The sequence below is a fragment of the Monodelphis domestica genome, chromosome 5 (genome assembly GCF_027887165.1).
Source record: "Monodelphis domestica isolate mMonDom1 chromosome 5, mMonDom1.pri, whole genome shotgun sequence".
Taxonomy (NCBI): Eukaryota; Metazoa; Chordata; class Mammalia; order Didelphimorphia; family Didelphidae; genus Monodelphis; species Monodelphis domestica.
The window spans coordinates 194351200-194423288 of NC_077231.1; the positions used below are offsets into that span (position 1 = coordinate 194351200).

Here is a 72089-nt window from a genome sequence, read left to right on the forward strand (position 1 = left end):
GGAAGCAAATAGAAAAGCTGACTTATGTGGGTTTATTTTATATCCTAATATTTTGCTGAAAATATAAATTATTTAAATTAACTTTCATTTAGATTTAAAAAAAATTTATTTAATTAATGTGAATGAGTAAATTGAAGAAAACCTGCAAACAGAGGCAGTGGAGGAAGGTTTGCAGAAGTTGTCAATCAAGGAGCATTCCAGAAGAGAATGTGACCAGGAGAAGACTGTTGAAGGAAAACATCCAAACTATTGGAGGTCTCTCTTTCTCCTGAGACAGGAAGGAGTAATGACTAAGAAGATCCTCTTCTTACTGATTTCTCTCTTTGTATCAGAAAGGACTCAAAGATCCTCAACCCTGTTAGCCACATCCTTCATTTAAGATTCAACAATATTATTTTTTAATTTAGGATTATTTTAAGATCAGGGAAACCCTAAACCCTCTCTCCCATCCAATTTCCTTTCCTCCCCCTTTCCTTAAATAAACCCCTTGTTCCAACTATTCAAAGAGTGAGTCATCTATTAGAATATCAGGAAACTTACTCAGAATTGATTTCCAGTTTGTCACCAACTGAAGAGACTAACTGAAGGGGAAGGGAAGAGGGAGAAGGGAGGAGGGAGACATGGGAGGAGTTTGGCAAATCTGATTCCCCATCACCATAATCCTTAAAGATAAACCACCCAATACAATTTGGCACCCCGAAAAGGTTTTACCCTATCCCAAATTAAGGAAGCGAAATAAGAAGAAAAATGTTCATACAAGTGGCTTGTGGCATGATGGTGTCCAGCCCTATGGCAAAAGAAGCACTTTCTAATTTCTCTTTATATTTTCCTCTGTTGGTAAGAAGGTTTTGTGTATGTTTTGATTGTGTTCAAATTTTTAATTTCATGAATTTCTTTTTGCTTTATATTTTCCCCTGTGTCTTGCAATTTCTGTTTTAGTTCTGACATCTTTTTATTCTGTTCATTATGACTGTCAAATAAATGGGATGCCACTTCTCTCAGGTCAGACAGTGACAGTGTCATATTTAGGAAAATAAATATTGAAAAATTTTTAGGTGTGGTATACAACCCCTAAGGAATTGTCTTCTTACGTTAGCCACAGATTCCTCTAAATCTTTTTCTATTCCCATAATAGACTCAGTGGTCTCAGAGAGATGATATATAAAATTTGCAGGATGTTCTGTTTTTTCCTGAACTAATTTATCAAATTTATCTCATGCTTTGGGTTTGGAGCAAAACATTTTTATTGCTTGAAGCACATCATCTCTACATTTTCTGAGATAAGTCATGCAAGCAGGATTAGAGAAGCCAAAATCTTCCCTCTGTTCTTCTGTAGGACAGTTAGTCAGGGTATTATCAGACCTAGTCTGTTCAATGAACTGTCAGTGTTTATGGGGGCTAAATAATTCAGAAAAAAGGAATTCTGTTCTTTCAACAGGAAATCAAATTTTTCAAAGGAAATTATGTTCTTTCCCTCCTCTTCCCAACTTCCCTCCCATAACCAATGCACAATTCCACTGGGTTTTACATATGTTTAGTCAAGACCTATTTCCATAATATTGATATTTGCACTAGGGTGATCATTTAGAGTCTATAACCCCAATCATATCCCCATCAACTGATGTGATCAAGCAGTTGTTTTCCTTCTATGTTTCTACTCCCACAGTTCTTCCTCTGAATGTGGATAGCATTCTTTCTCATAAGTCCTTCAGAATTGTCCTGGATCATTGCATTGCTACTAGTATAGAAGTCTATTACATTCAATTGTACCACAATGTATCTGTCTCTGTGCATATTGTTCTCCTGGTTCTGCTCCTTTTAATCTGCATCAATTCCTGGAGGTTATTCCAATTCACGTGGAATTCCTCCAGTTCATTGTTTTTTTGAGCACAATAGTATTCCATCACCAAGAGATACCACAATTTGTTTAGCCATTCCTCAATCGAAGGGCATCCCCTCATTTTCCAATTTTTTGCCACCACAAAGAGTATGGCTATATTTTTGTACAAGTCTTTTTTCCTTATTATCTCTTTGGGGGGTACAAACCCAGCAGTGGTATGGCTGGATCAAAAGGCAAATAGTCTTTTAGTGCCCTTTGGGCAGAGTTCCAAATTGCCTTCCAGAATGGTTGATCAATTCACAACAACACCAGCAATGCATTAATACCTCAATTTTGCCACATCCCCTCCAGCATTCTTTACTTTCCTTTGCTGTCATGTTAACCAATCTGCTAGGGTTGAGGTGGTACCTCAGAGTTGTTTTGATTTGTATTTATCTGATTATAAGAGATTTAGAACATTTTTACATGTGTTTATTGATACTTTTGATTTCTTTATCTGAAAATTGCCTATTTATGTCCCTTGCTCATTTATCAATTGGGGAATGGCTTGATTGAGCTCTTTATAAATTTAAGTAATTAGACCTTTGTCAGAGATTTTTGTTATGAAGATTTTTTTCCCAATTTGTTGCTTCCTTTCAAATTTTGGTTGCAGTGGTTTTGTTTGTACAAAACCTTTTTAATTTAATGTAATCAAAATTATATATTTTACATTATGTAATTTTTTTCTAACTCTTGCTTGCTCTTAAAGTCTTTCCTTTCCCAAAGATCTGACATGTATGGTATTCTATGTTCACCTAATTTTTTTTTAGTTTCCTTCTTTATATTCAAGTCATTCACCCATTCTGAGTTTATCTTGGTGTAAGGTGTGAGATGTTGATCTAAACCTAATCTCTCCCATACTGTTTTCCAATTTCCCCAGCAGTTTTTGTCATATAGTGGTTTTTTGTCCCCAAAGCCGGGATCTTTAGGTTTATCAAAAACTGTCTTGCTGAGGTTACTTACTCCAAGTCTATTCCACTGATCCTCCCTTCTGTTTCTTAGCCAGTACCATATTGTTTGGATGACCTTTGTTTTATAGTATAGTTTGAGATCTGGTACTGTTAGGCCACCTTCCTTCATATTTTTTTTTGTTATTTCCCTTAATATTCTTGATTCTTTGTTCTTCCAAATGAAGTTTGTTATATTTTTTCTAATTCAATAAAAAAACATTTCTTGGTAGTTTAATGGATATGGCACTAAATAAGCAAATTACTTTGGTTAGGATTGTCATTTTTATTATGTTAGCTCATCCTACCCATGAGTTTTAATTGTGTAGAAAGTGTTTTGTAGTTGCGTTCAAATAGTTACTGTGTTTGTCTTGGCAGATAGATTCCCAAGTATTTTATATTGCCTATGGTGATTTTAAATGGAATTTCTCTTTCTAACTCTTGCTGCTAAGATGTGTTGGAAATATATAGAAATGCTGATGGTTTATGTGGATTTATTTTGTAACCTGCAACTTTGCTAAAATTGTTGATTATTTCTACTAGCTTTTTAGTTGATTCTCTAGGATTCTTTAAGTAGACCATCATATCATCTGCAAAGAGTGATAGCTTGGTCTCCTCATTACCTGTTTTAATGCCTTTGGTTTCTTTTTCTTCTCTAATTGCTACGGTTAGTGTTTCTAGTACAATGTTAAATTATAGAGGTGATAATGGGCATCCTTGTTTCACTCTGATCTTTTTGGAAATGCTTCTAATTTATCCCCATTGCAGTTCATACTTGCTGATTGTTTTAGATATATACTGTTTATTATTCTTAGGAAAGACCCTTCTATTCCTATACTTTCTAGTGTTTTCAATAGGAATTAGTGTTGTAGTTTATCAAAGGTTTTTTCTGCATCTTCTTAGGGGTAAAATTTATGGTTAGAGTGAATATATTTTGGGTTGGTCACCAGGGCTTTAGTTATGAAATCCCAATGAATTACTAAAGTCAGAAATGGATTTTGTGGTAGTTTATTTACAATAGAGGGGAGAAATTAAAGAAATGGGATAGGAAAAGAGAGAGATAGCTGGTCTGAACCAGGCAGGAGTATGGAGGCCCCAGCCAAGGGGGTACCAGAGGATTAAGTCTAGCATGGCTTCCAGCCACAAGGCCTCCTCTGAGCTGAGAGGTCTATCCAGAGGCTGGTGCCTCCAGGAAGCCAAGGGAAAAGGGGTCCCAAGAAAATGGGCCTCTCTAGAGGCTGGTGCCTCCAGAAAAGCTAAGGAAAAGGGAGTTAGCCTTTCCTTCACCACATGCCAGTCCAAGTGAAGCAGTCTGAGGTCTCATGTCCGAGTTCCTCCATGGTCAAGTTCCATGATGAAGTTCCCTCACAGGAAGTGACCATGAATTATCAAGGCAGTTTCTTGCATCACTTCCTGTGGCTTAAAGTTGGCTTTGGACTGCCCAAGGGGTCATTCAGTTGTTTTTGGTTTATCACTTGCTAGCACACATGGGTCATAGACCTTCCTCCCCCACACTTAATCCTTAAGTGGGGTATATACATTCTTGGTGGCTAAAATTCTAAAGAATAAGTAGGATAGAGTAAATCTAAAATTCAGAATTTAATGAGATAATCATGTGATTTTTGTTGGTTTGATTGTTGATATGGACAATTATGTGTATGGTTTTCCTAATATTGAACCATCTTGCATACCTGGTATAAATCCCATCTGATCATAAACCTCGTGATCACTTTCTGGAGTCTTTTTGCTAGTATCATATTTAAGATTTTTGAATCTATGTTCATTAAGGAGATTGGTCTATAGTTTTCTTTTTCTGTTCTTGACCTGCCTGACTTTGGAATCAGTACCATATTTGTGTCATAAAAGGAATTTAGTAGAACTACTTCTTTGCTTATTCTGTCAAATAATTTGTATAATATTAGGATTAGTTGTTCTTTGAATGTTTGAAAGAATTCACTTATGAATCAATCAGGACCTTTTTTTTTGATGGCTTGTTGAATTTATTTTTCTGATATGGTATTATTTAAGTATTCTACTTCTTCTTCTGTTAATCTAGGTAATTTATATTTTTTTGTAAATATTCATCCATATAACCTAGATTGTCACATTTATTGCCATATAATTGGGTTAAATAGTTTTTAATGATTTCCCTAATTTCCTCTTCATTAGAGGTGAAGTCTCCCTTTTCAGCTTTAATACTGTTAATTTGGTTTTCTTCTTTCTTTTTTAAAATTAGATTGACCAGTACTTTATCTATTTTATTTGTTTTTTCAAAATACCAACTTCTAGTCTTATTTATTAATTCAATAGTTCTTTCACTTTCAATTTTATTAATTTCTCCTTTAATTTTTAGGATCTATTATTTAGTTTTCATCTGGGGATTTTTAATTTGTTTCTTTTCAAGTTTTTTGATTTGCTTGCCCAATTCATTGACCTCTACCCTCCATATTGGGCTGTAGCAAAGGATCAAAGATTTAATTATTTGAAAATATAACCTTCAACAGATATGTGCAAAGCCGGAGACCTCTGGGCGGTCCTGGGTTAAGCTAGAGCCTCCATTGGCACAGGGAAATTGATGGACAGGTGATTGGTAGATGTGAGGACTGAGGGGAGGGAACTTGGATGGTTTCCTTAAGGATAGGGGGGTCTGAAGACGGAGGGTGTTTTTAGGAGTTTGTCGGAGTGGAGGAGTTTGTCTGAGTAGTTGGAGTGTGCTCTGAGAAGCTTGCTCTGAAGGAAGCTGAAGGTGGGGGCCTCTGAGACTGTTTCTCCATTTTGGTCACGTGAGTAATAGGGACTGATCTCTTTTCTTTGCCCCAGCTATCTAAGGGCTTGGGCCTTTTGGCCCAGCCTAAACAGAAGGGGTATTTAAGCCCTATTCCCTTCTCTCCCTTTTCTCTCTCTCTATCTCTAATTCCTTTCTTCCTCCTGTTGTAATTAAACTCCATAAAAGATTGACTGCTGACTTGAGTTTTCATTTAGGAATTACATAGCTGAATTCCTTGGCGACCTTAAATTAATATATATCAGTCTTTTAAAGTAATTTCCTTGTCACAATATTTTGTTCATATATGAACTCAAGGATATAAATTCCCCCCTGAATACTGCTTTGGATGCATCCCATAGATTTTGAAAGGATGTCTCATCATTGTCATTTTCTTCAATGAAATTATTAATTGTTTCTATGATTTGTTCTTTAATTAACAGATTTTAGAGAATCATATTTAATTTCCAATTAATTTTTGGTTTGCCTCTCCATGTACTCTGGTTAATTATTATCTTTATTGCATTATGATCTAATAAAGTTGCATTTATTATTTCTGCTTTTTTGCATTTGTTTGCCATGTTTTTATGCCCTAGTACATGGTTAATCTTTGTGAATGTACCATGTGCCACTGAAAAGAACGTATATTCCTTTTTGTCCCTATTTATTTTTCTCCACCTATCTACTAACTCTAATTTTTCCAAGATTTCATTCACATCTCTTACCTCTTTCTTATTTATTTTTTGGTTTGATTTATCTAGATTTGATAGAGGGAGATTCAGGTCTCCCACGAGTATAGTTTTACTATCTAGTATCTCCTTCAACTCCACTAGTTTATCCTTTAGAAATTTGGATGCATTGGATCCATTTGGTGCATACATGTTGATTACTGATATTTCTTCATTATCTATACTTCCTTTTATCAGGATTTAATTACCTTCTCTATCTTTTTAAACTAGATATATTTTTACTTTGCCTTTGTTAGATATCATGATTGCAAATCCTGCCTTCTTTTACTCAGTTGAGGCCCAATAGATTTTGCTCCAGTCTTTGACCATTACTCTGTGTGTGTCTACTTGCCTTATGTGTGTTTCTTGTAGACAACATATGGGAGGATTTTAGTTTTTAATCCACTCTGATATTTGCTTCTGCTTTACAGGTGAGTTCATCCCATTCGCATTCAAAGTTATGATTACTATCTGTGTATTCCCCAGAATTTTGATTTTCTCTCCTTGTCCTGCTATTTCCTCTTTTATTTTTTCCTTCTACATCAATGTTCTGTTTTTAATCAGTCTCCCTAATCCCCACCCTCATTTTGCTTTCCTTTATGCCCCCTCCCTTCTTTTTCCTTTCTTATTTTCCTTTGGGGTCTTTTTAAGCTAACCTACACACTCTCCCTCCCTAGTATTGCTTCCCTCTCCACCCTCCATTTCTGCCCCCTCCTTTTTTATTCTTCTTTAATTTTTTTAGGGTCTATTAAATTTCCTTCCTCTTCTCTTTCCCACTGTTTTTTTAACTCCCCCAACTCCCCCTTAATTTTCCCATCTTAACTTCCCTATAGAGTAAGATAGAATTCATTGATCCAATGGATCTAGATGCTCTTCCCTTTTGAAACTGATTCCACTGAATGTGTTTTGAGTATTAACTTTTAGCACTCTCTTCCTCTTCTTTTTATAATTGTATTCATCCCCTATCTCTCCCATGTGCCTTTTTGTGTAGTATAGATCATCCTAATTTTCTTATTCTATCAAATTTCTCTTGGTGCCATCTTCTATTCCCCTCCCCTCTTTTCTTTCTTTGTTTTTTTTTGCATATGATTTTAAACCACTCAGTATCCCAGTCTCTACCTATGAATACTTTTTCTAACTACCATAATAGCAAATACAATTTTTGATGCTTACAAATAACATTTTTCTATATAAGAATATAAATAATTTGGCCATATTGAGGTCCTTAAAGGGAAAAAAGACCCCTCTCTTATTTACCTTTTCATGTTTCTCTTTTATTTTTTTATTTCAATATCAAATTTTCTGTTTAGTTCTGCTCTTTTCTTTACAAATATTTGAAAGTCTTCTATTCTGTTGAATGTCCATATTTCCCCCTGGAAGTATAGAGTCAGTTTTGAGGGGTAGGTGATCCTTGGTTGAAGGCCCAATTCTCTTGCCTTCCTGAATATCATATTCTAAGCCTTGTGGTCTTTTAGTGTGGAGGCTGCCAGATCCTGTGTAATCCTGATTGGTGCTCCTTGATATCTGAATTGTCTCCTTTTGGCTTCTTGTAATATTTTCTCCTTAGCTTGAAAGGTCTTAAATTTGGCAATACATTCCTGGGGGGTTATCTTTTGAGGATTTAGTGTAACAGGTGATCTATGGACTCTTTCAATGTCGATTTTGCCCTCTTGTTGAAGAACATCAGAGAAGTTTTCTTGGATAATTTCTTATAGTATGATGTCAAGGTTTCTGTTTGTTTCCAGGTTTTCAGGTAGGCCTATGATTTTTATATTTTCTCTCTGAGATCTATTTTCAAGGTCAACTACCCTCTCAATGAGATGTTTTGTTTTGCCTTCTAATCTGTCATTCTATTGACTTTGTTTGATTAATTCTTGCTGTCTTGTGAGATCATTGGCTTCTACTTGCCCAATTCTAGTTTTTAATGACTGGTTTTCAGCTAATATCTTTTGATTTTCTCTTTTGGTTTGATCTATCCTGTTTTTCATGGCTTCTAGCAGGTCATTTCTGGTCTTCAAGTTGCTCATTATTTTATTTGTTTTCTTCACTTTAATTTCCAAATGGGAGATCTTATCTTTTAAACTGTTATTTTCTTTTTGAACTATTTCCCACTTTAATGCCAAATCTCTTTTAGCTTCCTTACAATCTCAGATCTGAAGTGTTCAAGAACTTGTGGCCAATCTCATTTTTTTGGAGAAGTTTTGTGTATATTTACTTATTTGTCATCTTCTTCTGTCTCCTCTTTAGTCTGGATTTTTTCTGCATAAAAATTATCAAGGGTCAAAATTTTCTTATTTTTGGTGGTTGTGTGTTTTAGCCCCTGGGAGTTGGTGGCCATTGGCTTGTTTCTTCCTGGTGAGGAATAGAAGTGAGGAATGTGGGTGATCTTTGTATTGGACTCTGGAGAGGTTTTTGCCCAGAGGCTATTTTTCCCAGATCTCAGCAGTGTCCATCTGCTCTTAGGGGCAGGTCTAGCCTCTATGAATTTAAAGATTGCCTTAAAGAGGTTTGGGTGTCAAGTGTGGGCAAGTCTCTGTTTTGAATGCTGAGGAGATTTTTGCTCAGAGGCTATTTTTCAGACCTTTGTGGCATTTTGCTTTAAGCCTCCTGTCTCTGGTCAAGCACTCCACCCTATCTCAACATTTCCTCAGGCTCCTGGGGTCCCTAGTCTTATTGTGCTTACTGGCAGGTCCAACCCCTGAGAACTTAAAGATTGCCTGGGAAGTAGTCTGACTGTGAGGTGTAGGTAAGTCTTTGTATTTAGAGCTGGAGAGTTTTTCCTGGAGGCTACTTTTTGGGTCTCTGTGGCATTTTTGTCATGATTTGCCCCTTTCTGCCCAAGCTTCACATCCTATTTAAATTTTTCCTCAGCCTCCTGGTGTCCTAAGTCCCAGTTTCTCTTAGGGGTAAGTCTGTTGTTGACCTCAGCCAGCCTCCCTCCTAGAACTTAAAAGTTTGTCCTGTGCTTGCTCAGACTCTGGCAAGGTAGGTGAAGTGGGAGAGGGGTGATAAGCTCACCCCATGGTGGGAGATATTTCACCCCCTTTTAGAGTGTAAATGCCCTAATTTTGTCTACCTTTCCTGCTGTGCCCTACTGTGGATCTCCTTCGCTCATTTGACTTTGGTTTTGTCTTTTTGAGGCACTCTGTCTTGATTGGTGCAGAGGAAAGGATGAGCCCTGCTTCTACTCTGGAGCCACGTTTACCTGGAATTCCCCTTCTGACTTTTCATTTAGATTTTTAATCTTCTCTCAATTTTGTTCAGTTGTTTCAGTTTTGCTTTACTCTTTGTGAATGCATTTGGGGTTTTCTTGGCAAAGGTAGTGGAGTAGTTTGCTCTCTCCTTCTCCAGTTCATTTTAGAAATGAGGAAACTGAGATAATCAGAATTGAGAGACTTGGCCAGGATCATACAGCTAGTGGAAGAGATCAAATTTGAACTCAAGAAGAAGAGTTTTCCTGACTTTGAATCTGGGACTCTATCCACTGCACCACTTGACTGTTCTCTAAGAAGACTGTCTTTATTATCTATAAACTTTGACAATTTCATTTCCCCTCTGTTTATTCCCTCCATTTGTTTTTCTGGTCTTGTTAGGGCTTCCATGGATTCCTTCAAATTCTACTAAAATTCTACCTTCTCTAGGAAGCCTTTCCCAATTCTTCTTAATTTCAGTGTCTTCACTCTGCTGATTATTTCCACTATATCCTGTACATTGGCTGTTTGTGCATAATTGTTTGCATGCAGTCTCTTCCATTTGAGTGTGAGTCACTTAAGGACAAAGACTGTCTTATGTGTTTCTTTATATCCCCTTAGTACCATGCCTGGCCCATAGCAGATGCTTAATAAGTGTTTATTAACTGACTGACAGGCAGAACGTCTTGAACGACACCAATATCTTTGTTTTACTTAGATCTTATTGAAATGGTCTTATATAGAATTTTAAATATATATATATATATATATGATAATAGTCTTTTGTTTTAGAAATAGACATTTGTTATATTATATGGTCTGTTAACTGAAAGGTTGTTGATTTGAGCCCACTGATATCTGGGAAAGGGGCATGAGGAAACTATTAGAATCAGTAAAATCTGTCTTTTTTAAAACTCTTACCTTCTGTCTTAGAATACTATGTATTGAGTGGTAAGGATTGGGCAGTGGGGCTTAAGTGACTTGCCCAGGGTCACACAGCTAGGAAGTGTCTAAGGCCAGACATGAACCCAAGACTGCCCATCTCTGGGCCTGGCTCACTATTCAATGAGCCACTTGGCTATCCCCAATAAAGTCTCCATGTAAAAACAAAGCTTTAGCTTTGTCTTGAAGGAAACAAGTTATTCATTCTGAAGGAACAATTGAGGAGGAAGTGCATCACAGGTACAAGGAATAGCCAATGCAAAGCATAGAGATGAGAGCTAGAGGGAAGAAGAGCAAAAAGATCACTATGAGACATGGAGGGAACAAAGAAGAATAAAGTATAATAAACTTGGAAAGGTAGATTGGGGGCATGTTGAAAAGGATATAAAAAGTCAGCAGTTTTTATTTGACTAAAAGGGCTTTTCCTGTATGTTCACTCTGAAAAAAGAGGAGAGATAAGTATCAATACCCTGTGGGGGATACCAGGGTTTAGTGAGGGTTTCTTAAAGACAGTGGACAGATGGACATGCTTGTAGAAAACAAAAAGAAACCACAAGTTGGGCAAAGAGAGGAAGAAGGGATGATATTGGGAACAATTTGCTGAAGAAGACAGGAGAGGATGGAACCACATTTTAGCAAGAATGTTGATTAACTGGAAAGCATCTAGAGATGGGACATCAGGGTAGTAGTGGGTGATACAATTATATCATAAGGATGAGGAGATGAAACAGGATGTTTAGTCTAAAAAATAATGATTTAGGCGGTACATAATAACCAGTTTCAAATATCTTAATGTCTATTTTGCAGAAGAAGAATAGACTTGTTTTGGGGGAACAGGATTGTCAAGCTCTAGAATACTAGAAGCAGTTGGAAGATCAAAAGTGGAAAACTTAGGCCAGCATATATATAAATAACAGAGTAATCCTTCTAATCATTATAACCTGAATATTTCTCTAAGAACAAAGTAAGGAAGCATTCAACAGAGAGTACAAAATAACACCAGAAAAAATTAAGTTGATGAAATTTAAAGAAACAAAGAAACAAAAAGTTATTTGTTTTGGAGTCATTTTTGAATCAGTTGTACACATACAGTTTGATCATCAATTTGTTTAAGAAAATATTAAAAACCAATATCTAATCAGAATAAAATCGAGAAAAAGATATTGCTTATAATTGTGACAACATCAATCTTGACCTATTTAAATTATATAACAATGCCAAAAAGGAGTGTAAATTGATTTGTAGTAAAGAATAACTTTACTGGCTCTTTTCCAACAAAATGCCTCCTGTCTATCAAAATTATTTAAGATTTCTTTAAGACTATAAATAAGCCTTCCTCTACCTTAAAAAAACTCTTTTTTTCTTTTCACTGTTTTATGAAGTGCTCCTGTTTATAATCTTCTATCATCCTCCTTATAAAATTTTATATTTTTATTGATATATTTGAACAATGATTACATCCCAATATATAATCCTTTTGTGTATTCTGTCATAAGAAAAAAGTTAGGCAAAAGCATCTACTCTAATAAGTGTGACTGACCATTTGTATTATCTTCTAATGTTATGACATCTAATTTATATTAATTCATTTAATAAATCAGTTTATATTGGCTTGCATTGCATGCTTTGACAAGGAGAGCATATGTCTGCTGGTAGTAGTGACCTCTTGCTTCTTTTGATCTACTTTTTATGGTGATTAATTTATGTTGGTTAAACTTTCTTAGGAAATGGTTATAATCTGTGTCAATATTTAAAAAAATAATTCAACAGTGAAGAACTGGTAAGTCATAGAATAAACTATAGGAAAAAATAGAATTAAGATAGATAAAATGACCTATCTAAATATTTGGGATGCAGCTGAAGGAATACTTAGACAAAAATGTATATTCTAAACACTTCTTCAATACATTGATATTATATGTAAAATTCTTTGAAAACCTTAAGGTACTATATAATATTAGCTATTATTATTATTATTATTATTATTAACAAAAGAGAGATCAATTAAATGTATTGGACATGTAATTTAAAAAAGTAAAAAAGCAACCAAACAAAAAGCTCCAATTAAACACAAAAATGGGAATTCTAAAAAATAAAGAAAAGAAAAATTTATAATTTTTAAAAAATTAAAGAAGAGCTTAAGCAACCCCCCATCCAAATAATAAATATAACGAAGAGCCGTTTAACACCCTTCTGCCTGAAAAAAAAAATAGATATCCATTAGTTTAAATACTGAATTATCCAGATGGAATAATACATGGGTTAATGACATCAAGAACAGGTAAATTGGGTATGAGGAGGACTGGCCAAGTCAGGAAAACCTTGATGGATATGCAATTGAGCCAGGGATCTAATTTAGTAAGTAGGCAGACTGTGATGGATCCCAAAGGTAATCTCACAGATTTGAATTCTATGATTCTCACACATGGAGGAGAAATCAATGACGTTAAAAAAATTGTTTACTTCTGAAGTCTGTGAGAGAGATGTGTAAAGGGAACCCCTTCCTCCCAGAGTAGTGAACTTTCTTCTCATCTGACCCATCCTATTAGCGTTGCTGAAATGCTTCAAACAGGTCCCAGGTTAAGAGCTCTAGGAACATGACCTGGAATTTAATTATCACATATTACATTTATTTTCATTATTATAAAGACAAATTTACATCATCCTCCAGCACAGATTACTTCAGTTTGCCTGGAAGAAGTAATTGGAAAACACAAGTAGCCCAAAATTTCACTATGAAAGTAACAGAAATATGTCCCAAGAGTGAAGATGTTTAGCTAGAAATACCCCGATTACAAGGGGTAGCCAAGGCTGTGGTTGCTGAAACTGTTACCTTCCACAGTCTGTCCAGATTTATATCATAGCAGAAGAGCTAGAACAGACATCCAAGCAAAGAAACATGATCTAAGGAAAGCTCTTGAACGTGTCCAAACTGTCCATTTTTGGAAGGCAGCTGTGGAGTTGGAAGAGCCTGAAGATGCTAGAATAAGGCTAAGCCAAACTGCAGAATACTGCCCCACTGGTGTGGAGTTTGCCTTGTTTTGGCAAGGTTGGAGACCTATGAGGAAAGTCCACAAGGTTTTAAACAAAAGCACATGAGAAGATTCCCACAGATTGGCACATCTGGATTACTACAGCAAAACTAGAGGCAGACAACCAAAGCATTCAGATAGAGAAAATAATTCATAAAGCCCTCACATCACTTAGAGAAAATGCTGTCGAAATCGACAGAAAGCAATGGATCCACAATGCTGAGGAAAGAGATAAAGCTGGGTGGGTGGCCTATAGGCTGTGATGCATGCAGTCATTGGCATTGGGAATGAGGAAGAAGATAGAAAACATGCCTGGAGAGAGAGAGGATGCAGATAGTTGTGTTGCTCAGGATGCACCAGTGTCCAAGCGATTTGTGCTTTTGCCCTGCAAGTTTTCCCTGGCAAGAAGAACATGTGCCTACTTTGAAAAAAGCTATAGAACCAAAGAATCCCTGGAATCACTTCTGCAGAGAGCAGTGGCCCACTGTTCTACCAGTGAGGTGCCCTGGTTTATGGGAGCCAAGTCTAAGTGGCTGTCCATTGATGTGCTTGCCATGAGAAACATCTTGACCTTGATTTTCCAAAAAAGACCCAACAGTGAAGAGATCTGGTTGATTGCTGTGAAACCTGAGACAGAGAACAATGAATAGAAACAGGTGAGAAGGCTGCTGGCCAAAGCTCACAGCAGTTGTCCCCACTGCAAGGTTATTCATGAATTCTGTGAAGCTCAAGTTGGGTACTAGGCAATGTGGTAGCTGCTCAGCATCTCTGTGAAGAAGTCTTGAAGCACTATGAATATTTCCTCAAACTGTGGTTGATGAAAGGGGAGATTGAAAATTAGGAGAAGCTGAGTAAAAAAAGCCTAGGAAGCCTGTAACAGTATGGCAAAAATTAGGTATAGATCAGTTAAGGTTAAAATGAGTAAATTAGGGCAACATAGACTAATTTACCTGTAAGATCTAAAGAGGAGAATTTATGACCAAACAACATTAAGAGATGTAAAATTAATACTTTTAAATATATTAAATTAAACACTTTTTGTAAAACCAATGCAACCAAGATTAGAAGGGAAACAACAAACAGAATTTTTAAAAATAAGAATTCAGGTCATTTCCTAATTGAAAAATAGTCAAATGATATGAATAAGCCAATGAAGAAATAAAACCTTTTAATAATCATATGAAAATTGTTCTTAATCCCTCTTGATTAGAGAAATGCAAATTAAAACAACTCTGAGGTATCACCTCATATCTATCAAATTGACAATATGACAGTAAAGGAAAATGAAAAATATTGGAGGGGATGTGGTAAAATTGGGACATTAATGCATTGCTGATGGAGTCATGAACTGATCCAACCATTCTGGAAGGTAATTTGGAATTATGCCCAAAGGGCTATAAAACAATGCTTACCCTTTGATCCAGTAATATCACTGCTAAGTCTGTATCCCAAAGGGATAAAAAAAATGGGGAAGGGACCTACTTGTACAAAAATATTTATAGCTGCTCTTTTTGTGGTGGCAAAGAATCGGAAGTTAAAGGGTCAGCCCTCAATTGGGGAATGGCTGAACAAATTGTAGTATATGAAAGGGATGGACTACTATTGTGTTATAAGAAATGATGAACAGGATGATTCCAGAAAGTGCTGGAAAAACATATGTGCACTGATTCAGAGTGAAATAAGGAGAACCAGGAAAACATCGTACACACTAAAATCAATATTGTGCAATGATCAACTGTGATAGATTTAGCTATTCTCAGCAACGCAATGATCCAAGACAATTCTGAAGGATTTCTGACAAAGAATGCTATCTACCTCTAGAGAAAGAACTGGTGGAGTAGGAATGCAATGAAAACATATGACTTATCACTTATTTATTTGGGTAAATGTTTTGGGGTTTTGGTTTTATAAGAATATTCACTTTCAGAAATGAATAATATGGAAATATGTTTTACATGATAATACATGTATAACCCAGAAAAAAAAAAACACAGTATGGAATAGGGTCTTTTATCTCTCTCAGTGGCACATTCCATCAAGTATTTTGTTCAAAGATTCTGGAATAACTTGTCAGTATAGATTTATTTAGTTGAAATGTCTTAGATGATTAAAAGCTGGATCCAATTCTTCTTTGTGTGTGTGTGTGTGTGTGTGTGTTCTTTATTGAAGTTTTGATTTTTCCCCCATCAGAGGATACAGATCTTTGGACAATGGTTCCCATCTGGAGTTGTTGATGAATGTAGCTGACTATAAAATTCCACTTGTTTCCCCAGTCTACGGAAATCATCAGCAGCAAATCAACTGCAGATCACTCTCAACATGGGTTCCATTTAATCATGTGCTCTGGAGCTATTTCTACAGCGACTCAGGTTTCTGTTTGAACCTTTCATGCAAACACCCATCTCCTGCATGGGGAGGCCTGCTTACCCCCTATTCTATCAGGGCAGGGAATCACATTCCTCCTGAGAGTAGTAATAGGATAATTATGGTTTTTATTTTTATAACCACTGGTGGGTGTTCCCATTCTCATTAGTTCTCTTCTCATTCTCATGGCTCTGATGTCAGGAGGTACCATATCCAGTCTTTGGGTTGGATAGGTTCCAGGTTAGGTAGTTTCTTGGGTGTGGGGTGTCACTCTACTCCCATCAGAAAAGACCCGGTCGCTTGTGTGGCCACCAGCTCCATACACTGCATGGATACTTTCTTTGCATGTCACCCAAAAGCGAAGAACTTCCTCAGGCTGCTGAACGTACCCAACCAGTTCACTTTCAGTCTTATCATGCTGTCAGTCCACCTTTTGCAAGTCAGTCAACAAGAACCAGGGAATACTGGAGTTGCCAACTTTTTCACCATTCTGGGCAGTCTTCTCCAGCACCCTGTAGTTCTGTATGAGCGGGAGCTTCTCCTTGTCCCCTAAAGAGAGTTCTTCTTATACATCAGTAGCCTGCCACAAAACAAGTGTGGTAAATGCCAACTCTGTACGAACTGCTACAAAGTACAACTACTAACAAATACAAAGACAAAAGACACTGCTCAAGGAGCACATGCAAACAATGATGTACCAACGAATTATATACAGGATACATCTGAGATAATCAATGGGAGGATCTGGCATTAAGGGAGCTGAGAAAAAGACAGGGAGACCAACCAATTACTGCATATACTTTTGTTGTTTTTTAGGGAAAAAATTAATCACTGCTGTGGGGAAATGATGGGAGGTGGAACTGATTTTATCACACCAGGATACACAGGGCTGAATTTGGTTGAAGAAGACATGGGTCAAAGTTAGGGATTTTTGCATCTGGGGAAAGAAGTAGAAAGCACACTTTTAGCTGAGGTGTGGCAGCCCAAGACGGAGAGCTGGACCCTGGGGTACCAGTGCAAAGCAACTGCTGGAGAGCCTGGGGAATTTAAGATCAGTGAGGGTGACTCCATCCTTTGAACTCTGAGCCCCAGCTTCTCTGTCCTAGGGTTATTGGCTTTGGTATGGGGAGAAGGCAACATCTAGAGGGGACAGTACAAGTGAAACCCTTAAATGCCTGACAAAAAGAATGGGCAGAAGGATAACTGAATAAGATTTTAAAACCTCTTCATTAGGTAACAATAGCAGTATCCTAAGAGGCGAAAACTCTTCTAACTGGAATTTATAATCAGGACCAATATATTAGCAACCTAATCTTACTAAAGATTGTACTTTTCCATTGGAATCTAAGGCCATTTTAATGGTCTTTTTATAAGAAATCTTTGCAAATACCAACTACTGAAAGAGAGAAATCTAATTCCCTGTTCCTAGACTCAAGGCATTTCAGTTTGCCATACTATGTCTTGATGATCCTAAACAAATTAGCATTTCTATAATTTAACGTCATTGACTTTTTTTTAAAGAGTAACTTTACTTAAATTTATGAACAAGTAGAGAAAAGTGAGGTTTATTATCCCTTTCATTGTTAAGCTAGGCCAGAACTAATCTTTTTAACAAGACTTTGAAGCTGCAAAATTATTATTTTAATATTTAGCATAAGACATTGTTCTGCTGTAAAATTTAAGGGAATAAAGTTCCCAATAGGCATTAAACCTCTTTTGATAGACTATTTGGATACTCTAAAAGGATTTCTATGGCTTTCAACTTACCCTATCTCTTAGTGAAGGTGAGAGCATTCTAGCAAAAGCTATTTTTGGTTCGTTTTCTATTCCTCTAAATACAACCAAACATGTCAAATATCTGAGAATTTGCCTCCTTAAGTTTCCTATATTGGTTCAATGCAGTAATTAAATTTTTTGGTGGAAAGTTTTGTAAATTTTCTCAAGAATCACATACTTTTACTATCTTTACTGATAAAATTACTAAGTTTTGAACTATTAAGGAAAAAGAAGGGGCTTCACTAGATTCACCTTGCTCTGAACCTTTGCCAGGAGTCACAAAATGGTGCACATGGTCATTGGCACTTCCCCCCTCCCCCTTACTAGATATCTGATTTATTGTATGTTTCCTTCCAAGGAAATTTCTTCAATCGGTGCTAGCCACTTGCTTTGGGTCATGCAGACAGCCTTCACCTTTCTCTCCTCTTACCTTTTAGGTTTTGTACAAAATATCGGCTAACTCAAAGGAAATAGGAACACGCTGAATTCAGCAGTGATTCTGCAATGGGAATACAAAAACTTACCCAGATTTTCTTTGGGAGTTATGTGATCTACAGCAGAACATGCCACCTAGTGATTACAATCCTTTTGCTTCCTTACTATCCAGCACTGACTTTCCGAGCACCCCCTGTTGTCCCAGACCTTCCTTTTGTCATGGGCTGGAATGCTCCCACTGAAGTCTGTGCTAAGAAATTTAAGGTAACATTGGATCTGAGCCTCTTTTCTTTTGTTGGAAGCCCTCAAAAAAGAGCCAGAAATCAGAATATCACTATATTTTACAGTGACAGACTGGGCTACTATCCTTATATAAATGAAAAAACAGGTGAAGCTTTCAATGAGGGGATCCCCCAGTTGGCTTCTTTAAAGAAGCATTTAGCCAAAGCAAAGAAAGACATTGATTACTATATTCCATCAGATGACAAATTTGGTTTGGTGATTATTGATTGGGAAAACTGGCGGCCCAATTGGATAAGGAATTGGAATACAAAACACATTTACCAGACCCAGTCTATTGAGCTGATTCATCAACTAAATATAAAATTAAATGATATTGAGGCCTGGAAAGCTGCCAAAACAGATTTTGAAAAGGCAGCAAAGATTTTTATGCAAGAGACTTTAAGATTGGGGAAATCCTTGCGGCCAAATCATTTATGGGGCTATTATCTTTTCCCTGATTGTTATAACCATGACTACAAAAATCCCAATTACACTGGACGTTGCTTTGAGATAGAAAAAGGAAGAAACAATGATTTGTATTGGTTGTGGAAAGAGAGCACTGCACTTTTCCCTTCTATCTATATATCCAAGAAACTCAAGTATTCTCAAAAGACTCAATTCTTTGTACGGAATCGTATTCAAGAAGCCATTCGAATTTCTCAAGTAGTTCATTTCAAGAACCCTCTTCCGATTTTTGTATATGCACGTCCAGTTTTTATTGATGCCTCATATCAATATCTTTCTGAGGTGAGTAAATTATGACAAGAACTGTCAGATTGGTGGTGGTGGAGGTGTTTAAATTGAATTTTATTTTATTAGAATTTTCTTTTAAATAGAAAAAATTTTATTTAATTAATTAATTTAGGATATTTTTCCATGGTTACATGATTGATGTTATTTCCCTCCCCCCACCCCACCTTCAAAAGCTGACAAGCAATTCATCTGGGTTTTACATGTGTCATTGATCAAGACCTATTCCCCTATTATTGATAATTGCACTAGGGTGATCGTTGAGAGTCTACATCCCCTATCATATCCCCATCAACCCATGTGATCAAGGAGTTGTTTTTCTTCTGTGTTTAAAATCCATTTTAAAAGATAACTAAACTCAGCATTTGAAATGCATCCTAGAAAACAAGTTAAGGACTTTATAGACTTGATAATGTGTAAAGATTTTACAATAGCACTATTTGACAGAGAGGGGAAAATATATATTAAAAAGTTTTCTTCAATGGCATCATAGAGATCTTTGTAAGTTTGCTAAGAAAGCAATTATAGAAAAAGAAATCAACAGTTATATTTGTATGACTATACAAGGCAGCCCTTCAATGAATGGAAAGTAATTGTATAGTAAAATATATGAAATATAAATATGCAAAAGTTCATATTTTTTGTTAAAACCCAGGAAATGAGAAATTATCGATTATAAAATATTGTTATCAATAATAATACTTAAAAATGACAGTATGCTTGTGACAATCCTATGATCTTTTGGTGGAGGTCGCAGAAAATACTATATTTACTTAACAAACATTTATTATGTATCTTCTTAGAGCAAGGTGTGGTTTAAGATGCTATTGATTAGTAGTAAGAGTGATAGTCAGGACTTGAGTTTGAATCCTAGCCCTCCTACTTTACTACTTGGCTAAGTCACTAATATTTCTACAAAAAGACGGCATTGTATTAGAAAACCAGAAATGTCATATTCGGATCTAAATGGAGATTTTTATGGTCATATGGGGGAAAAACACCTATAAATAAATATTTTATATATATATAATTTAACAGTTAGGTTATTATTATTATTATTATGCTTAGGTCTGTTTCTGCTCTTCTAGGTATGATATTTTTATTTTACCTTTACTCAATTTATTCCTATATCAATGTTTTCAGGGTGACCTTGTAAATACCATTGGAGAGTCTGTTGCCTTGGGTGTCTCTGGAATAATAATGTGGGGAAGTCTCAATTTTACACAAAGTCAGGTAGGTTGAATTAGTGAGAAATTTTCTCAAGAGCTGTTAATCACCATTGTGAAGGGTTTATAACAGAACTCTTTGAATTTGTGCTAGGTTCAACACCTCTGTATGAGAGATTCTTAAAATGGTTTCATTAAATTAAAAAAATTCTGATAGCTATATTTCAACATAACTGATTTTCCTTGGAATCTTAAGCATTTTAGTTTATGAATTTAAAAACCTTATTCTGAGCAGGAGTCCTTATCATTCACCAGATGATCAAAGGTATCCATAACATAAAAAGATAATATGATTTCAACAAAGGAAATGTAAAATACTTTTCCAAGGAGATGTTTAGTTCACTTATAAAATGGTTCAGGAGAATTTTTATCCTAAGAACTAAAGACGAAAGTTTCGTAGGACATTTTCTATTTTTTCCTCAATAGTATAAGTTGTAGGGGCAGCTGGGTGACTCAGTGGATTGAGAGCCAGGCCTAGTGATGGGAGGCCCTAGGTCCAAATCTGACCTCAGATACTTCCCAGCTGTGTGACCCTGGGCAAGTCACTTAAACCTCATTGCCTCAATACACAGTATTGTCTCCAAGATGGAAGGTAAGGGTTTTAAAAAGAATAGTGTAAGTTCTATATACTGCTGATTTCAAAGTATGACAAATCTTCTCTCAAATATTATTGTTTATGTATTTTTGTCTTTTTCCATATGACCTTTTCTATTCTTTTTTCTCCATCTCTTCAAGTATCACAAATCCCTTCCAAATATCATTGTATCTGTACTTTTATCCTTTTCCCAGATGACCCCTTCTGTTCTTTTTGTCCCCATATCTTCGAGTATCACAAGACCTTTCCCAAATAAATATCATTGTATCTGTACTTTTATCCCTTTCCAGATTATCTCTTTTATGCTCTTTTCCCCATCTCTCCCAAGACCTTCTTTCTCTAATTCTGTCATTTGGAAGTAATAAAGTTATTTTGTAAGAGGAGATTCAGATATAGCAGTATATAAATATTTATCTGTGAATTGAGTCACCCAAGTTCCACTGATAAGCAAGGATTTCTTAGGGGGATAGAGGGACTTAAATGCCATAGTGATAAGGATAAAGGAGTTATATGCATTTGGCTAGAAAAGAAAGAAGTGAAATATTCATTTTCCTCATTGATTATGAGACCAAAAGATAGAGTAAGGATCTGGAAGCATTTGTTATCATATAAATGCTCTCTAGGGAATTAGATGGAATAATTATATAGTCTATCACATGTCTTATTTGGCTGCCCAAACATTCAGCCAACCAATCCATCAACCAACCAACACACTAACATTCACTGAGCTCCTGTTATAAACCACAAACTCTGGAAGAGGGAGTTGACTAGTTCCCCAAAGGTAGAGCTAAGCTTAGATAGAACTTGTAGAAAGATGGTTTTAGGCTTCTTTTAAGGAGATACTGGTTCCTGGGACAAGAAGAAATAATAGAGAAGTCCAAGTATGGCCAGTGGGAAATAGGGTAAAATTTTTCCAAACATCATCCATTCCTTGCTATATCTTCATTTCTTATAAAGCAAAGAATTTCCCGCTTTCTGATATCACTTTAAAAACTTAATTTTGATCTCTAACTAAAGTTTCTCTGAAATTAATTACATCCTAAATTTGTTGATTTAATTTTTTTCCCCACAGAAAACTTGCACAGCTTTAGACAATTACATGAGGACGACTCTCAACCCTTACATTGTCAATGTCACTATGGCGGCCAAAATATGTAGTCAGGTTCTTTGCCAGGGCCAAGGAGCTTGTGTTAGAAAACATTGGAAATCTAGTGACTACCTGCATCTGAATCCAAAGAGATTCACCATTAGAACTCAGCAGGATGGAAGATATGTGGTTTATGGAAAACCCAACCTTCAGGATCTACAAGAATTTTCAGAGAAATTTGAATGCACCTGCTATGCAGGCTCGAAGTGTAAAATAAAAGTCAACATAAAAAGTGTTCGTGACATCAAGGCGTGCATTTCAGAAGGCAATTGTATTGAAACCTATTTAAATTCTAAGCCAGATGACCATACTTCCAGGCTCCTAAACTGGAAACATCAAGTTATTTTTGACCCCCGGAACCCTTTTTCTTTCTACTCTCCTGATATAGAGGATCAGCCGATTTCTAGCATAGAATATGATGGATATGCCATTGACAGGGGTTATTCTTCAAACAATGGCAATAATAATTCAGAGACCACAGTAATCAGTTGTAATTCTACAATGAACTGTTCAGCTGAAGGCACCTATGCGGACTCTGAAAATGGCATGGCTAATGCTTCTTTTCAACATATACCTGTTTTATATCAATCAAAATCTGAAAACAATTTGACATATACAGTGATTTACTCAAAGTCTTGTTCAGTGTTTATGAACTTTTGTACTTATAAGTTTTTTCTTTTTCTAACTGTAGAATTGTTTTTATCAAGTTTTGTTTTTATAGGCATGGAGTAAGGCATGCCAACCCTATACTTGAAATGTGAATCAATCTTTGTGATGGCTCTATCAGAACCATAATCATATTTTTTTTAAATAGGGAGTATGATTTTAGAAATAATTATCTGAATGCTTTAGTAAGTCTGTTTATGGTGAGGCAAGAGCCTTACCTACCAGCAAATAAGGACCCTAAAATATAATATTTTATTTTTATCATTTGTCCCTACTATAGTATATATAATTTTTTGTATATAGAAAATATTTTTGAAATTCAAAGTCAGTCTTTTATCTGATACTTTTACCTTCTTAAGAAAGCTAATTTTGTTTTAAAAGTTACTGTTATGATCAGACATGTATTTTTAGAATTTACACCTCTAAGAATTTACACCTCTACTTCTGCAAAATGTGACCCAGAAATGAGAAGAACCTTGTTCCTGATTCAAATAGAGTAGTTTCTGAGTGCCTTGACAAGGACCAAAAGCTTTTGGTAGCCTGTTTTTTCTTTTGTGAAAATGGAGATGCAAATGAAATCAAGTTACTTTATACTACTGTCTTTTAACTAAATTATAACTTATAATAAAATATTAAAAAATATTGCCTGCCATGGATGTCATGTGTTCAGATATTGTGTTGGCTAAGTAAAGAATTTCTGTGTACTTTGTTTTCTTATTCTTTTGTTTCCATCATAAGTTTCTTTTATAATGTTCTTTTTTCATTTCCTCTTCAGATATACATATATATGTATGTATGTATGTATGTATGTATATATATATGTATATATATATATATATATTTAACCTAGGTCTTTCTAGGTGAAGATAGCCTTTTTTTTTCCTATTTCTTATTTTTATTTTTTTTAAAAAATTTTTTTTAATATATTTTATTTGATCATTTCAAAGCATTATTCGTTAAAGACATAGATCATTTTCTTTTCCTCCCCCCCACCCCCCATAGCCGACGCGTAAGTCCACTGGGCATTAGATGTTTTCTTGATTTGAACCCATTGCTTTGTTGATAGTATTTGCATTAGAGTGTTCATTTAGAGTCTATCCTCTGTCATGTCCCCTCAACCTCTGTATTCAGGCAGTTGCTTTTTCTCGGTGTTTCCACTCCCATAGTTTATCCTTTGCTTATGAATGGTGTTTTTTTCTCCTGGATCCCTGCAAGTTGTTCAGGGACATTACACCGCCACTAATGGAGAAGTCCATTACGTTCGATTATACCACAGTGTATTAGTCTCTGTGTACAATGTTCTCCTGGTTCTGCTCCTCTCGCTCTGCATCACTTCCTGGAGGTTGTTCCAGTCTCCATGGAACTCCTCCACTTTATTATTCCTTTTAGCACAATAGTACTCCATCACCAACATATACCACAGTTTGTTCAGCCATTCCCCAATTGATGGGCATCCCCTCGTTTTCCAGTTTTGGGCCACCACAAAGAGCGCAGCTATGAATATTTTTGTACAAGTCTTTGTGTCCATTATCTCTTTGGGGTACAGACCCAGCAGTGCTATGGCTGGGTCAAAGGGTAGATATTCTTTTGTCGCCCTTTGGGCATAGTTCCAAATTGCCCTCCAGAATGGTTGGATCAATTCACAACTCCACCAGCAATGAATTAATGTCCCTACTTTGCCACATCCCCTCCAGCATTCATTACTTTCCTTTGCTGTAATGTTAGCCAATCTGCTAGGTGTGAGGTGATACCTCAGAGTTGTTTTGATTTGCATCTCTCTGATTATAAGAGATGTAGAGCACTTCTTCATGTGCTTGTTAATAGTTTTGATTTCTTTATCTGAGAACTGCCTATCCATTTCCCTTGCCCATTTATCAATTGGAGAATGGCTTGATTTTTTGTACAATTGATTTAGCTCATTATAAATATGAGTAATTAAACCTTTGTCAGAGGTTTCTATGAAGATTTTTTCCCAATTTGTTGTTTCCCTTCTGATTTTAGTTATATTGGTTTTGTTTGTACAAAAGCTTTTTAGTTTGATGTAGTCAAAATTATTTATTTTACATTTTGTGATTCTTTCTATATCTTGCTTGGTTTTAAAGCCTTTCCCCTCCCAAAGGTCTGACATGTATACTATTCTGTGTTTACCCAATTTACTTATGGTTTCCTTCTTTATGTTTAATTCACTCACCCATTTTGAATTTATCTTGGTGTAGGGTGTGAGGTGTTGATCTATTCCTAGTCTCTCCCACACTGTCTTCCAATTTTCCCAGCAGTTTTTATCGAATAGTGGATTTTTGTCCCAAAAGCTGGGATCTTTGGGTTTATCGTATACTGTCTTGCTGAGGTCGCTTTCCCCCAGTCTATTCCACTGATCTTCCTTTCTGTTTCTTAGCCAGTACCAAATTGTTTTGATGACTGCTGCTTTGTAATATAGTTTTAGGTCAGGGACTGCAAGGCCCCCATCATATGTGTTTTTTTTTCATTATTTCCCTGGATATCCTTGATCTTTTGTTCTTCCAAATGAACTTTGTTATGGTTTTTTCTAAATCAGTGAAGAAGTATTTTGGTAGTTCAATGGGTATGGCACTAAATAGATAGATAAGTTTGGGTAGGATGGTCATTTTTATTATATTGGCTCGTCCTATCCATGAGCAGTTAATGTTTTTCCATTTGTTCAAGTCTAGTTTTAGTTGTGTGGCGAGTGTTTTGTAGTTGTGTTCATATAGTTCCTGTGTTTGTCTTGGGAGATAGATTCCTAGGTATTTTATTTTGTCTAAGGTGATTTTGAATGGGATTTCTCTTTCTAGTTCTTGCTGCTGAGCTGAAGATAGCCTTTTAAGAGAGATTTCTAAAGTTATTCCAGGTACTTGGTATATACACATAGCTTCAGTATTTATAAAGAAAACACTTCCCTTTTAATCCCATTTCTTTTCTCTCTATAATCTTCTAGTAAAACCTCTGTCCCTAAAATAGCATTCTTGACTCAGGTCATATTTCATTATGACAGATGCTTCCATAATCCTAGAGCTTCTCACTTATTTTTGGTTTATAAATCATTTTGAATTTCCCAGTATATCCCTCTTCTTCACTCTTCCTAAAGCCATTAGGAAGTACAGTACAGAATAAAAAGAGGGGAAAACCCCTTAATCAGCACACCTAGTTTAACATATGGAGTGTTATACACTTATAATAATCCAACTTTGCAGATGAAGGCAGGAAGTACCTTCTTATATCTCTTCTTTGGGGTCAGTCTTGAACATCATAATTTTGCAGTATTCAATTTCATTTTTAAAAATTTTCTATTTATATTGTTATAATTATTATTTACATTGCTTTCCTGATTCTGCTTCTTTCACTTTGCATCAGTTCATATGTCTTCCAAAGCTTTTCCTTTCATCAAATTCATTATTTCTTAATAATGCAGTCATGGTTCTTATTCCTTGGGATATATGCCCAGTAGTAGCATATCAGTGTCAAAAAGTGTAGGTATTTTAAAGTTTACACTTTTAAAAAGTTTTAAGATTTGTAAAGCACTGTATATATGTCAGCTCATTTGATCTTTCCAACAACCCTCTGAGGAAAGTGGTATTATCTTCATTGTACAGAGGCACAGAAAGTTAAGTGATTTGTTCAGTCACACAGCTAATGACTGAGGAACAATTTGAACTCAAATCTTCCTGCCTTTAATTTCCTGTGAATTATCTACAGCATCACCTAGCTGCCCCTGTTGGGCAAGGGAATTTTGGAATAGAAGATAATTCACAGCTTGGAAAATATACACAATTTTGATAACTAAGGGATTAAAAGTACAGACTTAAGTTTGCTGTTGGTTTGACAGCTGATAATAATTCACCACCAAGGGAGAAAGCATAGACATGTTAAATTTGGATCAAATATTTAAAATTATTTAAGTCATTTCCAAGAGTTTACATTGCAAAGACATTTCCAACTCATTTGACAGCAAGGAATGGATTTTTTCTTTTTGCTTGCAAAATGATTTTTTTTCTCCACATAACTTTATTCATTACTGAAGGTTTTTTAAATCTCTGCTTGTCCTTTTTTCTTTGGCTGTTTGGGAAAATGCACTTCTTGCTTCTGTATGATGGAAAAGCAAAAATAACCTACTCTTCTTATATTTTTATTTTAGCTGGTAGTTAGTCCTTATCATGGATTTGCATATAAAAATTTCTTCTTCCATGGCATATCCAAAGCTAAAATGAATGATATTTCCATTTTTAACTACCTTCAAGGTTCATTCGATCTCTCAAAGGAACATTCACCAATGGAAAAGTGGTCATTTTTGTCATGTCCTTCATGAATCAATGAGCCTAATAGGACAGGCTTTTTCTTTGAATAATAGTCCCAAACCTTATTTTCTTAACCTTAACACTGAAAGCATGGTGCAGTGTTTCAGACCTCAGTAGGTTTCCTATCAACTCAAGAAGAGGCATTTTTGTGCCAAGGCTCACATTTTCATTTTTAATTAAACAAATTCTTTGATTTGTATCATGATTTTCAGTAGTGAATTGCAGTCCTTGACTACATGACAGGGATGTTGCATTGAACCTGGATTTTGGTACTGCATGCATAAGAATTTGAAACTGATCACAATAATTGAATCCAGGAAGCCATTTCTTTTCTCTGCTGTCTCCGATTTTTTAAAAAGGAAAAAGATATGGAGAACAAGAAGCTCTTTACTTTCTCTACTATTTCCACTAACACCTCTTATGTGGACTGGAAGGGCTCTATGATGAGGATGCTTCTGCAATTCCCTCCCTTGTTGCAGGATTTTAAATTTCTGACTGATGGCTCTGCATGCTCTGGCCCTCAACTATAGCTGCCTTATTCTTTCCTCTCTTCTATTGCATCTATAACAGTATTCTTAGAATTGTTATTCCAATACCTACTCTGCAAAATGATGATGATAATGTTGTTGTTGTTGTTATTATTCTAACTTTGCATCCGAAACACACACTTTCAGGTTCTGAGTCAACTATAGTCACCATGAAAGAGAGAGCAGGTGGGAATTTTCTGTAGGGGAAGGAATAATTTATCTAATGATACAGGTTTGAATCCATATATATATATATATATTTTTTTTTTTTTTGCATCTGATTCAGATCTGGATTTAGTTTCAGAGATAGAGTTAAAAAAGCAATCAGAAAATAGTTCAAACCATGCTTTTACATGTTGGCTAGGACCAAGATTATTTTGAAAAGAGAAATCTCAAGTTCTTCCAACTGTCACCAGGATACGAGTTAGATGGACTTGTTCTAGGCACAACACATAGCCAATAAAAAACATCAAATCTGGGACTAAGTCTTAAGAAAAATAAGTCTTTCCTTAGCATGTGTGACACAACCAACTGTTATTATAGTTTTATTTTTAAAAAGATGTTTCAGTCACATGGAGAGCTTGTTGTTTTCATTATCTGTTAAATCTATCTGCTATTGTGTGGCTCTAAAGACTTGGAATGTTTTCTAAGTAAAGCTTTTTAAAGAGATTCATCCATTCAATTTTTTGATGAAAGGGTTCTCTACTTAAAGGTTTTTTTTTATCCATTTTGCTAGGAGTTTTTTGGACAAGATAATTTGGAGTTTTAAATTAGAATCTATCTAGCTTTTAAATTAAACATTCTGTAGGAATAAGATAACAGGTGTGATTTATCCATAGTTCTTTACTAGAAAGTAGAAAATGATGCTTCCAATTTGGCTCAGAAACAACAAGTTCTAGCATTACATGCCATGTTAATACTATTTTGATTATCACATAATTGTATTTTTCTAGATGATTATAGATTTAAAGTTGGTAACACCATCAAGACCTTAGAGGATAATAAGCTCAACCCTTTCTTTTTTAAAATGAGGAAACTGAGATACAGAGAAGTTAAATAACTTGTTCAGTGTCACACAGCTAGGAGTTGAGGGAGGATTTGAACACAAATTTCCCTGATTCCAACTTCCACACTCTTTCCACAGTTACCTCTTTGTCATCCTGATTAGGAGTTATACATTTTATAAATGAAACTCAGGATTATCTATAGGAAATTTGAGCTTGTAGGTACACTATATAGTTATGAGAAGCATTTGGGAACACAAAAAGTAAAAAGGGTTCTTAACCCTTCTTGTGTCATGGACCCCTCTGGTAAAGCCAATAGACTATGACGTTTTAACTGCATAAGATAAAATACATTAGATTACAAAGGAAATAGAAAGATATGGACAGACAGGTTTATATGAAGAAATCAAAGCCATGGATAGTCATATGAAAAATGCTCTAAATCATTACTGATTAGAGAAATAAAAATCAAAACAATTCTGTCATCTCACACCTATTAGATTGGCTAAAATGAGAAAGGGGCAAAATCACAAATGGTTCACAATATTTGTGAACAAATGCTGGAAGGGATATGGAAACATGGGGATATTAATACTCCATTGGTGGAACTGTTGAATTGATCCAAACATTTTGGAGAGCAATTTGAAATAATGCTCAGAGAGTTAAAATATTGTATATTCCCTTAGAACCAGCAATAACACTGTTGAGTCTGTTTCCCAAGGTGATCAAGGAGAAAAAAGGAAAAGAACTTATATGTTCTAAAATATTTTTAGCAATAAGGGCTAAAAAACATGTTCATTTCTAGAAAAAAAATATATTGTCATCTCTAGGTTCCTTCCAAATAAAACAAACGGAAACAAAGTTGTGTCTTAAACCATTTGAAGCTCAATAAGTCCAAGGATATGTGCCATTACGGAGTTATCTCGTGTTGTAGATACTCTTGATGACTTAGGCACATAATGACCAAAGAGTTGTGTGAGCTAGAAGAAGCCAGGGAGCTTACTTAGAGAGTAATAGGTCTTTCTGAACTGGGGGGCTTCTGCCCTAATCATAAAAGATGGCTTTCCAGAAAGTCCATCTGTAGTCATCTTCACTAGCACAGTCAAATGCAGAGAGTGAACGTGGTCCCACTGTAGTTGTCTGGCTGGTTTCAGTTCAACCTTCTCCTTATAACCCCAGCACATTAATCACATGAGAAGAATTTGGAAAATGTGTGTGTGTGTGTGTGTATGTGTGTATATATATATGAGGGCAGCTAGATAGTTCAAGGGATAGAAGGTCAGATTTGGAGTGTAGAGGACCTGGATTCAAATCTGGCTTCAGACATGTCCTAGTGATGTGATCTTGGTCAAGTCACTTCATACTGATTACCTAGCCCTTGCCATTCTTGTGTCTTAGAATTGATTCTAAGAAAGAAGGTAAGGGTTATAAGAAAAAAAAAGATAATATATGTACAAAACAGCCATATCTTCCTTCTGGAGAACTACATTTCCTTATCTCTTTTTCAAGACCAAGCTTGGTCATAGAGCATTCAGATATTTTTTCCTTTACATATACATTATTGAGATAGATTATTATTTATATTATTTAATGTTCTTTACTTTATTCCTTTAAGTTGTAGTTGTAGTATACTATGCTCTACTTTGTATTTAATGTTTCTTTCAGTAGAGTAATATAATGTAATATAAAGTAAATTCCATTACATTTATGTACTGCAATTTGTCTATATCATCATTAATGAACATCTATTTTTTTTCTTTTTTTTTTCTGTTACCAAAGAGGGCTCTAAAGATTTTTGGCATATACAAGACATTTTTTCTTCCTTGGTATTCTTGTACATGTCTTAAAAGGAAACATACTTTTAAACATTCTAATAATATAACTTACCATTAATGTGATTTGTGATGATTTTCTTATAGTGGCATCTTTGGTAACAATTGAATTCAATGGATAACACAGAATTCTTTTGATAGTTTATTGTATTTTCCATCCTGTATGCTAATCCCAAGAACTCATATTTGTAGAGCACTTTTAGCAGCAACACAAACTATTTTCTTCATAAAACCCTATGAGGTAAGGGATTTGAACAGTATTATTCTCATTTGACAAATGGAGAAATTGAGCTTCAAAGGATTTGTATTTCAGCCAACCAGCCTGTGCTTATAGCTCCTCTTTTGGGGGTGGGGATATGTTCTCAGGAATTATAGAACAATTTTAACATTAACCTGAACTAAACCAAATGCAGGTGACAGATTGTTTTCAGAATTAGGCTGAGAATGAGGGCAAAGAAAATCTCCAAACATTTGTTTTTTTCCAAGTCCAATCTTGCTGATTTTGGGTTTTGGGGAATTCTCTGTTACTTCTCTTGTGAATGATTAAACCTCTTCAAGTACAAAGACTTAGGTTCAAGCCAATGCTTGAACCTAAGTCTTTGTACTCAAGTCCAATGCTTGTTCAATTAAATATTTCAAAAATTAATAAGTATTTATTTTTTCTCGCTCTTACTCCCAGTAAGTTGAAAAAAGAAAAGCAAAACACTTGTAAAAAATATGGATGGTTAAGCAAAACATTCTGTTGCTTTTCCCACCATAGCAAATTGTCAGTGGCAAGGGATGAAGTGATTTTAGATTTGATATAGATAAATAATAATTTAATTATTTTGAAGCCAAAAGTCATGCTAAAGAATTTTTATATCTGGTCATGGACAAAGGTCCAGGAGCAAAAAAAAAATGCTGTGTTAAATATTTGTAATGTATATCAGTGTGGGAGAAATGTTTTTAAAGGGAGGAGGATTCCCTGAATTATCTCCTACTCTAAAGTATAATACCTTTCAGTTAGAATAGATAAACCAAAATATGTTCTTTTTTGAATAGTGGTTGAATGGGTTATCATGTCTGGGATTTAATGCAAACTTACAGATATTTATCATACATTTCTATGCAAGTATTGTGTTAGGCTCCAAAGGAACAAAGACAAAACAATCTATCATCCTTACTGTCGACTAGTACACATGGATAAATGTTATAAGGAGTACATAAGATGAGTCAAATAGTGATATGTGTGGAGAGGTCATTTTTAATTTGGCTGGGGGGACATGAAAGATTCCTTGGAGGAGGCCATATCTAAGTTCTGCCTTGAAGAAAGGGAAGGATGCCACTAGGCAAAAAGATGTAGAGTGAAAATTCCAAGTATAGGAGACAAGGAATGCAAAAACAAAAGGACAGAAAAGTGCTCACTGATATAATTGAGCAATAAAGTCCATTTTAGCTGGAATTCAGAGTCTACAATAAAAGATGCAAAATTAGGTAGTAGTCAAATGATAGAGACCTTGAATATAAATCTAAGAAGTTTGTACTTTATTTACTAAGAAATAGTGTCAGGGCAGCTAGGTAGCTCAGTAGATTGAGAGCCAAACTTAGAGATGGAAGGTCCCAGGTTCAAATCTAGCTTCACACACTTCTTATCTGTGTGACACTGACAGTCCCAATTGCCTAGTCCTTATTGCTTTTCTGCCTTGGAACAAATATGTAGTAGTATTAATTCTAATATGGAAGGTAAGGGTTTAAAAAAAAAGAAATAGTGTCACTGGAGATTTCTGAGCAGGCTGCTGTGTTCAGATTAGTTTGGCAATATGTGCATCAGGACATTAGAGATGATAGCACATTTGGCTATTATTGTAGTTCAGGCAAGAGATTATGAGGGATGGATTACAGGGGTCACTGTTCATCTTTTATTTTGGAGAGGACCAATGACATCACTGGGTGATAGCTTGACTCTTACATGAATTAGATTTAAGTGAGTTAGAGTTGCACATGAATTACATTAATTTACATGAATTAGATTTAAGTGAGTTAGAGTTGCACAAAGATATCAGCCTCATACTCTCTTTCAGAGTCATGGGTGTCCAGTGGTAAGACAAGAGACAGGGTAACTGGCAGTGGTCCAGGATGAAGTAGATGATCTTGGGGTCTTCTATGTCTGACTAAACTCTAAGTACTCCATAGTGCCTGCTTCCATTGCATTCATGGCTATTGGTAGACATTGCTCTCATCTGCTTATTCTGCTAGAGAAACTCTTCACACACTTGGGGTAAAACTCATAGGAGATAATTGGTACTGAGAAAATATCAGTGCCTTGAAACAAAGAGATTCTGAATTCAAATCTCCCTGTTGATTTTTATTGGTTAACAGTGGTAGTAATGAGAATGGGAAAGAGGGAGCAGGTTGCAGAAATTTCTAAAGTAGAATCAATTGAACTTGGTAATTAAGTAGATATTGGTATGAAGGAGAAAAAAATGTAAGACACAAAGTTGGAGCATGGGTGACCAAAGAGGAAAAACTGGAATGTTTAGAAGAGTGTAAGATTTTGTTTGGAAGATGGTGATCTTAATGGGTGAAAGCTGAGTTTGTATGCCTGGCAGAACATTCAGGTGGAAAAAATTGGTAAATAGTGAGAAATGCAAGTCTGGAATTTAGGATCTTCCCTGGGATGCAGACTGAGTCTGCAGTCATCTGAACTGAGGTGATAAATTGAAATTTATGAGAGTGACTTTAGGGAGATGAGAAAAGGACCAAGAATGGAACCTGGGAAGATTCCTACATTTAAGAGGGAAGGGGGAAAAGTCTGCAAAGAAGACAGATAAGTAGAAATGAGAAAAGTCGGAGAGAAACCAGGAGAGTGTAGTGTTATGAAATCTAATGGAGACTAGGAGAATGTGATTAAAGTTATCACATATTATAGAGTTTAAGAAAAATGACTACAAGAGGCCATTGGATTGAATGATAGGAGGCCATGAGTAGTTTCAGAAAGACCTTCCTTTAAAGCACAGTTGTGAGATGAGAAAAATTGAAAATATAAGTGAATGAAAAAAATTTATTAGGTGCATATTATTATAATCCTTGACTCCAAAAGCCAATTTCAAGAGATTTTTGTCTGGTTATTCATTGATCAATTCCCCACACCTGCATCAAATGAAGACAGAATAACAGAATGGAAAAGAGTTTCAGGCTCTTTTGGCTTCCAGCTTTGAAAGAGATGAGCAATTCCAAATACTTTTCAGGCTGCTGAAGAGAGAAAAACTCTGAGATGATGCCAGAAGGTAGAATTTCAATCATGTCCCTATTCTTAGTTTCCTAAATTAGAGATTTAAAGGTATTTTCCTTTGGGTGAGACCTGGAACTCTCTCTCTCTCTCTCTGAGAGGTGATTCAATCTGTATTATCTGGTATATATATTTTCTCTGATTTCTGTTTTACTAGTTTGTTTTTATTCACACATTTTTCAGGCATATGTGACTTATTGTAACCCCATTTTTGGTATTCTTGGCAAAGATACCAGAATGGTTTGCCATTTCATTCACCAGCTCATTTTACAGATGAGTAACTGAGGCAAACAGGGTTAAGTCACTTGGCCAGGGTCACACAGCTAGTAAGTATCCAAGGCTAGATTTGAACTTGGGAATGAGCCTTCCTGACACTTCAGGTTTGACACTGTCCACTTTGTCACTAGATGCTTTTGTTTTACTGTACAGACTTGAAAAATTAATTTATTTACTATATATGATCATTGTGGATTCGGCATTTGGTCAAATTTAGATATAGAACTTGGGGCTCTCCTTTCTCTGTTGAAGAATAATAATCAATAACTTGAATCTAAACTACTTCCCCATGATTAATAATATTTATGGGAAAAGATAGATATTCTATTCCTGTGTCCCTCACTCTGAGAAGAATAGAGTGCCCAGATTCTGGCCCAAACCTCTTGCTTCCCCTCAGAATCAATGTCTTTCTTGGAGAAGAGCCAGGCTAAGAAATACTAGAAATATGTATACTTGTTTCCCTAAACCATATTTATACAAACACATGTGTACCTGTGTAATTTACATGGACAAAGGGGAAAAATGCACCCATTCCACTAACCCCCTCTTACACTGTGTTATAGATACTATAATAGAGTCTAGGGATACTCATATAAAAGATAGTTTTTGTGCTGAAGAAACATATTCTAATGGGGTAAAGTCATATATATATATATATATATACACGCATACATATATACAAACTTGGATGCTATGGAATGGAATTTTGGTTTGTAGAGGCACAGAGACTGAAAATGGTGTCATAAAGAAGTTGGTTGTGACACTTTTTTTCTTGTGGCAATAATAGTACTTATTTGATGACTGTTTTGGGGGAAAGATGTGGAAAATTGGAAGAAAGGGATGGTTTTCTTGGTGGATTATTACTGCATGGATATGAATTATTGCATAGGATGGATAGAGTCAACTAACTAGAGCATGTGAGGCTAGTCTGTGCTCATTTGACAATTAGGACATCTCAGTACCAGAGAATTCCAAGACTTAGGGAACTGATAATATCTAAAGATCACCAGATTCTTTATTTAAAATTTTGTTTTTATTACTTTATAATACAGGAGGACAATTATATGTGAAACCATTAATTTCTATTTCATTCCACTTAGTTAATAAATAATATATAACAAATTCCATATGTTGCTCTTAAAACTGGCTTACTTGTCTGGTGATTTCTTCTAAATTTCCTTCTTTGTCATTTGTATATTTGAAAAATGTTTCAATAAAGCACACATTTATACAAATATGTATATATATCAGCTCTTTTTGTGGAGGCAAAATACTAGAAACTAAGGGAGGGTGGTCATCAATTGGAAAATGCTGAATTACTATATAGCTATCTAATGAAATAATATGGTGCTATAAGAAATGATGAAGGGCATGGTTCAGAGAAATCTGGGAAGATGTCTGAACTGATGAAGAGTAAAATGAGCAGAAGCGGGTACAGTTTGTACAATTGTAGGGATGAACAGTTTAAACACTTAAGAACTTTGAATAATCAACTGTAATTTCATAGGACTAATGAGGAAATAGTCTATTGTGCCTTATATAATTAAAGAATGATGATGTAGAATGGGACATATACTTTTTGAATATTAATAATATGGGATTTTTTTGCCTGACTATGCATAGTTGTTATAAAAGATTAGATTTTGCTTTTTAATTGGTTAGGTGGAGGTATGATGGAAAGAAAATAAAATTTTCTTAAATGAAAAATTAAATTAAAATTTAAAATTAATGTATAAAACAATTCTCTTTTGGTGAATCACTACTGACACTTCCCTTACCACATTAAAAACTCAGAGAAAGAAAGAAAAAAATCCTTGTGACAAATAAGTATAGTCAAGCCAAATGAATTCACATATGGATCATGTCCAAAAATGGATGTGTTTTTCTGTATCTTATATTCATCATCTCTCTTTCAGGAAGTGGGTACCATGCTTAGGTCCTCTGGAGAAATGGTTAGTCTTTACACTGATTAGAGTTTTTAAATCCTCCAAAACATTTTTTTCTTTACAATGATACTTGTCCTCAGATGCATTTTTTCCCCTGATTCTACTCACTTCCCCCTGAATTAGTTCTTAACACTCAATATGGTTTGGAATTATATACTTTTTTTACCATTTCTTATAACACATTAACATCCCATTAGACCCACATGCTACTTGTTCAGCCATTTCCTAATTGTCTAAGAGGAAGCAAGGAAAGAAGGAAGAAAGGAAGAAGTGAAGAAGAGAAAGACAAAGAAAGAAGACAAAAGGAAGAAAAGGAGGGAAGGAAGGAGGGAAGGGACAATGAGAGGAAGGAGGGAAGAAAGGATGGAAAAAATGGAGGGAGAATGGTGGGAAGAGGGGAAGAAGGAAAAGATGCAAAAAAGGACAGAAAGAAGGAGAGAGGGGGTAAGGGAAGGAAGAAACAAAGAAAGATTTATTAAGCTCTTACTATGTAACAGTTATTGAGCTAAATTCTGATGATACAAATATAAACAAAAAAGAGAGTTCCTTCTTTCAAGGAGGTTACATGTGTGTATGTTTTAATACTGGTGGGGGCCTTTATTGCTTTCTCATTTCTCTAGTCCTTATTCAAGGGCTTTGAGCAAAAGACAGGCCCTGTACCCTGTTGAGTTTTTGAGTGTGGTGATTGGTCTTGATGAGTCTCTTCCTTGATCCACTGGTTTCCTTTACTGACCTCTACTTCCCAAGGTTAGGCCTCCCCTCTGTATTTTTTAGGTTAGGAGTGACCAATTTTTAGGCCATTCTGTGGTGACTCAGGACAGAGCACTGAAGACTTAAAGAACCTCTAGGAATCTGGGCTGCTCCAGTCTGAAGGCTGCCAATGTTGAACTGGTTGCTGTTGCCCCAGGGTTTCCAAGGTCCTAATCCTAAGGCTTTCTGATCACCTTGGGCATTTCTAGAGGAAGAGTATTGTCTAGACCCTGAACTCTTTATGCTTTTGGAAACCTTGTCTACATGTGTCTATGGACCATTTCTGGTAGCTTGGGAAGTTACTGGCTTGATTGCTTATAATGTGGCTACTTTTGCTTACTTCCACCAATCTGATTGCCTGTGAGATTATTCTAGTTTCCAATTGTATTTCTTTATCATTATTCTATCTGTTGTAAATTTCAGGTTTTTGCTGGAGGAGATATAGGAGCTGTGTGGTCTGCCTCCATTTCAGGTAGCCATATTGGTTGAAATTCTTGGGTCAGGTCAGACCACAAAGGGATATAGAGTGATGACAAGCAATTTTAGACAAAGACTATAGCCCATTATTTCTGGATGTGTAGTAGTGGAAAAGAGGAGGAAAAAAAAGGACAGTTGGTTGGTAGGGAGCCTTGTTTCAAATTACTCAAAGAGGATTGTTATTGAATAAAAGAGAACAAAGAATGCATGTAGCAGAGGAATAAAAACCAGTACAGAAGAGGAGACTCAAGATGAAACTCCTTAATTCTTGAGGAGATATACAAAGGAATTAGTCTTACCATTTCACTAAGGTTCTATCTTCATGAGATAATTTGTGGAAAAACTGAGTGGCTCAAATCATTAATTCTCAAATTTTAGTGTGTGTGTGTAAAAATTCAGGACAGGAGAAAAGTTGACAGATATGAACTCTAGAATGAAATGAATCAACTTTACAGATAAAAAAGGAAATTATAAATTTAGGGTTGCTATCTTCTGCTTCTTTTGCACTATAACCCTTCATCCACCATGAGCAGCACCTAGCCACAGTGTAGATGTAGAGTAGCTATTTAATGTTGGAGGGCAGCTGAGAGAGTGGCTCAGTGGATAAAGCACCAAGCCTAGAGACAGGAAGACCTGGGTTTAAATCTGGCTTCAGATACTTTTTAGATGTGTGACCCTGGGCAAATCACTTGACTCCAATTGCCTAGCCCTTACCACTCTTCTGCCTTGGAATCAATATTTATATCAATTCTAAGGCAGAAGGTAAAGATTATTTTTTTTAAAAAGTAAGGAAAGAAATCAATGCTAGACCCAATAGACTGCTACACCTACTCTTCCTACTCTGCTCTGAATCCTAGCTTGCAATCTGAACCAGATTGATCTCCAACACTGGGAGGGAGGTCGGGACAGTAAACTTTTATTTACTGAGCTTTGAAAAAAGAAAAGGATTTTGAAAGATGATTATGAATAAAGACTATTTTATGCATAACGGTCAGTCTGAATTGGGATAAGAAATGGGTTGTGGAATGGGGTAACAATTAGTGCTCAGTTTGGCTAGACTATAGAATTTGTAAAGGGGAATAATTTCAAACAAAGCTCAGAATTAATGGAGATCAATTGTGAAGGTCTTTAAATTATAGTCAGAGGAATTTATATTTCATCTTTGATGCAGAAATAATGGGGAGTCATTGAAGTTTTCTGGTCAAGGGAAGGATGTAGTCAGGCTTGTGCTATAGGGAAATTGTTTTATTAGATGTTTGCAGACTGAATTGGTCAGACTAGAGGCAAGGTGAATAACTAGGAGGCTAATATAGTAGTTTAGGAGGAGAGGTGTCAGGGACCTGGATTAGAGTGAGACGAGAAAAGGGGACAGATATAAGAGATACAATGACAAGACTTGGCAACCAATTGGATATGGTGGGGGTGGAGAAGGAAAAGAAAGAGTTAAGAATGAATCCAAGATTATGAGCCTTAGTGACTTGGGAGGACAGTGATGCTCTCATGGATAAACCGCGAACTTCGAAAGGAGGTGAATTTAGGGGGCAATATAATAATCAGTTTTGAGGAGGACACGTTGATTTTGATATACTTGTGTTCAGTTTAGGAGTCAGATACTCCTGTCGGTCTAGTGTTAAGGAGAGACTAGGCTAGATTTTGGGAATGTCCATTAGGGAATTATGTATAGATGATTTCCAGAAGAAATGATGCTTGAATTCGGAGGCAGAAAATGAGATAAGTGAGGAAAGAGAGAGAGAGAGAGAGAGAGATGAAGAGAATCCTTGTTATATATCCCTGAGGGAAATCCATGCTAAGTGGTGCATATGTTGTTTTCTTAGGAATAAAAGGATAAAATAAAGGACTAGGAAATGCCATTGGGTGGGGCTTAGGAAGATCATTTGAGGATGATACTCATTGGAAAGCTTCCTAGACCTCATGAAAAAGAAAATCACTAAACTTTTTGTCCAGCAGGGGGCAGTGGGACAGCATACCATCCTAACCAGTGCATCCAGCACAGTGCTTTTAGTTAGCTCTTGCCTTGACAATGCAGCTTCTTTTCCCTTCATGACTTGGTGCTTTGGAAAAGAGAAGAGATAGCTAGTCACATGCCAGTCCATTATGTCATCATAGGAAAATTAGATGGCTTATTTTACAGATAAAAAAAAATCTAAACATCTGGAATTACAATTATTGAGAAAAATATATAAATAATTGTGGCTTGATTGTTTTTGCAATGATGGGTGTTGGGATATTTATTCTGGGTTTGCTTTGTTTGCTTGTAATGAGTGGTTTAAATTAGATTTTGTTGTTGTTGTAAGTACCATAAATTGCTTTTTGGAAAGGGAGTGGATTATGGGACAGGATGATTTCTTTCCTTCCTCCTTTCCTGACTCCCTATTCACATTTAATAGGTTAAAGTGCTTGTGGAATTTTCCTTGCACATTGAGCGCCTCATACATTTCTCTGGAATAATAAGTAATATATATTTTTTGAAATGTGATGTAGAAAACTTCTTTTCAAAGTTCATCTGAAAGCTTAAGTTATGTATGTACACTCTCTCTATATTTAGGGTCATTTGTAGTCATGAAAAAGAAGAATGTTTTTCAAAAAACTTGCCTCACAAATCTTAGTACCACTAAACATTAACCTAACCTATGAGAATTAGAATTCAACTGTCCATTTAGATAGCTTGTTGTCCTTTAGGGAAGGGATGGTAGAAGAACACTAATCTGAAGGATGGAGATTATGAATTAGAGGCTGCACTTAATCCTCAGCTCCTTTGGGAAACTTTTGTGATTTTATCTGCTACATTTGGTTTATTCCTTTAATCCATGTCTCTAGCCCCATAATTCATTCTTCATATTATCTTTAAAAAAATCTCATCTTCTCTCTTAGAATCAATATTGAGGCCAAATTTGAATGTAGGACCTCCTGTCTCTAGGCTTAGCTCTCTATCCACTGAGCCATGTAGCTTCCATACTTAATATTATTTTCTTCAAGATTATTTTGCATGTGTATATTGCTGTGTAGTCCCTGGAGAAGGGAGACACTAAAAAATGAAAGAACTAGTAGAAAGTTACTATAATAGTTTTGGAGAAAAATGATGAGGGCTTGAACCTGACATCTGGGGTAAGTAATTTCATCATTCTAGGCTTCCATTTCAGGATTTGTAAAATGAAGGAGCTGATCTAGATGATTTTAAGTTTCTCTCCATTTAAATATTTCTGATTCTAAATTCCTCTGAAATTTCAGTTGTGTGCATTTTGTCTATATCATCTCCAGCTAGATTGTAAACACCCAATCAGAAGTGTTAGTAGGCTAGGATTTGTGGGGCTTTGCCCCAGGATTTAAAAATGTAAATCCTACCTCCTGGAAATATTTTCCCAGTCATCACTACCAGACTATACTATGTCCATTGTGAGGTATGTCATAGGATGATGTTATTACAGGCATCCTTCTTTTCCTGCCCAGCTTTATCTTTGCAGCCTTAGGATGCTACTTTCTGCTGGTAACATTTTCATCAGTATAGAAACCCTCAGAAGTCCCAGGATGTATTTTGTCCCACTCCTTCTATTCCCTTCACCTCTAGTTTATCTCCCTGTCCCAGGGCTTATTTTGGGCAAGAATTTGATAGGACTCTACTCATGAACTATTTCTCTTGTCTCTTGCATAGCTCTTTCTCCCCTCTAATACAGTGACTGTTTCACTTTTTTTGCACCTAATATTGAGCACTACCCACACCAGATGTTCATTATAAAGTTGCTTATTCATTAAGCATAGTAGTTGATAAACCCAATCCCCCAATTTCTAGGGGAAGGACTTATTATTTGACAAAAAATTCTGATAAACTTAGATAATGGTCTTGCAGAAATTTAGTTTAGACCAATACCTTATACTATATACTAACACAAACTCCAAATGTATCAAAGATCTAGATTTTAAAAATTACATTATAAATATATTAAAGGAGTTGGGAAGAAATTATCCTTCAGTTCTAGAGATAGAAGAAGAGTTCATTACAAAACAAGTGACAGAGAGGATCACACAGCATAACATGGACAATTTTAATCACATAAATTAAAACTGTTTTGCACAAATCTTATGCATCAAAAATTAGAAGGGAAATAGGTAACTGGGGGAAAATCCTTATAACAAGTTTCTCTAATAAACATTTCATTTTAAAGAAATATGAAGAATTGATTTAGATGGAGAAGACTAATTCCTGAATTAATAAATGATCAAAGGATATTTATAGACAGTTTTAAAAGGAAGAAACCCAAACTATAAAAACTCACATAAAAATTCAAAATCACTGATATTTAGAGAAATACATATTAAAGCAATATTAAAGCAACTCGGAGGTTCTACCCTACACCCATCGGACTGACAAAGATAACAAAGAGGAAAAGACATATGTTGGAAGGAAAGTGGAAAGGTAAATTAACTAGTATTATAAATTAGCCTGGCCATTTAGGAAGGTAATTTATTAAGGTAATTTAAGGTAATTCCCTGAAAGTTACCAAAATTTACTTTGACCCTGCTCTACCACTACTCTGTCTATGCCCCAAAGAAATAAAGTAATAAGAAATAAAGTAAAAAGGAAAAGATCCACATGCATAAAAATATTTATAGCAGTTCTTTTCATAGAAGTAAAAAATCTGAGAATCTTCTGGATAACAGGTGATATTTATATTCATGTATTGCTTTATGTCCCTCAAAAGGATCAAGTATATGTATGTAAAGTTGTATATAAATTAAGCTTAAGATGGAAAACCCATTTTCTTTCATGTATGTATATGTGTACATATGTACGTATATATACATATGTATATACACCTATATGGATTTGATCCTTGGGAGGGACACACAATAGTTCACATATATTATTAAAACCATATGACAAATGAGGAAACTGAGGTACAGAAAAATTAATTGGCTTCTTGAAGGTCAGGGCCATGATTAGTACTCAGGTATTCTCATAGTAAATTCAGAATTCTTTTACATTGTACTACGTTGACTCTAACAGTCCTCTGCTGATTGGAATTGACCAGAAATATGGGGAATTAAGAAAGTGATCTTAGTCTTAATGTCCTTACTTGATACTATGTCTCAGTGGCACCAGTGCCAATGGTTGCTTGTCTAGGGGAATATTGCCAGACCACAATCAATGAGGTAGACTACTTAAACTTTAGGAGTTAGACCCAAGATATTTTATCTACAATTAATGGATGTTTATGCTATTAAGTTTTTCTTCTCTGTCATTTTTTTCTCCTTTAAACACCTCCCTTTTACCCATGTAGGGCTCAATCTTATAAAAACAAATAATTTTAACTAATGATGTGCCATTAGGATTATGTTTAGGAAAGAAATTCTTTAAAAATTGGACAAGAGTAATTAGGTGAATCAATAAGATGAGGCACACATGGGTTTGCAAGTCTGTTCAGTTTTATGTTTGATTCTACTTTTTATTTCCCCTGCCATTCTATCAATTTCAAGGGTAAATTTGATTTTGTAATGGAATACATGCAAGCCTACTGAGTCAAAATCACTTAGTGAGGGGTAGCTGGGTATCTCAGTGGATTGAGAGCCAGGCCCATAGATGGGAGGTCCTGGGTTCAAATCTGGTCTCAGACACTTCCCAGCTGTGTGACCCTGGGCAAGTCACTTGACCCCCATTGTCTAGCCCTTACTGCTCTTCTGCCTTGGAGCCAATACACAGTATTGACTCCAATACAGAAGGTAAGGGTTTATTTAAAAAAATCACTTAGTGAATTGAGGGCCAGTGTTGAAGTCAGAAAGACCTAAGTTCAAATTCTTCTGCCATTTACTAGCTTCGTGAACTTTATCCAAGGGATTTAATCTCTCTAGCTTCAGGTAACTCCACATAATCCTCCTCCTAATTCATGGATATTTTATAATTAATGAATTTCTTTACACTGAGAATTCCCTACACTAGAAAAAGTGATAGATTCTTCCCATATTCATATTCACAGTTTAGCCACAGTCCATGTGGATTTCTTTTAATTAAAATTATAAAATGACAGCATTATTGCTTCAGAATTTTCACCAGCTCCCTTACCAATGCTGATCTAATTCTTTCTTCAATTTTGGATGGTTAATATAATATAGATAACTTTATGCATGTCATTGATTTTACCTTAGCATCATTCTTTTTGCATAACAATTAGTTTACATGAGAATATATAATTCAATTTATTAAGTACTTAATGCATTCTAGGCGCCTAAGGTATAAAGACAAAAAAGATCTATCTTCTGCCCTCAAGTAGTTTATAAAAACCAAACCAAACTCTTTCATTCCATAGGTATGCTATATCCATAGGTATTCTAAAGCATAAGAGTGGTTGCTAATAACCAGGCAATTGGGGTTAAATGACTTGCCCAGGGTCACACAGTAAGGAAGTGTCTGAGGTCAGATTTGAACCTGGGTACTCCTGAATCCAGGACTTTTACTAGAGGTAAAGGGCAAGCATATTGATAAGCAATGCTGTATTCTCTTTCAACAGAACAGTTAAATGAAGTCTTTCCATATGAAATATTTCTGGAGAGGTTTGTTTGTTTGCGTTGATGCATCCATGATCTCTATGATTTGTATATTTCTTCCATTGATACAGAATGAATCAGTGTCCCTGGTAAATTTGCAGGGGATCTACCCAGAGAGCTGGTGACCAATGAGATCTTTTGATACTGTGTGATTAATAATAATAACAGCTGGCATTTATGTAGTGCTTTAAGGTTGATGCACATTAACTCATTTGATCCGCCCGACAACCCTGAGAAGAAGAAACAGTTATTACAACCATTTCATAGATAAGGGAGTTAAGCCACTTCCCGTGGGGTAATGCAAATTGTAAGTTTCTGAACTTAGGTCTTTGAGAGTCCACGTTTTGTGCCATCCAGCTGCCCTGATCGCAGCAGAATGCCAGTGGAGCACAAAGCTGCCCTGAGTCAGCCCTCGCTCTTAACCGATTTGCCTTTTCTTCAGGCTTACATTTCTGGTGTTTCCAGTATATTCCTTTATCCAAGAAGCTCCTTATTTGCTGCAACGTGCATTTTATGCTTTTAGAACTCTTTTCATTAAAAACCTTGAAGTCTTTTGGAAGGCATGCTTAGACTAGAAAAACCACTTCAATCTAACTCAGAACCAGGAAAAGCCCTCCAGCCCTAAATGTCCTGGCAAAGCCTAGTGAATATTAAAAGTAAAATAGTGTTAATTATTCTATTAATTCTACATTTACAATTAGGGCTGACCACCTAGTCCATTCATTTTGATAAAACTCCTTTGTTCCAAAGACTCCATGCATGGGCTTCTGTGTATCCAGGAATTTGGATGGGAAAAGAGAAAAGACATCTTTATATCTACTAACCACTATGTGAAATGTAGTATTTCCTTCAATTATTTAGGAACCTTATTGCAAGAGGGGGGATGTGGCCTTTCGTCTTCCCACAACTGCCAAAGACATCTATGACCTGCGACAGTGGAGAGCCCCTGTCCTGTGAGTTCCGGGTACAGGACAGGCAGACTCAGCCTTTGCGGGGGTGGTGAGGGGGGTGTCACAGGCTAGTAGGAATGTGAGCAAGGCGCCCAATTAAACTTAGAATGTGATAAAGTATAGAGCAGAGATCAGAGGATTCTGAGACATCAAAAACTTCCCTAACATTTTTTTTTTAAGTTTACTGTTTCTAAAAATAAGTAATGGTGTTTACAAAAGACAAATGCAACCATGCTGACAAGTAATGGCACTTCCCATTGGGGTGATTATTGCTGGTCCTCAGAAACCTTCCCAGGCTCTAATGAGTCTTCACCCATCCCCTCTGAAGTGGGACTTTTTCATCTCATGCCAAGCAGGAGGTAGAGAGCATTTGCCTGATTTGTTTAAGGCTAGAAAAGAGCCAGGGCAGATGGAAGCAGGAGCTGACCCAGATGCACAATGCTTTCTCCTGAGTTTAAACACATATAGGAAAGGAAAGGATCTGAGCATCGATGCTCTTCTAAGAACATGATGTGAAGATCCAGGAAAAGAGAACACTGAGGTTGTCGCTAGCTCTCCAGAGCAGATGCTTAGCATGGGAAGGGAAAAGGGAAGGAAGAAGGAGTGAGAGGAAGACGGGCAGGGAGGAAAGCAATGGAATGAGAGGCATGCCTTGGAGGTAGGTGGATTCAGTTCCAGACCACCACAATAAAGCAAATATCCCAGCAAAGCAAGTCACATGAACTTTTTGGTTTCCCAGTGCACATACAAGGTGTGTCTACTCTAGACTGTAGTTGATGAAGTATGCAACAGGATTATGTCTTAAAAACCAATGTTCATCCCTTAATTCAATGTTATTGCTAAACATGCGAAGCATCATCCTAGCCTTCAGTGAGTTGTAATCTTTTTGCTGGTGGAGAAGGGTCTTGGCCTCAGTGTTGGTGGCTGTTGATAATTAGGGTGGTGGTTGCTGAAGTTTGGGTGGGTGAGGCAATTTCTTAAATTAGGCCAGCGGTCAGTTGGCCACATCGATGGACTCTTCCTTTTACTTGAACATTTAGAGGCTTACTAGAACATTGTAAGTTATTCCTTGGCCTAATTTCAATACTGTTGCATGTCAGGGAACAAGGAGGTCCCAGGAAAGGGAGTGCCAGGGGACAGCTGGTCTGTGGAGCAATCAGAACTCACATAACATTTATTGATTAAGTTCCCTGCCTTGTATGGGTGTGGTTTGTGGTCCCTCAAACAACAAATCTCAAAATTTACTGACATAAAAAATTAATGGCCCCAGATCACCAAAATAGATATAATAATAATAATACTAATAATTTTGAAATATTGTGAGAATTACCAAATTATAGCATGGACACATGGGATTGGAAAAATAGAGAAGTGAGACTTGCTCGAGGCAGGGTTGCCATAAACATTCAATTTGTAAAAAATGTGACATCTGCAAAGTGCAATAAAATGAAGTCCAGTAAAACGAGGTGCTCTAATGAAAGGAGGTTCAGACAATAGCTGTGGTGGGGGTTGGAGTCAAGATATTCATAGGCTGGAGCTGCTCCAGAAAAAGTGGCTGCTCTTTGCCTGACTATTGTAGGGTTTCACTCTTAATGTCAGAAAGTAGCCATGATTTCAGATCTTCTCAAAGATCTAGAGAGAATATTTAAGGTTTAATTTTATAGTAAAGCTACTCAGCCAGATGGATGTTTTTAGAGCATGTTTTCTTTCTTCTAACTTTCTCTGTTCAGCATACTTTATCATATGGGAGGAGGAATTCCCTTCATAGAGAGGAAACTGCTTTTCACTGGCACTGAGTTGATTGCCTACCATGAGCTGTCAGTCTAAGAGCCAGTACTGGAGACAGGAAGTCCTGGGTTCAAATATGACCTCAGACACTTCCTAATTGTGTGACTCTGAGCAAGACCCTTAACCCCCCATTGACTAGCCTTTACCACTCTTCTACTTTAAAACTTTTACTTAATATCAATTCTAAGGCAGAAGGTAAGGGTTTAAAAAAAAAAGGGTTTCAGTCCAAGCTCTGAGCTATCAGCTTGAGTGACTGCAGGCAAAGTTGGAACTAGCAATCCTCAGACTTTGAATTTCTATTGCTTTGCTCTTCTGGAGCTTCCTTCTCTGTCCTGCCTTAGGGTAGCATTTAATCCCATCATGTTTTAAAATTAAATTGGTTTATGTTTGCTCCTTGAAGTAGGTAAAACCTGACTTGAGTTCGTTATTTAATAGTTTAGGATCAATGTTTCCTTAGTCATAACAGGGAAAAAATATTTAGCAAAGGTACTACAGGAATCAGGTGCAGCAACCCTGACTCAGTGATCCAAAATAGTCCACCATGAGGGAGGAATGAGAGTTCTTTGTGCCCTTGTTGTGTTGGGGGAGAAAGATCAAAGACTAGATACTTTAGTCCCTGAGCAAATGAAACATCAAAGATGGCTTTAATAACTTGTGTAGAAAAGAAATACTCTAGCTAATTCTGGTGGGAGACAGGAAGTTATTTCACCTACTATGCCCCTTTCTGTGGGAATCATAACCCCATTCCCAACTTCAACATGACCCAGAGAATTACTCCTATCTAGATGAAAATCCATTTACTGAATTGAAATAAAAAATGAAAGACATCTTGAACTTGGGACTTGAACAAACCATAGACCCTAGGGGTGATCCTCCATGGTCTCAGGGAGGAAATGGGATTCTTTCATGGCAGATGTAAGGCAATGACCAAATTATTGCATTAAAAGATATAACACACACATAAGTATATCTATTTCAAAAACAAGAATAAGACAGACAATTCATTCCAGTAGTAGGTAGGTGACCAGAAGAAGAATGGGCACTAGTTGCCCTCTCTGGCTTCATGGACCACAGAGACTCCCTGGGATCAGGCATTGGGTGCTGTTGTTTCACCATCCCCTATGGTGCCAGCCTACTAAATCTTAGACACTGCCATTCCATTTCTCCCAGGCTAGATTAGCCATAGGTTGTTGTAGAGGTTTAAAGAGTAGGAGGACTATCTGGTACATATGTGTTTTCTCTATCATCTTTGGGGAGATAACATAGAAAAAAAATCATGAATTTGGAGTCAGAAGACCTGGGTTCAAATCTTGGCCCTGACCCTTCCTTCTTTTGCCACCCTGTGTAAGGCACTTAATATCTCTGATTTTCAGCTTCTTTACAATTGTAAAATGAGGGGTTTGAACTTCAAACATCCCTGTGGATGAGAGAATTATTTATGTTGTTTTTGTTGTGTATTTAAGATTTGTTTTGCATTATAAAATTAAAATAAATTCTGTTAAAAAGATTTTTCTTGCTAACTTTTTTTTACATTATCTAAAATTTCTCTTGTATTCTTCTCCACCCTCTCTCCCTTGCAATAAAGACTAAGAAAAGAAAAAGCAAGAGGAGATAAAAACCCAGCAAAAGCAATCAATGCATTGAAAAAAATCTGACATTATATTCAATGTTTCACCCATGGACTCCCCGCCTTGGCAAAGGAGCAGGAGACCAGGGTGTCTTATCTCTTTTCTTTGGGTCCATGCTTATTTGCTATAATTTGACAATATTGATTTTCTATTGTTTTGCTATTGTTCATTTCCATTTCCATTATATTCATGGTAGGTATTCTTTTCCTGACTACATCACATCAATTCATATGTCTTTTCCTACATCTCTATTTAATGAGTTCATTGTTTCTTATATAATTGGAAATTCAAGAATTATTTGTTGTTTTTATTATATGTTAAAGATATGACAAAATTTTAATGAAGCCTTGGTTTTGTTTGAGGAAAATGATATAATTAAATTATTTGCCTAGATCACTTAATGAAAATTTGGGGGCCAAGTGTTTTTTTAAAGCATGGAGCATTGCTACATAAAACTTAGACACTACTTTAATACAGGTTGAACTTTCCCTCTTTTCCTCTCTTTTTGGCAATCTGCTTCTTACTGTCCCAAGTTAAGCACCTTCTAAGGACATATTGGTTGGAGGAACCAGAAGCATTTTGATTTCAATGGTAAAGGGTTTGAGGGTGAACTCTTTTTGTTTGCTACCATCAGCTCCCAACTACTAGGAATGTCTATTAGGTAACATCTTCATGGGGTTATCACCTGGGAGCCTACTGGTAGGTAATATCTTAGTGTCAACTCCTCGATCACTAATACTTACATAGGAAGAGTAACAGCAGTCTAAAGTTATCTTCACCTTCTCCCCTGGGCCTGTTGCATCTTTGTTTTTATGATGAATCTTTCAGGAAACACTATGACATTCCTTTTAAATGTATTACTGGTGGTAGACAATAGAACAACCTCAGGCAATTTGGTTTATATTAAATACCACAAAGTAATCTCATTGATTTCATTTTTCTTTTGGCACCTAAGAGGTCCAGGAAATTAGAGGATAAACTTAACCTATTCCAGTCACTAGTTACATATTCAAATAAACAAATGGTAATAGGAAGAAGTCAGATCTAGTTCCAACCTTATTTTTTTTATTTTATTTTTCATTTCATTTCATTTCATTTTATTATTTTATTTTATTTTATATTTTATTTTATTTTATTATTTCATTTCATTTCATTTTATTTTATTTTATTTTAAACCCTTACCTTCTGTCTTGGAATCAATACTGTGTATTGGTTCCAAGGTAGAAGAGTGGTAAGGGCTAGGCAGTGGAGGTTAAGTGACTTGCCCAAGGTCACACAACTGGGAAGTGTATGAGGCCAGATTTGAACATAGGACCTCCCATTTCTAGGTCTGGCTCTCAATGTACCCAGCTGCCCTCCCCCAACATTATTAACTAGCTAACTAATTAGGAAAACCATTCCTTATGTTAATTTCCTTAACCCTTAAATGGTCATAATGATTCTATACCTGCTATTTACATTTCAAATAGTTTTTATGAAGATAAGATAAGACAACATGAGAAAATTATATTTTTTTCTTAAAATATTATTAAAAACTTAAGACCTTACTAATACTTTTGTGCAGTATTTATGTTGTCATAGAGAAGCTCTTACCTGGATAAAGGTTGACACACTGGAAAGTCATTGATTTTTTGGGGGGAGGGGGAATAGGGAGGGAGACACAAACTTTGTGTTTTCCATAAATGCTGATCAACAACTTCTGTAACTTAACATCTTAGAGATTTAGCTGGGGGTCACTGAGAGAGGAAGTTATTTCTCCATAGTCACCTAGTATGGGAGTCAGGGAATTTGCAAAAGATTTTCTATACTTCCTATGAACAAAGGCGCTATCTGTTTCAGCTCTAATGGTGACAGTTGCTGAACCCGGACAGTAGAAGCATCAATTATTACAGTGAGCTAGTGCTGAAGTTTAAATCCAATAGACCAATGAATCCTCTTCCACTGTATTAACCTATGGAGAATGACGCAACTCTCAAGGCTGCATATCCATGGTGGGTCTGAAAATCAAAAGACCACATGAGTTAGGCTCATTGAAGCCCCTGTCCAAAATGAGTCAGTGATGCCAGAAGGTTCCCCTATGGGGTGTTGCTTCAGGAGGTCTTTTCCAGGACTTCCTCTTATTGCTAGAAATGTGAGCTTAGTCTCAACTGAAAAATTCTTTTTTATTACACCACATTGCAGTTCTTGCTTTTCTTGTAGCCCCATGATCTAAATCCAGGCCCTTCAGGGGTTCAGCATAGTATTCATGAGAAGCAGGATGTGAAACCAAGTTTTCCTGACTGTCAGTCCATTATCCACCATTCTTTGGTGTCTCTCAGATGTCACTTGATACTCTCACTAAATAATGTCAAGTTGGTTTGGCAGAATTAATATATCCCCATAAATCCCTAACTTTCTTTTTTACTTATGTGCCCTTAAATTAATTTGATGAGAGAATTATGTCTTAAAAGAAACCAATTACACATATGAGAGATTATAGAAATGTCATTTGTAAACTCTTGGTTTTGTTTTGTTTTATTTTTTCTTATAGGCACTTTCAAATTAAGGTTCCAAGTTAATTTCTGCTTTTATTACTATCAGCCATTGTCTATGAATCATCTGCATCTTTATAAATCCTTGTGCCCACAATGCTATTAGTATTGGAAAAAGCACTGAATAATTTATGTGTGGAGAGACTGCCTACTATAGTGGAGGACCCTGGCTGACTAGGAATCAGAAGACCTGAGAATCTAACCACTGATTATTATTATGGGTAAGGCAAATTAGATTTCTTGACTGGTGGGCATAATGGTAGTTGATTTTCTCCTAAAATTTTCCCCCTTAATTTTTGATGGTGATATTGCTGAGATTAGGTAGTTACTCCATGGGATCCTACCAATGAATAAATTGCTTGGATTAAGAAATCAACCCAGGGTCCATGTTCAGCTAAGTGCCCAAGAAATTCCCTGTGTTCTTTCCTTATCCCCCTAACTCCGAGTTGGTGAACCAATGGCATGTGTGCTGTGTGCTACTCCCTTCCCCCTCTCCATGCAAGCCTAAGGACATTTCTCATATGACCTACCCCCTGTTCAGTAGTCCAATGGGAGTGCTTCCTCCCTCCTCTGTCTGGGGTAAGGTGGTGGTGATGGGGTGTTGGTTCACATGCATATGAGGGTTGCAGTTTGGGCACTCAGTCTCTAAAAGATTCGCCATCACTACCCTAGCTGAAAATGATTTCCTCTTCCTCAATTTCCAGCTAGTGCTTTGGATGGATTTCCCTCATGCTTATCAAATTCTGCTCTATATCATAGTTATTTATAAACAACATCTTATTCCTTTATTAGATTATAAATTCCTTGAGAGAGGAGATTAGATCATATTTTACCTTTGCATTTCCAGTCCCCTAGGAAAATAATTTGCACAGAGTAGATACTTAAAAAACTGTTGAATTGAAGGGAATTTCAGATAAGTCAAATAGGTGGATATTCCTTTGTTAAAAGACTAAGCTAGATTTGATGATTTGTTAAATTCTTTCTCATCCTAAACGGGCTGAAATCAGTAATCTGCTTTTCAAAACTCCAATAAGCTTTCCATTTATACTCCCAAAGGGCGACTTTAATGTATGATAATTTCTGTTTGGCCTCTTGGCTTGCTTTCCCAACTTGGGTTGGATATACTTCTTTTTGGAAATTTTGGGCAGATTTCAGTATGGTACCTGCTATAGGGGTGGGGTTGAGGCAGAAAGGAAAGGAAAGGAGAAATGGGAGAAAAGGGTTTGAGGAAACTAAAATATTACTTATTCTGCAAAAGATATAGTGCTTGATAATCACTTAAGTTTCTTTTTTAGTTAGAGCAGCTCACAGGTGAAAAAAATTAAACAAAAACAATAATCAAGAGGAATATGACCATAGAAAGTCTTTATTTCTGAAAGACAGAGTAATATTTTGGCCAATAGGAAAATACAAAGATCAGCACAAATAGTTCAGAGAAAAATGAATTAGTTTTGAATATAAGGATTTACAAAAATTCCTTAATAAACAATGCCTCTAACAAGATCAAGCTATGAATAGATGTCAAAAGCTATCAGAAAATTGTTTTATTGTCTTATTTAAATGATTCATCTACAGTGTGACATTATTTTTGGTTCAAATCCAGTTTACAAATTTATTAGCTCATGAGCAATCCCACAATTCTATGCATTCATTTGTCTGATTTTAGTCATGTTGCCTAAATGGAGCAGAGGTCACAGGGGAAATGTTCATTCCTTTTGAATCTATTGTTTTTTGTTTGCTAAATGCTAAAGTCTATAGCAAAAAGTTTCCTATAAAGAAAATGTGTTTTTGAAGTTGAAGCACTGCCCTTTGAAATGCCATTTAGGATATTTTTTTCCTAGGCAATTATTTACTTTCCAAGGGTCAGATCTTCTCATGGAGTCTATTCAACAACACAAATGTAGCCTTGCTTAAAACATAGAAATACTATTTAGTTGTTACATTTATTTTCCTTATTGTGTCCTTGTTGTCTCCTGCTTAGGAGAAGGATTATTTCATTCATTGTGCTTGTATTTTCAGCATGTAGCACAATGCCTATTACTTACTATGTGTTTATTGATTGATTATTGTCCCTTTACATATTGAGTACCAGAGAGGGTAAATAAGTATCAAATTATTAAATGCCAGAGCTGGGATCAAACCATGGTCTCCTGATGTCAGATTCATCCCTGTTTCCACTATACCCCAATAAGATGGTTTTTTTTTTAGTCCCTTCTAGGAGGTAGGTAGCTTAGTGGATAAAGTTCTGGACCTGGAGTCAGGAAGGCTCATTTTTCTGAGTTTAAATCTGGCCTCGGACATTTCCTAGCTGTGTAACCCTGGGCCAGTCACTTCACCCTATTTGTCTCAGTTTCCTCATCTGTCATATGAGCTGGAGAAGGTCATATAAATCACTTCAGTATCTCTGCCAAGAAAACACCAAATGGGGTCACAAATGGGTGAACACGACTGAAACAACTGAACAACAACAGCACAGATCCTCCTAGCTCTGAAATTGGTGACCTTTATGAACTCTAAGGCAATTTCCAGCTATGAATTCTTTTGATTTCCCTTTGGAACCCCCCTGCCCTATCATAGCTAAGACATTACAGATTCTATTGGCACACAAAAACTGCAAAGTCATAGATGTAGCTCCTAAAGGTATTTTTTTTCCCATTCAGAGTGTTTTGTATTGATACACATATTCTCTCTTCACACTTTTGCCTCCACCCTTATTTGTGACCAAGGAAATGCACATACCAGACATCTAGGCGAGAGGCATGACTTGTTGCCAAAGTTCAGAGTGGAATTAACTGCCCTGCAGAAAGATGGCTTGCTCTGGAGAATTACGTCACAATTGTAAGGAACGGAGCCTCCAGTCATCTAAAAAGAAAAAAAAAAAGATGTGGCATCTTTTGAAGACACTTCACTTGTTTTTGATTCAATATTTAGCACAGAGTCCAGCAAATAGTGCTTATTAAGTGCTTATTATTGGAGCAATTGGGCGATTGCTTGGGGTGCCTCCTCTATGTGTGAGTCAAATGAAATAACATATGTAAATGTCTTTGTAAATTTCAAAGTGACGTATAAAGATAGATCATTTTGAAGACTATTCTATTGACCCTTGGTCAGTTTTAATAAAAATCATATGGTCCATGCTGAAATGGGATTCTACTGTTATGGAAATCTTGAAATCTCTCAGACTTGTGAATGTTAAAAATTTCTCCATTGGGGAAATCCTCCATTGGAACAAATTCCCTACAGGAAACATTCCCCATTTTGATGTGAGAACTCGCCAGGATCAGAAATGGGAGGACCTCTACTCCACCCATACTTAAGACTGCTTTAGAGGAGAAAACTCCTTGCTAAACAATGAAAGTACTTGGACCCATGCTTATAATAAGGCAAGGAGTTCTTTGAGCCATGCCTGTTTTTTAGAATTGATACAATGGGATGCTAGGTACCTATAAAGGTCGGGCAAGTTTTCTCTTAATGAGATTAGTTGACTCAGCTCTGTTTTCTCTGGTTCAGATTTACTGAGGGGATTAGTCGACACAGCAGCATTTTCTCTGGTTCAGACTTACTGAGGAGATTAGTTGACTTAGCTGGAATTCAGATGGGCTGTCTTTTAGAAAACATCTAGGTGATTGGTAGATGGAAGAACTTAGGGGAGGTGACATAGGAAAAAACCCCCTATATAAGAAAAGGAATTTCTTGAGCAAGAGAGGCTTAGAGGCTTGGAGATAGGATCCTTGGAGATAGATCCTTTTGGAGGAGGCCCTTTGAATATCTCTTGAGAAGAAGTCCCTTGGGAGGCTGACTCTGGCTGGAACTCCCTCTGGGGAGACTCTGTTCCCCAGACATCCTTGCTTAAGACAAATCTTGTGGTGAGTGATAGAAAACTGACTGATTCTCTCTCTCTTAAGACTCAGGTCTAGGCCATGTTGGCTTAAGGCCCTTCATATTTATACCTTTTTTCTTTCTCTCTTTCTTTGATTACTCATTGTATTGTTAATTAAAATCTCTATAAAACCCAATTGACTTGGGTATATTCATAATTGGGAATATATTCCCTGGCGACCACCTTATATTTGATTTAAAAACCAAGACACTGTAGTGAAACATATTTCAGCGGTCAAATTTACTCACTCCCTCTTATATCTATCATAATTTATATCTTCCACCATTTTAACTCACTACAGTTTACAACCTCAACCATTTTAAATCTTACAGTTTATAGCTCTCACTCTTTTAAATGCCACAGTTATTCCTTCTTCTCTTCTTTTATAGGAAGCATGATGATTTTCTAGCCACACGAGGCAGTAGATTGATAATTGTGAGATTTAAAATGGTTGAGGTCTTAAACTGTAGTGATTAAAATAGTGGAAGATATAAATTGTGATAGATATAAGAGAGGGTGAGTAAATTTGACCACAGAAATATGTTTCACTACAGTGTCTTGGGTTTTAAAATCAAATATAAGGTGGTTGCTAGGGAAATATTCCCAATTATTCAAATACCCAAGTCAATTGGGTTTTATAGAGATTTTAATTAACAATACAATGAGTAATCAAAGAAAGAGAGAGTAAGAAAGGAATAAGTATGAAGGGCCTCAAGCCAATATGGCCTAGACCTGAGTCTTAAAAGAGAAATCAGTCAGTTTTTTATAACTCACCATAAGATCTGTCTAAGTAAGTAATTCTAATGACACCAGGCCAGCGTCCTTCCTCAAAGAGTCTTCCAGCCAGAGATTGTTTGGCGAGGGCCTCTCTCAAGCACCTCCAGAGCTCCTACCCCAGAGGGACAGAGTGCCTCAGAGGAGCTTCTCAAGGAGCTCTCCTTCAGAATGAGAGTCAGAAATTGAGATTCTCAGAATGAGTCTTCTCAAAATGAGCTCCCTCAGAATCAGATCCAGCTCTTCTCTGAGCTCTTATATTTAAGGGCAAAATCTCCTATGTCACTTCCCCTAAGTCCTTACATCTACCAATCACTGTAGATGTTTCTAAAGGACTGCCCATTCTTAGTCCACACCTAAGAAGGTGTGGATTTTTGAGTAATTCACACCAGGAAAGCTCTGAGTAAGTTTTCCAGTTCTTTGTTCCTTGTAAATTCATAAGTTGCTTGACCTTTATAGGTACTTAGCTTAAGAAAAGTATGGGTTTAAGTATTTTTCATTGTTCAGAAAAGAGTTTACAACTTTATCTTCCCCTAGGGCAGACCCAAGTAGGTAAAGTAGAATTCTCACATTCCTGCTTTAAGTTAGAGTTCACTGCCCAAATGGGGAATGGTCTTAATCCAATCTTATAAAGTAGGGTCTGGGAAATTTTAAGGTTTACATAACAAGACTAATAGGAATACTGGGTTCAAATCACACCTTTGGTAATAATAATGTGCAAGATAGGGCAAGATTCCTCTTAATAATAATAGCATATAATTAAAAGCAATGAATTTAGAATCAGAAAGGCCTGAGTTCAAATACATCCTTAGACCTTTCCTAGTTTTGTCAAACTGGGCAAGTCAATTAACTACTCAGCCTCAACTTCTTCATGTGGAAAATGGGGGAAAATAATATCTTTACTTCTACCTCTAGATGTTATGAGGTGCAAATGATTTAATATATGTAAAGCAATTTGCAAACCTTTAATCACTAGTTAAATGCTTGTTATTAATAATTATACCACAGGAATGTCATCAAAAGCAAATGAGAAAATAAACACTGAGTACTCATAAAGGGAAAACTATATAATTGTTAGTCATTATTATTATTATTATCTTTATACTTCTATGGGAAGAGAGAAGAGTGCTCAGTAAGTGTCCCAATTTGATAAAGTTTAAGTTTTTCACAAAATTATTTTATAAGCTGTGGGCCTGATTGTAGTGCACTAAGATGGATCCAGAAATAGTTGGCCATGCAGAACATTAATTAGTAGTAATATCAGTCTGGGCCAAGTTCTTTAATGACATACCACAATGTTCTGTCCTTGGTCCTGTCATGCTCAAAAAGTTTTTCAATAATTTGAAAAGAGTACTAGACCTGAAGTCATGGGACCAGACTGTGATTTATGGTTATTTTAGTAATTATATTATAATTTCTAGGACAAATTGTGATCCAGGAGGAACTTTGCTTAATTTGGAGAGATCCACAGTTGAAATACCAACTCTCTTACTTATTAGTTGTGTGACCTTGGGAAAGTAATTTAATCACCCTATACCTCAGTTTCTACATTTGTAATGAGGAGGTTGTACTAAATGATCCCTCAGGTCCCCTTTTAGTAAAAATAAAGAATCTATGATTTTATGAAGAATCACAGAATATAGGAATTGGAAAGGACCTCAGGGGCCACTTATTTCAACTCCCACATGAAGGAATCCATTTTATCACATACTTGATAAATGGCTATTCAGTGTCTGCATGAAGACTTCCAAAGAGGGGAGCTTCCCCTGTATAACCTCTTTTGGAAGTTTATTTCAATTGGGGATAGCTCCAATTATTGGGATCCCCCCTCAGCCCCCATGAAGCCTAAATTGACTGACCTCTGCAATTTCTCAGAAGTTCTATCAAAATTTATTATCCTCTGAGGCCAAATAGCACAAGTCTTTTCCAACAAGATGGTTGGCATGCAGACCAAATTCATGAGTCACATGAAACTAGCATATAGATAATGCAATAGATAGCAGAACAATACACTAAAAAGAATAGCAGAACTTCCACTAGAATGTAAAATCCTTAATGAATGAATGAGTTTAAAAAAGCCTTTGTTAAATCCCTGCTATAGTCTAAGTACTGAGGATGCAAAGATAAAAGCAAGACATTTCCTTTCTCTCATTCTAATGGGAGAGACAATAATATGGAAGATTTCAGATGCAAGTCTGATGGAAAAGGATCCTTAGGGTGTAGCAGCAAAGCAGATTTTAAAGTTTCTTCTTTATTGTTATTTCCACTGATAAAATCACATCAGTTTCTTTCTTGTTTTTTTTTACATTAGTTTCTGATGAACCATTTGATGATGCCGAGGACTTTGGTGGCAAGAGTTTTCTTTTCTGAGTCTTCAGTAGCTTTGACTGCAGCACTTTCAGGGACAGTTGCCAGACTGCATCTCTAAGCATTGCCTCTCAGGATGACAGCTAGTTGGAAGTATTATTATTGCCTTGGGTTGAAAGTGTTATTACTCTAAGACTTTAGGGTTCAGGATCCTGGGTTGTCTCTATCATGGTCTGAAGGGAGATGGTGGTCAAGGTGGTGTCCCTCAGGATGCCTTACTGGTCTGGGAATTGCTTCTTCAGATGATAGTTGTGAGGGCTAAATTGAAAGCCAAATTAGTGGTCTGGAGGGTGCTAACAGAGTTTCTGTCTGTCTGCCTGTTGGTAGTGTTTGGTTGAGCAATTATTACTCTTTGTGATAAGAAAGGCAGAATTTTTCTCCATAATAATTTCTCCCTTCACTGATGACTGTGGGGACTGGGCAGGGGGCAAGCCTGGGATGCAATCCTTTTTCCAGGACTCTTCAAGAGGTTTTGGCTCTTGGATGAGGGTGGCAGTAGATAGGTGGTACAGTGGATAGAGCATGGACCTTGAATCAAGAAGTCCTGCATTTAAATCCATGCTTAAATACTTACTTTGTGACTTTGGGCAAGTCATTTAACCTTTATTTGCCTCTGTTTCTTCAAGTATAAAATGATAATAATAATACGTACCTCCCAGTATTATTGTGAACACCAAGTGAAATATTGATAAAGTGCCCATCAAAGTACTTGTCACAAAGTAGGTGCTACATAAATGCTACTTATTATTGCTAAAAATGTTAATAACAATAACAATGTCTCATAAATGTTTCTAATGGTTTCAACTTGAGATTTTTGAATACACATTTTGAATACATGTTGTCAGATGGTGCCCCAATAAGCAACATGCTCATTACATCCATTTCTCCTTGAAAACAAAGCCCTAATCCAATGCCTCCTCATGGTATATAAACAATCCTGGGCACTCAAAGAGAAATTCAAATTCTAGAAGGACTTAGCAAGATTTTTATGAATGGATCTGGCAATGACCTGCAAGTCTGTCATCTAAGAACCAGTCTAACATCCCAGAAACTCATCAGCAGAAAGTTGACCTCCAGGCTTACTTCCAACACTACTTATGAAAGCTTCTGCAAAGTTTTGGGGAAGTTATGATTAACCCCAATGAAAAGGAGTGTCCACATGGACAAAATCATAGTTTTTGAAGGCTAGAATTAAAATGCATGTTTCTTAACTTGGGAGGTATTTTAGCTCAGATAGCTGTCCTTAGATAAACTAGTGTTGACAGGACATACTTTAGCACTAAGAAAATACTAAGAACTTATTCACATGAAGAAAGTATACATATAAGAAGGAGATGAGGAGAACTTGGGTGAAATGCATGGTTATCATTTTCCAATACAGTTTCTTATGGGCATTTGAGTAAGAGGCAGCATACCAAAGTGGAAAGAACTTTAAAGAATTCAGGGATTAGGCATTCAAATACTGTTTCTGATGGTTATTACTCCTTGACCTGAGATAAGCTTAATTAATACTTGCTTTATTGATGTCTATCTTGAATTCTTCTTTCATCTATCTTGTTTCTCAATTTACAAATGACAGCTCTTCCTTTATAGTCTTTATTGTGATTTTAAACTACTCTCTTTTTTGGTATGTCCATCTTCTCTCCTGTTGTGGTGGTTTCAATTTTTTATTATTTCTTTCTGGAAATTTCTCCTTATTTTCTTTTCACCATGGTTATAAAAGACTCTTCAGACTGGAATCTCTTTTTTTTGTTTACTCATCCTTCAATCTTGTTAGTTTTCCTGTTTGGGCTCCCTGACCCCCAACTTCTCCCCTTCTTTTTTTTTTTGTTGTGGCTATTTAAAAAATATGATGCATTTGTTGTTTTGAGATGGTACAAGGAAATTAGGCTTAGTCATGATCACTCCATGCCATCTTGCTGAAAGTCTAAATTGCTTGTTGAATTCAAAACAGTAATTTAATATAGCTGCCTAAAAAGCTAATGTGATTATAACACAACATTGATAGGAACATTACATTGAAGTAAAGTATAGAGATTTTATAAAGTATTAATCCCACTGCATCCTGCATTAATGAGACTAAGTGTTTACTTTCTACTAGGATCATAGATTAACTGGAATAGAGCTCAGAGGCCATCTATTCCAATTTCCTTATCTTACAGCAGACGAGGCAACCGAGTCCTAGAGAATTTAAGAGCCTTGAAAAAAGTGCCACATGAAATGGGCAAAGCTGGGATTTGGACTCACATCCATTGACTTCACATTCAGCGGATTTCCAGGGTACTATACCCTCTCAAGTGTGGTGTTTACCTCTAGGAAGAACATTTCCATTTCTATTTGAGGTAGAGACCTCTGATCTACATGGTAAATAATTCCAAGTAAAGGCATCTAAGGACACATTATAGTAAGAAACAGTAATAGAATATTTTCCTCTAAAAGTAAGATAGTTAAAGAATATGAATGAATGAAAGGGCATACACATGGAGGAGTAACTCATCCATCTAACCCAATTTTGTCCCTAATAACTTCTGGTGAAGTTATCATTCCCTTATGGTAGCACAGTGGATAGAGCACTGGGCCTGGAGTAAGGAAGCCCTGAGTTCAAATCTATCCTCAGATACTTACCTCTCGTTTCACTCTGGGTATATCACTTGACTCTGTTTACCTCTGTTTCTTCAATGTAAAATGGGAATAATAATAGCAGCTACCTTGCAGGATTGTGAGTATTAAATAAAGTATTTGTAAAGCATTTAGCAAAGTGCCTGGCACTTAGAAGATACTATAAAAATGGTCATCCCCTCGTTTTCCTCCCACCTTTCCTCTCTTCTACTGAGTCTGCTCCCTCCTGGTCTCAAGTGGAATGTAGTTTCTTTCAAGTATGTGGCCCTACTGTGAAGTCTCTGCTAGATGCCGCTCTCTTGGTTTCAGGTAGTTACTGCCAGACAGTGCTCTACTGGCCTCAGGGTTATTGTTCATTTCAGGTTTTTAGGTAAGTCTTCTTCCTTCCCTGACATATGGGAAGTTGTAGAACCTTTTTATTTGTTTTTAAACTCTTCCCTTTGATCTTAGGATCAATATGATATATTTGTTCTTTTAAAAAAAACAACACCACCCCAACCTCATGTCTTACAATCAATACTGTATATTGATTCTAAGGCAGAAGAGTGATAAGGGCTAGGCAATAGAGGTTAAGTGACTTGTCCAGGGTCACACAACTAGGACGTGTCTGAGACCAAATTTGAATCCAGGACCTATCATTCCTAGTCCTGACTCTGTATCTACTGAGCCACTTAGCTGCCCCCTATGTATTGATTCTAAAGCAGAAGAGTTGGAGGTTAAGTGACTTGCCCAGGGTCACACAGGTAGGCATTGAACATCTAGAGGGACTGATCCTTTTTTAGGGGAAATCAGCAGGCAGACATTGCAGCTAGGCTTGTGGCCTTAGGAGGACCTGGGTTAATTTTGAGCCTGACATATAATGATGAATCAAATTTCTCTCTCTCTTATAATAAACAAGAAGTGAAGTAGAAACAGAAGTTTAAAGCAAGACAAATTAATGGGGTTTGGGTGACTTCCAAAGGCAAAACCCCTACTTCCCAGAAGCTTCTACCATCAAACAAATATATTTTCCTGTTCTCAGGAATGGCTACTACAGGAATGGTACTCAGGGGATCAAGGACACCATTAAAAGGGTTTTGGTGGTCCCAGGTATTACAGTATAGCCTCCATGTATGTGCTTCTTGCCCTACCTGGCAGGTATATAAGCAGCATGCTTTTTATACCAAGGTTTTGGGTAAGCCACCCCTGGCTTACACTCTTTTTGAACACTTGCAAGTTGATTTCATCATATGCTTAAAGTTGGACATTATAAAGTTGGTCTTGTTGTAGTGGACCAACTCACTTAATGGATAGAAGCTTTCCCTGATACTTGTGCCACAGGGGCATTTTTTGCTAAAATGCTATGGAGGGAGAATGTTTTCTGATTTGGCCCACCTACTTGCATTGATTCAGATAAAGGCACTCATTTTACTGATTCTGTTTTATCATAGGTTTATTCTTGTGTGGGAATTACTCTCAAATTGCATATACCCCACCATCCCCAGAGGTCAGGTCAAGGCGAACCTATGAATAGAGACCCTCAAACCATAACTGGTGTAAAGATTAAATTAACTCCCCTGCCCATTTTTTAGATTTAATCACCAAAAGTGTAAACACCCCACTCACAATTGAGTGGGGGAGGTCTGTGACCCATGTGTGCCATAGTGGGTGACAAATCAGAATCAACTGACTACCCTATGGGCAGTCCTAAGCAAAGCTTTAGCTGTGATTGGTAGATGTAAAAGTGGAGGAAGGCACAGAAAGTGACGCAAAAGAAGTGTCTTTAAAAAGAAGTTACAACTTCCTGTGAGGTTGTCTTTGGGAGTTCTTTCTGCTTGAGACTTCTGAGTGCTCTCATTCTGTGGAGTTCTGAGTTCAAGTTGGAGGCTGATAAAGAATCTGCTGACTGGACCTGAGACCTTAGACTTGTTGAGACTGTCCTTGAATCTCTCCTTTTGGACTGACATGTGGTGAGTGAAAGAGCTGACTCCTTTCCTGGATTTTCTGAAGAGACTAGTCTCAGGAGAGACCTATCCTCTTTTTTCCCCCTAGCCCAATGATATGGGACCTTTTATTTATTCATTCACTCATTCATTCATTCATTCATTCGTTCATTCATTCATTCATTCATTCATTCATTCATTCATTTATTTGTTTATTTATTTTTTTTCCATTTGAATACGTTTATTTAGTCAATTTAGAACATTATTCCTTGGATACAATAATCACATTAATTCCCTCTTTCCCCTCCACCCACTCTTCCTGCAGCCAGCAAGAAATTTCATTGGGTATTACATGTGTCCTTGATTGGAACCCATTTCCATGTTGTTGTTTGCACTAGGATTTTCATTTAGTGTCTACATCCCCAACAATATACCTTCAACCCATGTATTCAAGCAGTTGTTTTTCTTTGGTGTTTTTACTCCCACAGTTTTTCCTCTAAATGTGGATAGTGGTTTTTCTCGTAGGTTCCTCCAAGTTCTTCAGGGACATTGCATTGCCACTAATGGAGAAGTCCATTATGTTCACTTGTACTACAGTATATTAGTCTCTGTGTACAATGTTTTCCTGGTTCTGCTCCTCTCACTCTGCATTAATTCCTGGAGGTTGTTCCAGTCCCCATGGAATTCCTCCAATTTATTATTCCTTTGAGCACAATAGTATTCCATCACCAAATCCACTTGAGAGAGGCTCCCTGTATCTCCATGTCCTTGACTACAAGGTCTGAGGCCTCTCTAGCTAAGGACTAAACTCCCTGCTTCTTTTTGATCCAGGGGTCGGAGCAAAATACTTAGTGCTTAGGCTAGATATCTTACCCTATCCTCTCTCTCATTTTCTTACTTTCATTCTTTCTATATTTTGTAAATAAATTGTTAAATGAATCTCTTGGAATTAATTAAAATTCCTGGCAACCCTATTCTTAAATAATCCAGTCCAAGGTTTTATAAAAAACCCTTAAATTTCTCCCCCATACACTGGCAAACTATGCACTGAGATTCAGTTGAGGGGGCCCCAGATTCTCCCCTTCTCTCTGTTTTACTTGCATAACTGATCTAGGGGAGAAATACATGTCTCACTGTTTGAAATGCTTTTTGGATGTCCCCCTATTCAAGTCAACCTTTTTCTGTTGCATATACATCATTCCTGGGGCAGTCTGGGGAGAAATCTATGTCACTTCCTTTATATAGGAATCTGTGAATTTCAAAACTATTCCACCCTATTCAGACCATTCTTTAGAAGATTGGATATAGCTATTTCCTGATCAATAACAATAGCGACACTTGGAATAACAGAATCAGGTCTTGGAAACTACATTCTCCACCCTACTCAGTGTAACAAGATTAGGAAGGTCTGCATCAAACTCAAGATTTAATTATTTGAGAAAATGGCCTTCAACAGACATGTGCAAAAAAAAGACAGACCTCTGGGTGGTCCTAAGTCAAGCTTGAGCCACCATTGGCACATGTGAGATATAGGAAATGAGGTAGAGAACAGCCTCTGGAGTTCTTGGGACTCCTCACAGTAAACTGTGAGGAGGGCTAGAGTTCAGTTTGATCCTGGAGCTGGAGCTTGGAGGAGCCCCACAGACAGCTTTCCTTCAGACTGGTCACATGAGTGATAAGGACTGACCCCTTTCCCTGCCTTGGCTCTCCAAGGCCTTAACACCCTCTTTGGCTCAGCCTGAGCCAGAGTGGTTCTGAGTTAAACTCCTTTCCTTCTCTCCTTCTTTCCTTCTCTCCCTCTTTATTTCTCTCCCCCTCTCTCTCTCCCTCTAATATTTTCTTCCTTCTGTTGTAATTAAATCACCATAAAAATTTGTCAGCTGACTTGGGTATTTTATTATTTGGGATTTCCCTTGGCAACCATTTAAATTTAGATTTTTTCAGTCTCAACCATAATTTTTACCCTTTACAAATCATAGATATGATTATGTGATCTTCATGACCCTGGGGCAGTTGTACAGGCAGGACCCTTGGACTTTTCTCTTCATGATCTACATCCGGGATATAAGGTATATGTAAAGCGCATTCAGCAAACATGGTACTCAGCCTGCTTGGGAAGACCCTTTCCAATTGTTGTGGACTACTCTGGCTGCCATTAAAATTGGAGGAAAAAAACTTCTAAGATTCATCATTCTCAGGTAAAACCAGTACCATCTATTCACTCTGATTAACTGAACTTGTGGCTTTCATTTTATATAACTGCCTTTTTGTCTGGTTTTATTTTTTATTGTCTTTTTGTGATTAGGGATTTATAGGTAAGCCTAATTTAGTTTATTCTGTTAAAAAATGCTATCCTCATTTTGTGTTATAGTGTTCTCAGTATTAAGCCATATTGCATTTTCCTCTTTTGTTTTCTCTTTTGATGATTGGACAAGGATAATTCTATTACTAGGGTACATCACTAAATAGGACATACTCTATACCAGGACAAAACCACTGGGCCTTATGGATGCTGGGTCTGTCACCAGCTCTAACAGAGCTGCCTCTGTGCAGCCTCACTATTCCATTCCCTACCACAACATTTATATGTGCTAAGACATGCCTCAATAGGATAACTTATAGGCCATATGAATGCATATCCTTTGCAACTCCTACTATATTTTCATAGTTAAAGTCAGATTTCCCATGGGGTTTGGTGACCCCCTGATCAATTCTATGTCTGTAACTCCTTGCCTTGCTCTTTCCTTCCCCAAGGGTGGCATGGGATTTGTGGCTTGGCCTCTGTAACCCCACCACTACTGGTACATAATCTTTTTATTGGCTCGGTAGACAAACCTATAGCTAGGCATCTGGCCAGTTGGTGGTATACATGGGGCAAGAGATCTAGGTCTTATTCAGTATCCACTTCCTCTGTAGCACAGAGATTTTTCTGGGTGATTATGCTCACTTTTGGGATAATGGCAGTAATAGATCCTATTAGGAACATCTCTGCTGAGGATGAGAAATTGGCTTAGGATATAGTTGAAGGCTTCTCCCAAACTTCTAAAGCTATCTTCTTTCTCCAAGAGGTGATTGACTCCTTGGCAAAGACAGTCATACAGAACTGGCTAGCCCTTGTTATGCTTATGACAGCTGGTAGGGGTCCCTGTTATTAATCAGTCTTCTTGTTCTTACATAAATAAGCCAGGGGAATTGTTATAAATGTCCATGAACTTCAAAGAATTATGAATGGCACTTAGCAAATCATAATAGAGATCCATGTGTCATCTGGCAGTGCATGGTGAAACTTTTTGTGGCTACAGGGCATGGGTTTGTTAGCAAATGTGGCCAAATGAGTCTTTTGAATTCTAGGAATTATTGTACTTTTCAGTCTTTGCCTTAGTTGTTGTATTAAAGTCTATGCCAAGCTTCCTCCAAGAGAAAAATACTGAGAATCATGGCCATGTTAGAGATATTGTAGATTTAACTTTTAAGTAATCATTCTATTTCTTTAAAATCCATATGTTTATTACATTGGTGAATGGGGATTGGGAAATAATATTTTGATTTTTTTCCTATTTAGTTTTGTTCGTTTTAAATGTGATTTTCAATTTGAGTTTATGGAATTATACCTGATATTTGGTATCGAAGGATCAGATTACAATGACAGTACTGCGTACCCCAAAAGCTTATACTATTGAAACCTGCCATTGGGAATTAATTGAGTCTGATTCCAGATAAACTACAAAGAAAGTGTTAATAAGCCAGTGATCAGTGCTAATAAATCAATGATCATGGATGTCAATAGCTCTTGGTGGGGTGATATATGTCAGTGCTACAGTTTGGGAGATCTGTCTCAGGGAAGGGTTGGAAGAATAACTGTTCAGCAAAGACTCTGAGATAGAACAATTCTGACTTATCCTGGTAGGACATCTCCTTCTGTAGAAAATATTCTCACTTAGCTCTAACTGTATTTTGCTATCTCTTCAGCTCTTATATAGAGTAGAAATCAGGCCAGGGGATCACATTCCCTTTTTTTGTCATACTTCTGTCCCCATTTTTTTTGGTATGGCAACTTTATTTAGATATGACAGATGGTGGGTAACTACAATATTGCTTTACCTGACCTACATGCTTGTAGGATAAAAAAATTTATCTACCAGACCATGGATAAGTATTAGGAACTATGAAGATTAAATTTAACTCTCCTGATTGTGAAAATGAAAATACTTAACTCTCCTCTGATTATAACAATGAAAATATTTAACTCTTCCCTGATTGTGAAGATTAAATTGTAACCCCTGACTATTTTTAGATTTAATCCCCATAAGTGTAAACATCCTACTTAAAGTAAAGTATGGAGATCTGCTCATTTTTAGATCTACTCACCAAAAGCGCAAATATCCCACTTAATCATGAAGTGGGAGATCTGTGTCCCACAGGTGTGATAGTGGGTGATGAATCAGAATTGACTGACTGATTTCTGGGCAGTCCTAGAGTAGGACTTCAACTATGATTGGTAGATGTGGAATTAGGGGAAAGTACAGGAAGCAATGCAAGAGAAAATGTCTTTAAAAGGGGCTTTCATTTCCTGTGAGAGAGAGTTATTCATTTTTTGGAAGTGGAGACTAGAGAAATTTTTCATTCTTTGATCTTCCTGAGACCCTGTTCCTATGAACTGACACTTAGTGAGTGAAAAGCTGGATTTTCTGAAAATGGTGGTGGGGGTGTTTAGGCTAGATATCTTACCTTATCCTTTCTCTGATTTCTTGCTTTACTCTTTCTACATTTTGTAAATAAATTGTAAATAAAATCTCTTTGGAATTAATTAAATTCCTGACAATCACACTCTTAAATAACCCAGTCCAACCCTTTTAAAAACAAACCTGTTTTAACCTTTACAGGACTTTTTATAATTTAAAAAAATCACACACACACATATATATATATATGCACATATATCTATACACACACATATAATCTCTAATTTTTGGGAAAGGCAAATGTATTGTTTAGATGACATTTAATGCACTTTAAAATAATTAGCCTAGCCATACAGCCTATATTAAGTCTATTGTTGTTCTAAATGAATACACCCTGTGTTGGAACGTTATTTTTTGTTACCATCAAGTTATGTATGTGCTTGTATGTAAGGTTAAATAGTATCTCATCCTCATGACAGGGGATTGTGGAACTATCCTAAAGGTTCATAGATTGAATTTTTAAAAGCAAATTTAGAAGTTATCACCAGTAACCTGGGCCAGGAAAGCAGATCTCCTGGAGAAAATACTGGGAGGACCATCATGATTCCAGATGGACTAAAACAATGATAGCAATTGAAGATGTTTCCAGAAATTAGATACTACATCATGAGACTCTGAGTAAGGTTTTGTATATAACAAATTGAACTATAGGATTTGGATCCTCCATCTACTTCTGTCCTTCCCATATACTTATATTTTATTTTGATTGTAAAACTCTTGTGCCAGAAAAAGGGGAATCCCCCTTAATAACTCCTTGGCAATGTATCCATCAATCAATTTTTATGTTAGGAAATGTAATTAGACCTCTCTGAAATATATAATACCATTGGGCATTTATGTACCTTGGTGAGATAATCCTGAAGAATACAGATATTATATATGGAATGATTAAACTTGGGGCACAGCCAAGATGGCAGCTTAGAAACAGTGAAAGTTGAAATCTATCTGACAATCCTTTCAAATCAATCTTTAAAAGGTGCTTCAAAACTACAGGAGTCAAACATCAACAACAAGATGGAGTGAGGGGCTTCTCATGCTGAATACAACTAGAAAGGTAGTCAGAGAGAGTTGATTTTCACAGTATAAAGTGGAACTGGAAGCAAAACTTCACACCTACTGTGCCAGGTTCCAAGTATGGACATAGGCTAACTTTGGAGTCCCAGGAGCCTGGCTACACCACCAACAGAGAATATCATGCCTCAAACCCATCTCTTGAAGTTCAAGGCCCTGGCACCATCCTCCAGTGAGGCCTAGAAGTCCATAGCCACTTGACCCTTTCAAGTCTGCCCTGTGGTGAAGACCTAGACCCAGAGTAAAATAGCTCACAGTGCTGAGTCCTGCAAGCCATCAGTAGAGGAGAAAGAATCAGTAGCTTTCAGAATTCCCAATTCACACACAAAAAATTTTAAAAGACTGGGAAAATGAGAAAAAACAAAAGAAACAAGGTGAAGTGATTTGGCAAGGTCACATAGCTAGTAAATGTCTGAGACCAGATTTGAACCCTAGAAGGTGAGTCTTTCGAACTTTAGACCCAACACTCTAACCACTGTACCATCTACCTGCTCTCATTCATTTTAGGGACTTCTTTTTCTACAAGCCACCAGAAGTGGTCTGGATCCTAGGGCCTTTGTTTTTCTCAATCCAGATATTCTTTTTTTGCTGTTTCCCTTGCAAATGAACAGGAAACATTCAGGGAAAGTTAAAAATCTTCGGGGAGAACTACAGCAAGGCATGATACCCTGCCTCAATTATTTGTTTGAAATTCTTGTCTTGTCTATTAGGTATATGTGATGAGTAACAAATAGCTCCAAACTTTGAACTAGGTTTTACATCCTAAAAAGTTGATTTCAAATGTTTTCTGGGGATTCCATCTTGAAAAGGAAACAATAACTGCAAAAGATAAGAATTTCAGCAAGCCTTCCACATCAGCATCAATCAGTATATGCCAAAGGTAGGACTTGTAGGTCTTTTTGGCTCTAAGGACAGTTCTTCATGCAGCATACAGACTTGCTTGAATGCTGAAAGTCTCTGACTTTATTTTTTTATTTTTTAAAAATTTTTAAATTTTTTTCCTACTTTAAACATTATTTTATTTGGTCATTTCCAAACATTATTCATTGGAAACAAAGATCATTTTCTTTTCCTCCCCCCTGTTACAAGGGAATCACTTAAAAGACTGATATATATTAATTTAAGGTCGCCAAGGAATCAGCTATGTAATTCCTAAATGAAAACTTAAGTCAGCCGTCAATCTTTTATGGAGTTTAATTATAATAGGAGGAAGTAATTAGAGATAGAGAGAGAGAAAAGGGAGAGAAGGAAATAGGGCTTAAATACCCCTTCTGTTTAGGCTGGGTCAAAAGGCCCAAGCCCTTAGATAGCTGGGGCAAAGAAAAGAGATCAGTCCCTATTACTCACGTGACCAAAATGGAGAAACAGTCTCAGAGGCCCCCACCTTCAGCTTCCTTCAGAGCAAGCTTCTCAGAGCCCACACGAACCACACCGACCAACTACTCAACCCTCTCGAGTCTTCAGACCCCCCTGATCTTTAAGGAAACCATCCAAGTTGCCTCCCCTCAGTTCTCCCATCTACCAATCACTGTCCATCAATTTCCCTGTGCCAATGGAGGCTCTACCTTAACCCAGGACCGCCCAGAGGCTTTGCACATGTCTGTTGAAGGTCATATTTTCAAATGATTAAATCTTTGCTCCTTTGCTACAGCCCTTTCTAAATCCTGTTAACCTGAGTAGGGTAGAGATTGGAATAATTAAATTTTGATCTAGGCTGCAGCCCTTACTCAATCCTGTTAGGACTGAATAGGGTGGAGATTTATTCCAAGTATCTCCATTGTATCAATTCTAAAATCAATCATGATTCAAAGAAATTCCTGTTCTATGCTTAAGCATAGGTCAAAGCCCTTTCCATTGTTCAGCAAAAGGTTTCTGTCCTAAAGTAATCTTAAGAAGGGAAGAGAAGGAACCTCCCATGCCAATGGGGTTCCCATTCCAATAGACTATCAGTAAGAAATTTTCCAAGTATGAAATATCCCAATGGTAAAATTTCCAACATTTATAAGTCTAAGGAATTTTGAGGTTTACACCCCCAACCAGCTTCCCACCACCTCTCCCATAGCTGATGCACGATTCCACTGGGTATCACATGTGTTCTTGGCTCGAACCCATTTCCATGTTGTTGGTATTTGCATTAGAGTGTTCATTTAGAGTCTCTCCTCAGTCGTATCCCCTTCCCCCCTGTAGTCAAGCAGTTGCTTTTCCTCGGTGTTTTTACTTCCATAGTTTATCCTCTGCTTGTGGATAGTGTTTTTTAGATCCCTGCAGATTGTTCAGGGACATTGCATTGACACTAATGGAGAAGTCCATTACCTTTGATTGTACCACAGTGTATATCAGTCTCTGTGTATAATGTTTTCCTGGTTCTGCTTCTTTTGCTCTGCATCACTTCCTGGAGGTCTTTCCAGTCTCCATGGAATTCCTCTACTTTATTATTCCTTTTAGCACAATAGTATTCCATCACCAACATATACCACAATTTGTTCAGCCATTCCCCAATTGAAGGGCATCTCCTCATTTTCCAATTTCTGGCCACCACAAAGAGCGCAGATATGAATATTCTTGAACAAGTCTTTTTACTTATTGTCTCTTTGGGGTACAAACCCAGCAGTGCTATAGCTGGATCAGAGGGCAGACAGTCCCTTATCACCCTTTGGGCATAGTTCCAGATTGCTCTGCAGAATGGTTGGATCAATTCACAACTCCACCAGCAATGAATTAATGGCCCTAATTTGCCACATTCCCTCCAGCATTCATTACTTTCCATAGTTGTCATGTTAGCCAATCTGCTAGGTGTGAGGTGATACCTCAGGGTTGTTTTGATTTGCATCTCTCTGATTATAAGAGATATAGAGCACTTTTTCATGTGCTTATTAATAGTTTTGATTTCTTTGGCTGAGAACTGCCTGTTCATGTCCCTTGCCCATTTATCAATTGGATAATGGCTTGATTTTTTGTACAATTGATTTAGCTCTTTGTAAATTTGAGTAATTAAACCTTTGTCAGAGGTTTTTATGAAGATTGCTTCCCAATTTGTTGCTTCCCTTCTGATTGTAGTTACATTGCATTGGTTTTGTTTGTACAAAAACTTTTTAATTTGATGTATTCCAGATTATTAATTTTGCATTTTGTGACTCTTTCTAAGTCTTGCTTGGTTTTAAAGCCTCTCCCTTCCCAAAGGTCTGACATGTATACTATTCTGTGTTCACCTAAATTTCTTATAGTTTCCTTCTTTATGTTCAAGTCATTCACCCATTTTAAATTTATCTTGGTGTAGGGTGTGAGGTGTTGATCTAAACCTAATCTTTCCCACACTATCCTCCAATTTTCCTAGCAGTTTTTATGAAATAGTGGATTTTTGTCCCAAAAGCTGGGATCTTTGGGTTTGTCATATAGTGTCTTGCTGAGGTCACTTACCCCGAATCTATTCCACTGATCCTCCTTTCTGTCTCTTAGCCAGTACCAAATTGTTTTGATGACTGCTGCTTTATAATATAGTCTGATATCTGGGACTGCAAGGCCCCCTTCCTTTGTATTTTTTTTTCATTATTTCCTTGGATATCCTTGATCTTTTGTTCTTCCAAATGAACTATGTTATGGTTTTTTCTAGATCAGTAAAAATTTTTTTCGGAAGTTCCATGGGTATGGCACTAAATAGGTAGATGAGTTTGTGTAGGATGGTCATTTTTATTATATTGGCTTGTCCTACCCATGAGCAGTTAATGTTTTTCCAATTGTTCAAGTCTAGTTTTAGTTGTGTGGAGAGTGTTTTGTAGTTGTGTTCATAAAATTCCTGCATTTGTCTTGGGAGACAGATTCCTAAGTATTTTATTTTGTCTAAGGTAATTTTGAATGGGATTTCTCTTTCTAGTTCTTGCTGCTGAACTGTGTTGGAAATATATAGAAATGCTGATGACTTATGTGGGTTTATTTTGTATCCTGCAACTTTGCTAAAGTTGTTGATTATTTCAATTAGCTTTTTGGTTGAATCTCTAGGATTCTTTAAGTAGACCATCATGTCATCCGCAAAGAGTGATAACTTGGGCTCCTCCTTGCCTATTTTGATGCCTTCAATTCCTTTATCTTCTCTAATTGCTACTGCTAGTGTTTCTAGTACAATGTCAAATAATAGAGGTGATAATGGG

General features: G+C 36.6%; 1 protein-coding gene and 1 pseudogene across 1 annotated transcript; both read left to right on the top strand.

Moving 5' to 3' along the window:
- The first annotated feature begins 12692 nt into the window (after positions 1–12692).
- On the top strand, positions 12693–14360 carry LOC100017151 (pre-mRNA-processing factor 6-like; annotated as a pseudogene).
- A 3706-nt stretch (positions 14361–18066) lies between these two features.
- LOC100017190 (hyaluronidase PH-20) lies at positions 18067–44629 on the top strand. The gene is made up of 4 exons (XM_007504244.3): positions 18067–19087; positions 20234–20323; positions 21984–22634; positions 44534–44629. The coding sequence occupies exons 1-4, from the start codon at positions 18128–18130 to the stop codon at positions 44627–44629; spliced, it is 1797 nt and encodes a 598-aa protein (XP_007504306.2). The 5' UTR covers positions 18067–18127.
- The last annotated feature ends 27460 nt before the right edge of the window (positions 44630–72089 follow it).

What these genes read in the sequence shown, in the direction of transcription:
- LOC100017190 (XM_007504244.3), top strand. Translation starts at nt 18,128, where the DNA reads ATGGGAATACAAAAACTTACCCAGATTTTCTTTGGGAGTTATGTGATC. An exon ending in CATATCAATATCTTTCTGAG is followed by an intron (nt 19,088 to 20,233) that starts GTGAGTAAATTA and finishes CAATGTTTTCAG; the next exon opens with GGTGACCTTGTAAATACCAT. An exon ending in CTTCTTTTCAACATATACCT is followed by an intron (nt 22,635 to 44,533) that starts GTTTTATATCAA and finishes TCAATTATTTAG; the next exon opens with GAACCTTATTGCAAGAGGGG.